The sequence below is a fragment of the Euphorbia lathyris genome, chromosome 7 (genome assembly GCF_963576675.1).
Source record: "Euphorbia lathyris chromosome 7, ddEupLath1.1, whole genome shotgun sequence".
Classification (NCBI taxonomy): Eukaryota; Viridiplantae; Streptophyta; class Magnoliopsida; order Malpighiales; family Euphorbiaceae; genus Euphorbia; species Euphorbia lathyris.
The window spans coordinates 70,807,545-70,879,633 of NC_088916.1; the positions used below are offsets into that span (position 1 = coordinate 70,807,545).

Below are 72,089 nucleotides of genomic sequence, written 5' to 3' on the forward strand. Positions count from 1 at the left end.
CCGACAAGAAAGGACCCCGCCTCAAGCCAATCAATTGCCGTCCTAAAGAATTCCTCCCCAATGAGATGCCAAAACCGTTGAAAAAAAGCAGGATTGAATCAGTCCGGACCCGGAGCTTTACCCGGGTGCATCTGAAACAAAGCACTTTTAAATTCATCAATAGTAAAAGGCATATCTAATTGCTGATTCATAACCTGTGTAATCCTTGGCTGAACAATATCCACAAGTGTATTATAGTTACTGGTACTGTTAGAAAAAAGTGATGTAAAATAATCAGCAGCCACAGTACCCATCCTATCAATACCCGAGACCCAAACGCCATTCTCATCTTGAATTCGCTCCAACCGATTCCTCCTTCTACGCCCATTAGCAAATGAATGAAAAAATCTAGTATTAGCATCACCTTCCTGAAGCCAAGTTACTTTTGCCCTTAGAATATATGTTTTAAAATTTAGAATTTATAAACTATGGTCTTAGAACTTTTAAATTGGATATAAAATCATATTTTATTTATAAAACCCAAATACTTACCCTAACAATAAGGGAAAATTACACAGAAATTCAATTTTTAAAAACTATTTACAACTATATCAAATTATAATTTTAGATTATATCAAACTAGTAAAATTAATACTTTTAATATATTTTAAGGATTAGAATTTATAAATTAGAAGTCTAGAATATATTTTCTCGGGTTTATGATTAATGAATTAGAGTCCAATTTTTTTAAATTATGATGTAAAATCATAATATATAGAGAATAATGACATATTAAGAATTAAGTTTAGTGATATAACTTAGTTGTAATTTTGTATTTAATCGTGATATTCATGCATTTGACCCCAATAACAAGAGTATCCATTTATATATAGTGTATTGTATTGGACCTGTAGATGACTTGGGCCAGTATTGTGTAGGAGGTCTTGCATTTTATGTTATGTTCTTTTATGCGAATTTTTAGTATACTTACCAAGAGTGATGCATATTATTATATAAAAAAGTAATTGATGTAAAGAAATAAATGCATAAAAATGAAACCAATTAATTGTTATGGTGTATTAGTCCGTGAGTATGTTACAAAAATCCTCTAAGTTATATGGATGAATTACATTTATGGTTGTTGAACTGTAGCATTATTAATATTATAGTTTCCAAATTTCATTTCCTGATAAAAATCTTTAAATTTTATTTTACTGTAATATTAAAGTTCAAATCACCAAAAATCAATTATAAAATTAATAAAATAAAAACTTATATCATTAACTTTCTTATATTGATAAAAATAATATACGTTATTATTTGGTGTTACTAGTAAATATTAATAGATTTTCTTTCTGAAATAGCTACTGCGATTCCAAACAGTTCCACTCTTCTATCTAGATTAAAAAGCAAAAATCAACTACAAAAAGAAAAATTCTACGATTGCTTGATATATAAAAAAAAGCTTAATTCAATAATTTTTAAACACTTAGTATTTATCTGTCCATGTAACACGTAAATATGTATATAGTGCTACATGTTGGCAGGATTGTCAACGGGGTTGAAAGAGAGCTTAAACATCCACTGATGGTGAGAAAACTCTATAGCATCCGCGAATCCTGAATCCGTCAATGCTTGTTAGGCTCTAGTTGTGCATGAACAAAGCGGCGCCAAAACCAGTGATTTTCCCAGACAGAAAACATAGAATCCAGAGGAATCCCTTTGGTCTCGGGCAGAAAAAGCAGAACAAAAATTGTCATTTTGGCAATCCAACCAGCATAGAATAGGAAAATAGCAAATTTGAAGTGGCAAAGCATTGTCAAAAATGTCTGGGAAAGAACAAATGTGATTCCAAAATTGACAGCAACACTTATGCTTTGGCCTGCAGGTCTTATTTTCATTGGGAAGATTTCACTTGGAATTAGCCATGATAATGGCCCCCAAGACCACCCAAAACCTGCTGCATATAAACACATTAACACAAGTACTAATACTGTGTACCCTCTGCTTATTTCGTCGCTGCCCGAAACTCCTGTCGTTTTAGCCAACACCACCGCTAGAGCAACCTTCATCAAAATTAATCAAAATTAGGATAATCATCTGTTAATGACACTAAAAATGTCTCCACGTCACTTATATCAAATAAACAACCAAATATGTTATCGTAATTGTTAACGACAGACAAATATACTCTTAGTGGTGTGATGACTAGACTAACAGGATTATGCCAAATAAACTTATCGTTCAAATAAGGGTATATTTGTTTGTCGTTGATAATTACGAGAGCATATTTGACTGTTTATTTGATATATGAACATATGTAACAAAACATAGAAATACAAGAGCATATATGTATTAAGGTTTATTTTAACTAAGTCCTACCCTTACACCTATCTTCAAAATAATATTCGTGAGCAAAAAATCCTATAATTTTTTAGCCTTTCATTTTAACATTGTGACTTGACTAATAGGATCAATTTAGTTCGAAAAAATGAAGTTCGAGTGTCAATTTGGTTATTTAACTTTGCATTTGGAATCAAATTAGACAATAAACGAAACATGCCACTATGAGGATGCTACCAATTTCAAATAACTGTCAATCATATACTGACACATGTTATTTTAAGCTGATTTGAGTATATACTAAGTTAAAAGACGAGATTGATAATTTTAAACTAAATTGATCTTACTAGTTAACTTCGGACACCAAATTGATCTTAATCCGTACCTGACAAATGAACATCTGAATGCCTCCAACGAAGAACAGAAATCTTCTCCCGAACCGATCAACAACAACAGTAGACACCATGATCGAACAAAGATTAACAGATCCCAAAATGATAGCAGCAATAAGAGCAGAATCTTTCCCAAACCCAACAGATTGAAAAAGAACCGGAGCATAAAATGCAATAACATTAATCCCAGTAACTTGTTGAAAAAAAGGTACAGCAATTGACATAACCAAATGAGGTCTATATTGCCTTTCAAATATGGTCACAAAAGGCACTTGCTGAGCAGATTTGGCAATTTCACTGGCCTTAATAAGATCGTTAAGTTCATTATCGACTTGTTCAATTCCTCTTACTTTGATTAGAGATTTTCTTGCTTGTTCAATTTTGCCTCGTTCGACGAGGCTACTAGGGGTGTCGGAGATGAGTAATGCGCCTAATGTCATTAGAGTTGCAGGAGCTATGGCGAGTCCGAGGGAGAGACGCCAGCCGAATGAGAGTTTGGCTGTGAAGAAGTTAATGGAATTGGATAGTAAAACGCCTATTGCTATGAAAAATTGGAAGCCTGCACTGAATGCTCCTCGCCATTTTGGTGGTGCTACTTCTGATAGGTATACTGGCGTTGCCTTCATTGCAGCATATGTAAAGTTAGGCTCAATCATCATTGTGAATTTCTAATACGATAACGTGATTTATGCAGATGATTGTAGCATATGTGGAGATAGACTCGGTTTAAATGGAATTTAAACAAGAAATTTTATTATTAGTACAAAGTTCACTAACCAATCAAGGATTTACCTAAAGGCATACTTCAATGTTTATTGGTGTTTAATTACAATTTTTAAACATCTTAAATGAGCACTACGACGTATTATGTCATATGTGCACCGAGCCAATAATATAATATCACGTACAGTCAGTAATTTGATGTCACATTTATATAATTTTAATACTTAATTAGCTAAACTGTAACATAGTATTAATTTATTACCTACCTAGTATCAAATTATTGGTTTGGTACACGGATGATGTGGTAAGTCAGATGTATAATGAATGTTTTTTATTTATATGGGGTCAAAAATTTGAAAAAATACACTATTTGACCTTTTTTTTTATAACGACTATTTAACCTGTATACTTGTTCTAATCTATTATTTAATAACATTGGTTACTTACCTATCAAAATTAATGAAATACCAACCAATGCAGATAGTAAATTAACAATTTTGTTAAACTTTTATCGTTTTCTTAATTTTTAATAACAATGTTAACTTACAATTTAGATTAGTTGAAATTTCACGATAAGTCGGAGGAAAAATATTAATAAATAATAAGCAAAGACTAACATTTTGATACATAAAAGAAAAATGTTACCAAATAGGCTAAATACAAAGGCCAATTAATTTTCTTTTCCAGCAAAAATATATAATTTGGCCACTCTACTTTGCACAATTTGTTGAGCTATCCCTTGAGTTTTAATTTTTAACAGAGTTGGTCCTTACAATTTAATTTTTCTCAAAATTTGACAATTGAACTATGATTCTATTAGCAGTAAGTATTTCAAAACCATCAATCAATCAATAGCCAATTTGTTTTTGAAAATTTACCAAAATTTGGCTAAAGCACCATTTTTTTGTGGTTCTAAATACATGTGTTTATTCTATCAAAAAAAAAAACATGTGTTTATGGGCCGGCACTCCAGCCCGTTGTTAATTTAAATACGGACCTAGATGGATACCCGAGCCATTAGAAGCAGGCGTGAGCTGTGCGCGGGTATCCGGGCCCATCAACAGTTTCTATTATTATTGGGTCAAATACATGAATATCATAATTAAGTACAAAATTACAACTAAGTCATATCTCCAAACTTAATTCTTAATATGTCATTATTCTTTAAATATTATGGTTTTACATCATAATTTAAAAAATCTAGACTCCAATTCATAAATCATAAACCCTAGAAAATATATTATAGACTTCTAATTTATAAATTCTAATCCTTAAAATATATTAAAAGTACTGATTTACTAGTTTGATATAATCCAAAATTATGACTTGACATAGTTGTAAATAGTTTTTATAATATGAATTTCTGTATAATTTTCCCATTATTATTTGCAATCATACATTTAGAAAAAATTGCATAAAAATAACCTGGTTAGTGAAGCCAACTCCGAAACCAAGCAAGACACGGCCAATGATGAGCATGGCAATATTGGCAGCGCCGGCATTGACAGCAGCACCGGCAAGGAAAGTGCAGCCGCCAAAGACGATGGTGTTCTTGCGACCAAATGCAGAGTTAAGGCGAGTAGCTCCAAAAGAAGCAACTAAACCAGCTATGTATAATGAGGATGTAAATGCAGTTAAAACCTGGCTATTATATATGCAATACATGTTTGTTTTTGCCTCTGCTCCCTTCTTCAGTATTGATGGGAAGAACTTTTTCAGAAATGGTACCATCGTCGTTACGCCTCCTGATTCATTGATTTATGTTCAGAAAATAGTTCATTTCACTGATTATTTCAAATGATATCAATTTATGGTATTTAAAATAATTAAGATAATCATATACTAACACTTAAGATTAGTGCCTATGCTATGAGATTTCCCTCACTAAATAATACTTAGGCTTAATACATCATTTGCCCCACTGGACTTGTCCAAAAACTTTTTGATTGACCCCATAAACTTTCAAAGTGTTTCGATACCTGAACTTGCATAAACTGTTTAGTTAGTCCCCTAAACTTGCATAAAATGTAATCGATTAATCGCTCGGTTGTAAAAAAAATAGATTAAATGCGGAAGATATGTTGCACGTATCTAAAAAAAAGTAAAATGACCAAGGTCGGGTATGCGATTTTAGAGAATTTTTTTTATAATTGAATAGTTTTTTTTTAATATTTTTAATCTATTTTGTGAATTATGTCACGTGCAACATATCTTTCACATTTAATTTACCTTTTAACAACCGAGTGATTAATTAATTACATTTTACGCAAGTTCAGGGGACTAACTAAACATTTTATACAAGTTCAGGGGGTTATCGGGATATTTTAAAAGTTTGAGGGGCCAATTAAACTTTTTGAACAATTTCAATTGCAAATGATGAATTAACCCTAATACTTAATTTAATATGCATCATGTATGGCCATTAAAATATGCATTTAACAAAGGCAAAAAAACATCCCGGAGGTCCTTGTTTTTTTATTTTTTTGGTGTATTAAGTCATTGATATTTTATTTGTACATATTAAACCTTCATCTTTTATTGTCTGACATATGAAGTATATGATGAACATAAAGTATATGATTGACATATTAAAGTTAGTTTTGAATATAAAACTCGATTAACAAAGTGTTCTTCATTTCACTTACGTTAGAAATTTTTATTTTTAATATGTGTAATATGACTGTAGAAAAAATATAATTTCAAAAAGAGATGACATTAATAACACTTTTTAACAGTATTAGATATTCACAACTGACTAATTTAACAAGCAATAACATAATGTGGTAGAAAATAAAAGATCAGGAACATAATATGTCCGAATAAAATATCAAAGACTTAATGTACCAAAAAAAATGAAAAATCAGGGACTTCAAGATGCTTTTTACCTTTAACAAATGCATTATTTAGTAGTTGGTAATTAATAAAAGATAAAAACAATAAAAACCAACCCATATTTAGATTTTGAGGTGTACATGCATGATTTAGTGGGATGAAAGATTTTATTGCATTCTCGGGGATCTTATCCATATTTGGAACGTACTGACGTGTCACATGTTTAAATACTATTGATTCTTTTCCAGCATTTTATAAGCAAAGAATGATTAGACTCATCGAGTTTTATCTATCTAATTTTTCTGCGGTGCAGTTTGCTATACTTAAAGATCAGTTGAAAATTTATATTTTTTTATGTCAGATCTGACATTCGGTTTTCGGAGTTTAAAACGATAAAAGATCTTGTTAACAATTTAGTTGAGACAAGGATGAATGATTTGTATTATCTAGTTTATTTTCTTGAGAAGTTAGCTATAATTGCACTGGTTGCAAATGTATTTGTGTAATTTGGCAATGTATTTTGTAAAAACTCGACTATGTAAGCGTATAGGTGATATATTTATAAATGCCTGTTTAGTTACATAAATTGAGAGAGAAATATTTAATAACATTGATAATGAAAAAATTATCCAAAACGTTATAAAATCTCGTAGAAAACAATTATAAAAGATATTAATTTATGCTATTTATATTAACATATTTATAATTAAAATAGTTTATTTATATACTATTATTAATTTTTGTAAAGATATTATTTTTTATTGTTTAGAAAATTCTAAACATAATTGATTTTTAAAAAATCCGATGTAAAAGTTAAATAACAGTAGAGTAAAATTAGCTTCTTTAAATCTTTAATAATTTAAGTGAATTGCTAAATACCATCCCTTTTTACTAGTTACCACTCTTATTTGGACATTTTTGTCCTTTTCATAATTTTGATTAAAAACTAAAAATTTTCTCTCCAAAGTCACAAACCCAAACAATGATAATTGAAATTATGAAAATAATTAATGTGTGACAACCTAAACCCCGAAAATTGATGATTATAAGTTATAAACATTAAAATTTACGTTTTCTAGTCAAAAAAACCATAACAATAATGCATATTTTTTGTGATAATTTTGCATTTTTCGTCATAAAAAAGTAAAATTTTTTGCATCGGAGTCACAAAAAATGGAACAATTTATCGTTTTTCATCGTTAAAAATGAAACAATGGGCTGGGCGGGTGCTGGATCCATCCAACCCATTGGTTGGGTAGGTGCTGGATCCGTCCAACCCATTGGCTGAGCGGATCCGGCATCCGCCTAGACCAAATTTTGCGTTTTTTTTTTTAAATTCAAAATTTTTAGTTTTGAATTTTTTTTAAAAAAAAGATAAAATAGTATAAATTGAGACGGTAATAAGTAATTTGGGGATGGTAATAAGTAATTTTTCCAGCTTGAAAACATTAACAATAGATTTATATTATTCCGTATGTAAGTGAATTTTCCATTTCTGAAAAAATGAATGATCCCATTTAAAAAGAAACTTAACCAATAAAGGAATAAAATAAGAGAAAGCCTAAATGCTTCTTTTTTTTTTTCCTATTATAGTTAGTATTGTTTGGTTACGTGTACGTACATTTAACCATTCATTCCAAAATTGTTGCTAAGAACAATCATTATTCATGGGGTATGGTTATAACTTATATATAACCTGCCAGTCAATAAGTCAACATTTTTTTTCCCCTATTGAATTTTGACACGTCACGAGACCTCCCAAAGCTCAACTAGTGCAATATTGCTGTTGTGTTGTGTATAACCAACAAAACTTTAACAATCTTATTTACCAGAACTCTACGGGATCGAGTACAATAGACTCAGTTAATAAAAAGAGAGAATTATACTACTTTATATTGAAAGATAATAAAAAAACATACAAAATTATCATATTTTTTATTGGAAATGTCCAATAAACCATACTTATAGTAGAATTTCTCTTTATTTACAGTAATTAATAACATAAATCTTTTTTCTCTCAAATTCAATCGTTTTTTCTAAACTAAAATTCAATAATTTAACTACTCACTACCATTCTTCTCTGCTAATTTTTGATATAATTCATGTTTTAACAATTATTTAATAACTATGTCAAATCATAATTTTGGATTATATCAAACTAGTAAAATCAGTACTTTTAATATATTTTAAGGATTAGAATTTACAAATTATAAATCTAGAATATATTTTTTAGGATTTTATAATTTATGAATTAGAGTCTAAATTTTTTAAACTATGATGTAAAATCATAATATATAAGGAATAATGACATATTAAGAATTAAGTTTGACAATATAATAAGTTAGTTGTAATTTTGTACTTAATTATGATATTCATGTATTTGACCCTTAATAATTTAAGAATCTAAATAAATATCTACGAATTGAATTGATTCATGTATACTCACTCATTAAGCAAGCAATGTGAGATAAGACATAATCTAAGTCACTTTTTAAACCAATGTAAATATTTACTGATCACGTTAAATATATCTAAATCGCATTATTTCTATTAATACAACGATCCCTCAACTTTGAGGTTACTAACATAATAGTCGCCAATATAATTACCGATATGTCATGCAGTAATTAAATCAGTATCTATTTAAACAATTATATGAATACGAAGTTGAAAGGTGAAAATTAAGAGGTAATTAATGTATTTTAACCCAATTTTAAATTAGATCGTATTTAGCCATATAGGATATGAAAGTTGTTAGAGAAGAATATTCAAGCAGCTTATCAATTTTTTCTTTCAAGGGAAAATAAAAATGTCCACCGACAAAAATTCTACGTTGAGAAAGAAGATTTGGAGACAAGAATAAAGTTTGAAAGATAAGAAAGAAAAAAGAACCTGAAATTCCGATGTCATATCCAAAAATGAGGCCACTGGAAGCAGCTACGATGCAAGTAATGACGACAGAGGCAGTAATCCTGCTGTCCAACCCATTCCCACCCATTTTCTCTTTCTTTTCTTTTATTTTCTCGGAAACCAAACAGAACTCTGATAAAAGAAGAAGAAGAAGAGGAAGCAAAGGGTGTTGTTGTTATAAATAAAATAATAGAGTGAGTGAGTAGGATGTCATAAAAATTCTAAGTTGTTTGTTTTTATGTTCCGTTAGAGGGCTATGTTTTGCTGTATTGGTTTTTACACTGTTTTTGGAAACACTTCCTCTCCACTCTTATATATTTATTATTATGTAGAATCTTTTCTTTTTATACATCACTTTTTGTTAAATTACTGAATTTACTGTATTGGAAACTTACTTCTTTTAATCTACTCCAAATTATTGCGTTTCTCTTTTTTATTTTCATCACAAAAACTTCTAGAATGTCATTAATTACTTTAACTTAACTCAAAAATAATAGAAGGAAATGAAATTGAGAAAGATAGTATGAATTTAGAGATTAGTTAGCATAATCATTGAGAATTAGAAGGTATAAAAAAGAAAAAACTGCAGATTCATGGAAGTCTCATCTATTTCTGTTGATCTACTCTGAGAAGGAAGAAAAAAGTTTGTCTTTCTTTTTCCTCCTCCCATCTGATTAGATTTGTGTTTTTTTTAAATCAGTGTTCATATATTTTTCGGATATCTCTATTTGTCTGAATTGTATCTGCTCCTAATTATTTTTTTATTTATACCTTTTGTGGAAACGATTTATTTTATACATGGATCAATAGATCTATGTGGTTGCAACAAAAGAAATGACTCTGATCCGAATATTCGAAAGGGCATGAATGATGAAGATCGGATTGCAGTTGCTCTTCTGTAAATTTGGATTCCAAGAAGCATATGTTTCATTGTTTTTCCGTGTTTTTTCTATCTTTTATGGTTTTTTCTTGCTTTTTGTAGTCGTCTTCGTCCCTTTATGAATTTTATAAAGTTTTATTTCTTATGGTTTTCTTATTATATTTGGACTTTTTTCATCTAATGAATATAGAAACATTTTCATAAAAAAAAAAAAAAAAAAAAACTCAAAAATAATAAATTCTCAATTCTCAAGGAATACATGTAATTAGGGAGAAGTTTTATAGTAAATCAGTCCAACGGAATCAACTAATCAAAAATAATAAAATCTCAATTCTCAATTCTGATTTTCTTCGTTAGTTTGCTTGCAATGGAAGTGCTTGCTCCATCAACAAATACACTTAATTTTATACTTAATTTGTAACGTCCAGTGACCACAATAATTATATTACTGTTCTCTTTCAATCCAAATCACACCATAATCTTTTTCATTTGTTCAAAAGGCATGCACAACACTATTTACCTTAGCTACATCTTTGCTTTTATTATCAACGACAAAGACTTTTAGTAACTTGACACAAACATAAAAACACAAAGACATACCTTAAAATATTAAACTCCACCAAGTAACATTTACAATTTAATGGTTTTTTTATACATTGAATCAATTAAGCTTTGAGGGGTATTTAAAATAAAGAAGTTTATTCGAGGATTTTTCGGGGATTTATACGGTAACGTGGCAGGGATCCCTACGGGATGAATGTAACAATCCCCATCCCCATCCTCATTTAGATTTCAGGAAATAATTATCGTCTATCCCCATCCACATCTCCACTTTTTATGGTTATTCCACATCCCCGTCGATTTAAATACCCGTGATTTTCGAATAATCCCCTCCATGTTTCCACCCCTAATGGAGATCCATAAAGATAGAGATGTAAGAACACTTTGTTAAACTCAGAGAAGTTTTGTTGAAAAAGTGCTGGAGCGATTTTGCCATGAAAAATGCTAAACATATAAGTATTCCACTTGCTGCTCATTTTAGACTTTCTGTTGATATGTGTCCACGGTCCAAAACAAATATTGAATATATGTCACATGTACCTGTTGGCAATATTTTCGAAATATCGCAATTTTCAACCTTGATACGCGTTTGCGGGGATTAAAAATGGTAAAAATAATGCGGGCGTACCAGAGAAGCTAGTTCTCAAAGGGTAAAATGGTAATTGAATGAAGTAAATAAATAAAATGCGCCTAAATTACTTGAATTCTAAACGAAAAGCGATTGACGGCCGTTACAAGGACTGAAAATAAAAACAACGGTCTTGGGCCCCGACGTTACTTGACAGGTCGGTCGGAAAAACAATTTTTAAGATAAGTACTAAAAATAAAGACAATAAAACAACACAAAGATATAAATTTTTTAATTTTCTTTTATATTTTTATTGATTTTGTAAATATTTTTCAATATTTTTTTTATTACAAATAATAATAAAGCATGAAAATTACAACTTAAAAAGAAATAATAACTTTAAAGCTAGAAATGTAAATAAGTCACAAAAACAAATAAGTACGGGATGAAATAAAATTAACCGATCTCTTTGATGTCGTTTGGATGCGTGAAATTGAGGATTGGACCGCCAGAAAATCGGCTCGGGGGCTGTTGCGTTGTCCGGGTAGTGCTGGGCAAATTTGAAGTAATTCGGAGAGTTCAGGGACTTGAGCAGAAATTTACCATCAAGTCAACAGCAAAATGAGACTAAATTGATGCTTTTGTGGGACTTTCGGGCTCAATTTCGGGAGCTGTAGAGGTCCGATTATAGCGAAACGAAAGCTAGTCTTTAAAGTCAGTGTGCGAAGGAAGGGTTTAGAACTGGAATTTCAGAAAAAAGATCGAGTAAATGAGTCGGAATAAATTATTGAAAATTGGACGACAGAATAATTGTTTGATTGTTGAAAAAACCAAAAGCTTGATTCTGTTTCGTGGAGGGTACTTTAGGGGCGATTTAGAAGGCTATAGGATGTCGTTTCTTACGAAATAAAAATTGAGAGTTCAATAAAGAGATTAAAATTAATTTGGGCTAAAACGATCATCTAACGAACTCTAAATAAAATTTGGAAAACGGCTCACCACAAAGGTTGTTTGATGAATTTTTCAATGATGAAAAACTCAAAATCTTGTTTCTGGGTCTTTTTAATTGATTGAGATCAATAAAAAGTTCCCAAATATGATTTGAAATAGGTGTGTAAACTAAGAATGACTCGAAAATGGGGTTTCGATGATCTTGGTTTCACGGAAAATGGTTGAAGCTTCGAAGAACTTAACAATGGCGAAATTTGGTTTAGACTAAGAAAGCTTGAACCGAGGATTGAGTAATGATTTTACTGACTTAACTAAGAGATTGCAAAAAACGATTTGAGAATTGGTTGATTAAACTAAGAGAATTTCGGATTTGAAGTTTCTGAAAATTGAAAGCTTTTCTGAGGAACTGAAGATTAAAGAACTAATTCTGGGAATTGAGACCTTGTTTAGACTAATTAGATGCTAAAGAACGATTTCTACGAATCTAAGGATTGATAAAGAGGTCGATTTTGGCAGAGAATTTGAGAGAACAATTTGAGTTGTGTGTGTTTGATTGATTTTTGAGTTGGGTTTGGAACGAAGGATTTGAGCTCAATTTATAGGATTTTGAGTAACAAATCCCATGTTAGTGTCCCTTAAACTTCTTACCCATGATCTCATTACCTTCCCATAAGTTGAAGAAAGAAAATGGCTAAGTTGGGAGTTGGAAAAATGGAGGAAATGTCGTGAAATACGTTCCTCAAATAGGTAAACATATTCAACCCGTTTTTCAGCACTGCTTGTCTTTGAAAAATTCTACCGGCTTCGTTTTAGCTCCGTTTTGCTCCGTTTTTGACATTCCGGAAAACTAACATCCCAAACTTTCTAAAAAAAATAATAATTGTCTGATATCTTTCTGTTCCGGGGTCCGTTTTTGTTATCGAAGTTGCTGGACAAGTTACTGAAAAATGGTGCAAATTTGCCCCTGATTTTTATTATTTGTTTTTCTTTTCTTTTTATTTCTGTTTTCTTTTTTTATAATAATCTTTTGATATTATTTTCTATTTTTTATCATATTTTTATTTTGTTGCAAAATGAATTTAATTAAAATAAAATAACTATAGAGTAAAAATTAAAACCTATGCTAAAACACAAAAAATTAAATTAGCCCCCAACAATTGCCCCCCTATTTTATGTGTAAAAGATTTGAAAATGAATTTTGCACATAAAATAAGTCTTTTATTAATTTTTTTTTTTTACCTGTCAGTACTGATTTTGTTGAAGCTGAAATTGTGTTCTTTGCAGCTTCCTCGTCATTTTCAGACATGATTTCAGCTGGTTGATTGGTCAGAAAGAAAATAAAGATCACCGAGGTAAATTTGTATGAAAATTGACGGTGTGTGATGGAATTGCTGGATGACTTGTTGAATTTTTCTTTGAATTACAAGATATGTCCATCTGCTACTGCATTTTTTGATATTGGAATCTCGATTTTTTGCTTGCTTCGGCTTTGACTGATATGCTTCGCTGCAGTTGAAATTTTCATCAATCACGCCATGTTTGTTGATGCTGAATAAGCTCGTGTCTGCCTCTATTTTCCTTCGTAACTAGGCTCAATTTGCAATCAGTTTTTCCTGCTCATTTAAACAAAATAGCTGCTGCCATTTTATTTAAATTGTATAAAAATTGATCTTGAGTTGACCTTATTCCTGAAAAATGTTAAAGTTGAAACCGATTTATATCCATATAGATCTGTTGCTTGCTGAAATTGGTTTAACTCCGTCTATGAATTCGCGACTTCACTTCTGTTGTTAATAAACTTCTTTGAGCTACTGATTGGCGGAAATAAATTGAATTGTCACTTCTTTTTCTCAAGAATCATGATTGGCTAATATCCGTCTTGAACCTCTTGAGCTTGGAGTTGAGAATCCATTTGATGATATGGATATATCGTACATGACGGAACCTGCCCCCCCGACGTCTTCGAGCTTGGATGCCATCAGTGTTGCACATGTTGTTGTCTTGTATTTGATGGGGACAAAACTGAGCGAGTGGACGACGGATCGGGTGGAAAAGGCTACACTGAGCTTCTTTGTCTCGATTGCTTTTTTTTATATCTCGCAGCTCTTTTATTCTTTTTTAATTTTTTGGGACATGTAGACGAACTTTTATTGTTTTTCTTCATTTTTATTTTTCTTTTCATTTATGTCTTTTATCATTTTGTTTTTTACACTTTTTTTTTTGAAATGGATGATTTATTACCTCTAAGCAAGCTAAAAATATCAATGATGCTAATTAACAACTTAAAAGAAAAACTAAAATGTAAAATGATGCAAAAACGGAACAAAACAAAAAATAAAAGGCACCTCGTACCTTATTGCATCTTTATTTTTTCTATAGCGGCTGATGCTACCGCTTTGTCCTTCGGCTGTGACAAAATCATTAAACCTCTTCGATGAGAGGTTCATTGCTAACTGGCCTATGGTAAGACATAATGGTGCTCGTCTTGAAGATGCTCTTCACTTGATTGGCGCATGACTTGCTTTTTCCTTTACTCTTGATCTTGATTGGACCAATATTATCTTCGTATAATCGAGACTCCACCATATCCGAATGTGTCTCAATAGGTTTTTCATTTGCCCGAATCACCTCAACGTCATCCCCTTTCCAAAGTAGTAAAAGTTGGTGCAAAGATGACGGAATACATGAGTTAGAGTGAATCCAATCTCGACCGAGCAAAGCTTGATAACTTGCTGTAGAGCTCACCACAAAAAATGCCGACGTAGTGGTTTGGGTACCGATGGTAAGTTGCACAGGTAAAACCCCATAGGTTTTAGCAATTTCGCCGGTAAAAGCTGTGACGGAAATTTCTGACGTCATTATGTCGCATACGGATTTCCTGAGAGCTAGTGCCATCTTTAATGGTATAATGTTAACGGCTGAACCATTATCAACTAGAACTCTCGATAAGGGCTTGCCATCAATGTGTGCTTTGACATATAATGGCTTAATATGGTGTGTCATCTGCGGAGTGGGTTTGTCAAAATAAACCCGCTTCATCTGATCTTCTAACGAAGATTTTATTGTAACACCACCTCGTCGTTCTTCTTGGACTTTGTTTCTTTCCTCATTTGTATCTTCACTTCTGAAATTTATTGGTAAAATTAGAGAAGTAGCAGCACATCCAACTTGGATCAAAAGGTCTCTCACACGAATTTTCACTTTTTTCTTTTATTTTATTTTTTCTTTCGAAACGTTGCTAGAATCGACACTAGACAACTCAATTTCAATTTTTCTTCTTTTTTCTGCCTCTCTCTTTCTTATTCTTCTTTTTGCATTTTTTGAGAGAGGTTGTGGAAATTTTTTATGTCGGTTGATGAACCATTTTTCGAGGGGAACTTGCGCCAGTGGAGTAACGAAGCGTGATCGGCCTTGGTTTGCACCACTTTTATTTTTATTTATTGGCTTTCATTTTCTCCGTGGCTTTTCTTTCTCCTTGGCGGTTGGCAAAGTGCCCTTTGGTACCCAAATTTTTTTGTCTTTGGATGGTCGAGGCGCCCTTTCTCTAACTCGAGGTGTTGCTATGGACATTACGCTTAAGAGGTGGCATCTCGATGGAAGTTGCATTTATCATTGTAGCGGCTGGAAATGGATCATCATCAATCAACATGCTCTCTTTCTTTTTAGGAAATTTAAGCACGCCTTTGTTTATTCTATCATGCACCGCATTCTTAAAAACAAAGCAAGATTGTATGTCGTGGCTCCAACTATCATGATATTTACAATAAGTTTTTCCACTGGTGTCATCTCTCGATGGAATAATGTGTCCATGTGGTAAGGTGATAAAACCCTCTTTTAGCAAATAATCAAACAATTCTCCAGTTTTAGAAACATAAAATGTGTATTGCACATTTGTATTCCGCTTAACCACTTCAGGGGTTTTTGGACTTTTTGCTAACATTGGACAAACGCGGGATCCTGTTCTAGTTAGTTCGGCTATAGCTACCTCATGTGCCTCATTGGTTTCTATATCCTGATGGTAACTACCTACAGAGTTTTTCTTCCTACGATTATCCTCACGCATTAATTCTTCATATTCTGACACTTTAGCAACAAGTTCATAATAATCACAAAAATCAATGCCCTGGAATTTCTTCCTATTTTCAAACTCTAAGCCACGTTGAGCAATTTTAACAAACTCTATTTCAGGAATATTAACTCGACATCTATGCCTCATTCTTGAAACAATTAATAAAACTTTCAACGGACTCACCTGAGCGCTGAACCATACGAGATAGTTCGGCGACACATACTTCCGGCTCAGTTCGATAGAACTGAGCATGAAATAATTGTTCCATGCGACCCCAGCTTCTGATAAATTCAGGTTGTAATGTCGTATACCATGTGAAAGCCGGTCCAGTTAGTGATCCAGGGAATAAACACAAATGAAGCATATCGAAGTCTTGCTCCGCACTAATCCCACTGCATTGGAATGAAAATCGAGCAACGTGCTCGATGGTAGATTGTCCACTTTCACCTGAAAATAAAGAAAAATTCGGAATTCTAAAATTGTGAGGAAATGGGTATCGCTGGTCGTATTCCCTAGGGTAAGCTTTTTGAAACTCCGGACGGTATACTTCACGGACCGTAGGTCCATAAATTTCTTACACGATGTTCCGAATACGTTGCCTATCCTCCGCTTCATTACACATTTCGCTCCTCACACCTGAAACACGAGATACGTTGTTATTATCACGAGAATTCTCACGAATATTTTTACGAGTATATTCGCGAGTATGATCGTGGTATTGATTTCTCCATGTGCCACCCGAACCACGGGCGTTGATGTCACCATAGTGCTCCGAGTGGGTATTAGGTCCGGTGTTTGACCTGAAATGAGGCGCATTTGGGGGTATTGAAAATTATTCCGAGGTTCTTCGATCTCCTCGCTCATTGAATCTCATGTTTTCCTCCCGACTAGACGGTGGCCTATATCGGTCGCCTTGGGGAGTGCCTTCCCTTGTGTTATCTGAAACATTGTGAGAATTCAAATTTTAGCATAAATTTCAGCACACCTATCTCGGATTCTATTCATCTCATCGGTGAGATTATTAATCTTGTTTTCCAAATTGAGTTGTCTCCAAGCTTACATCATCTCAGTTTGAGCTTTAACATTTTGCGACATCTCGGCTACAAGCCTTTCCATGTTGCTCATATGGGCCTCTTGTCTCGCAAAAAATGCGTTGAAGTCCGGTTCTGGCATGACGTCCGACGAACGTCTTCCAAGTGGCTCACAGTCTCGGCAACATAACCCTCGGGTGCATTTGCGTCAACGTTTTCATCTTGACCCCTATTCTGATTTTCATCAGACTCCGGAATGGGTAGTTCTCGACCTGTATTTTTCCTTGGTGGCATCTTAAACAACAAATGATATTAGAAAAGTTTGGAAATAAATTGCCAAAACAGAATATCAAAGCAAAAATACCACACAGAAAACATAAAAACACTTAGTAAATAAAATCGGTAGTCACAAAAAGTTATTAAAATTTTGGTAAAACTTAAGAAACCGTAGTTTTGGTACTAATAATAAAAAAAACGTTTTTAGGTCCCACTGGACCTGCCAAAAATTGTTGGCGTTAGCTAACAAATTTTGGTGATAGTGAAGTGGGGCGAAAAATGAGTGTGACACAAAAAAAAAATTGTTAAAGAAAAATAATTTTAAATTTTTTGGCAAAGCTTAAGAAACTCTAGTTTTGGTACTAATAAAAAAATGTTTTTAGGTCCCACTGGGCGGGCCAAAAATTGTTGGCGATATTTTCGAAATATCCCAATTTTCAACCTTGATACGCGTTTGCGGGGATTAAAAATGGTAAAAATAATGCGGGCGTGCCAGAGAAGCTAGTTCTCAAAGGGTAAAATGGTAATTGAATGAAGTAAATAAATAAAATGCGCCTAAATTACTTGAATTCTAAACGAAAAGCGATTGATGACCGTTACAAGGACTGAAAATAAAAACAACGGTCTTGGACCCCGACGTTACTTGACAGGTCGATCGGAAAAACAATTTTTAAGATAAGTACTAAAAATAAAGGCAATAAAACAACACAAAGATATAAATTTTTTAATTTTCTTTTATATTTTTATTGATTTTGTAAATATTTTTCAATATTTTTTTGTATTACAAATAATAATAAAGCATGAAAATTACAACTTAAAAATAAATAATAACTTTAAAGCTAGAAATATAAATAAGTCACAAAAACAAATATGTACGGGATGAAATAAAATTAACCGATCTCTTTGATGTCGTTGGGATGCGTGAAATTGAGGATTGGACCTCCAGAAAATCGGCTCGGGGGCTGTTGCGTTGTCCGGGTAGTGCTGGACGAATTTGAAGTAATTCAGAGAGTTCAGGGACTTGAGCAGAAATTTACCACCAAGTCAACAGCAAAATGGGACTAAATTGATGCTTTTGTGGGACTTTCGGGCTCAATTTCGGGAGCTGTAGAGGTCGGATTATAGCGAAACGGATGCTAGTCTTTAAAGTCAGTGTGCGAAGGAAGGGTTTAGAACTGGAATTTCAGAAAAAGATCGAGTAAATGAGTCGGAATAAATTATTGAAAATTGGACGACAGAATAATTGTTTGATGGTTGAAAAAACCAAAAGCTTGATTCTGTTTCGTGTAGGGTATTTTAGGGGCGATTTAGAAGGCTATAGGATGTTGTTTTTTACGAAATAAAAATTGAGAGTTCTAGAATTGATGTCAATAAAGAGATTAAAATTAATTTGGGCTAAAACGATCAGCTAACGAACTCTAAATAAAATTGGGAAAACGGCTCACCAGAAAGGTTGTTTGATGAATTTTTCAATGATGAAAAACTCAAAAGCTTGTTTCTGGGTATTTTTAATTGATTGAGATCAATAAAAAGTTCCCAAATATGATTTGGAATAGGTGTGTAAACTAAGAATGACTCAAAAATGGGGTTTCGATGATCTTGGTTTCACGGAAAATGCTTGAAGCTTTGAAGAACTTAATAATGGCGAAATTTGGTTTAGACTAAGAAAGCTTGAACCGAGGATTGGGTAATGATTTTAATGACTTAACTAAGAGATTGCAAAAAACGATTTGAGAATTGGTTGATTAAACTAAGAGAATTTCGGATTTGAAGTTTCTGAAAATTGAAAGCTTTTCTGAGGAACTGAAGATTAAAGAACTAATTCTGGGAATTGAGACCTTGTTTAGACTAATTAGATGCTAAATAACGATTTCTACGAATCTAAGGATTGATAAAGAGGCCGATTTTGACAGAGAATTTGAGAGAAAAATTTGAGTTGTCTGTGTTTGATTGATTTTTGAGTGGGGTTTGGAATGAAGGATTTGAGCTCAATTTATAGGATTTTGAGTAACAAATCCCATGTTAGTGTCCCTTAAACTTCTTACCCATGATCTCATTACCTTCCCATAAGTTGAAGAAAGAAAATGGCTAAGTTGGGAGTTGGAAAAATGGAGGAAATGTCGTGAAATACGTTCCTCAAATAGGTAAACATATTCAACCCGTTTTTCAGCACTGCTTGTCTTTGAAAAATTCTACCGGCTTCGTTTTAGCTCCGTTTTGCTCCGTTTTTGACATTCCGGAAAACTAACATCCCAAACTTTCTAAAAAAAATAATAATTGTCTGATATCTTTCTGTTCCGGGGTCCGCTTTCGTTATCGAAGTTGCTGGACAAGTTACTGAAAAATGGTGCAAATTTGCCCCTGATTTTTATTATTTGTTTTTCTTTTCTTTTTATTTCTGTTTTCTTTTTTATAATAATCTTTTGATATTATTTTCTATTTTTTATCACATTTTTATTTTGTTGCAAAATGAATTTAATTAAAATAAAATAACTATAGAGTAAAAATTATAACCTATGCTAAAACACAAAAAATTAAATTAGCCCCCAACAGTACCTTACTCTTGTACGGTTGGTAATATCATGTACGCGATTGTTTGTACTCATCCTGACATTTCCCATATAGTCAGTGTAGTCAGTTGATATATGTCTAATCCTGGTAAAGATTATTAGAATGTTGTGAAATGGATTTTGAGATATTTAAGGGGTACTACTAATGCTTGTTTAAAATTTGGATGGAGTAACATGGTGGCTGGTTATGTTGATTCAGACTATGCAGGTGGTCTTCATAGAAAAAGATCACATGTTATGTGTTTACTTTTGGTAGTAGTGCCATTAGTTGGAAAGCTATTTTATAACCTATAGTTGCATTATCCACTGCTGAAGTAGAATATATGACTGTAGTTAAAGATATAAAAGAAGTTATTTGGCTACAGGGTTTGGTTGGTGAGGTCAGTTCAAAGTTGTAGAAGATTGTTGTTCACTCTGATAGCCAGAGTGTCATATATTTGACGAAGGACCGGATGTTTCATGAAAGAATGAAACACATTGATGTGAAGTACCATTTTAATTTGAGGTATTATTTATGAAGGAAATATTACAGTCAGTAAAATTGGTACTGCAGACAAACCAGCTGACATGATGACGAAGCCTCTTCCAACAACTAAGTTCAAGCATTGTTTGAACTTGATCGGTATTCGCAATAAGTGAGCTATTCCAAAAGGGCATTACGGCGAATGAAGACTTTTGTGAAATTTTACGTCAATGTGGAAATTTGTAAACATGATTTTAAATTTCACCGTCTAAATTCAAATTAGTGTGATATTTTTTTTTTATCAAACATTCATTTTAGTTCTCTTTCTTTTTCTTTTATTCATATGAAATTTTTGATTTTACATTCATCCATTAACATCCCAAAATCTTCCTATAACTATCATGCATTGGTATGAGTTTTGAGCATCCAACCAATTGACACTCAATTGCTAAATTCAAAGAACGAAAGTAAATCTATCTTTTATAGCTTTAAATCGGGTAGACATCAGATATGCAATTCCACTAGTTTTGCTAAAGAATCAGGTGTATCCTTCAGATCGGATAACTCTTATCATATCTTGATATTCTCATTTAAGGTTGTAAGAGTTGATACGTTCGGCATTCACTATTTCTTCGGGGCTTAACACTCTAGCAGACTTTCACTATTTTGCCTGTAAATAGCTTGAGAATCAGCAGTTACAGGTACATCCTTATTAACTCAATTCCTTATCTCATTGCTCTAAGTTGGTCTAGTATTCCTCAAATATTCACTGACTTTAGCATCGGAGAGGGTTCGTCGGAACTCCGGCCCTTTTTTCTGACCACTGTTGTTATCTCAGGTTACCAGAGGCGATTTCAGAAAGATAGATATCAACAATAAATATACTGCTTAGAATTTTTAAGAGGATAATGTGATGAAAACTTTATCATCTTACATCAATGGATAAATTAGTTATGGACTTTTTTTCTAAATGGATGAGAGAATGGTAGTTAATCACGAGTAGTAGGTTCATCTTCCATTCTTAGATCACTTGAGTAGGATGCTAGTAATACTAATTAGAATTTTTTTTTTTTAAAGAATAAATGAGATACAATATTGAACTTTATTTTAATGAAAATTGATACCTGCCGAAAATTGAAAATAGAGAAGAAAAGTTTTCTGCTTGTATTAGAGAAAAATTAAAATTTTAATCAGAATGATCTCGGTTCATATAAATTTAACCAATAAAAATTGAATATTTATTATATGAAAAATGGACATATATAAATGTGACTATTTTTCATTGGTTGATCCATATAAAAACTATAGAGCAATCGAATTGTTAATGCACCAAAATTATGTATCACGAATTTGATATGTGTATTGAATAGGTACAACGCATTGAACATACTCTTAAGCTCATTTATTTTAGGGTAAAGGCTATGCTTACTTTGTTTTTAACAAAGTAAGTCTTACTTTGTGTGTTTTTACCATTGGATTAGTTTTTTAATCCATCATCCAATTGTGAAAACACACCAAGTAATGCTACTTTGTCAAAAACAAAGTAACCATAGAAGGCACATTATTTTAAACTCAAAATCCACTAAAATACTTCTATCCATTAAAGCCTTAAAGGCCATAGCAGTTTAGTGCTCATTTTAGACAATATAATGTGAAAGGGGATTTTATATAGAGGGCCGTCCTCCTAAGAATCCCCATACACGTAACATTGTATGGAAATGCTTGGAAGAATCCAGTACCCTATATAAAAAAAATCCTATATGATAAACTCTTCGATACATGTCAGCTATTGTATAAGAGTCCTTAGGAGGATCCAACCCACTGTATAAAATCATGTGGGAAAGGAAAACTCTTTAAGACTTTTACTTTTTTTTTTTTTTTTTGAATAAAAAAATACTTTATTGGCTGTTGTCAGCTAAAAGAATAGAAGACAAAAAAAAGGAAAGACATAGTGCCATTCATGACAGACAGACAAGGAACTGACTGCTCTGGCTAAGTTATGAGCTGCACAGTTCGCTGACTGTTTGACAAAAGAGATCGGAGAATTATTTAACTCTTGAAATAAAAGACTGCAGTCACTAATGATATCGAAAAGGTACGAGAGAGCTTCATGGCGACCGTTAATAGCTTGGACTACTGAAAGACAGTCGGATCGAATCTCTATATCCTTATAGCCATTATCTTTGATCCAGGATAGAGCCTCTTTAATTGCTATTGCCTTTACAGTAGTAGGATCAAAGTTACCAGCTGTACTTCCATGCTTGGCGAACACGCATCTTCCTTCATAGTCCCATAAAATGAATCCATAGGAGCAGTAGCCTTCATCATGAAATAGTCTTGCGTCAACATTGCAAGCCAGACTGCATGTGGCAGGAAGCGACCATTTACCTGAGTCCCTTGGATTACGATCAGAGATGCGTTTCTTTAGCCCTTGTGCTGTTCGCCAATTCACAAAGTCGTTTGTAGCTGCTTGTACTAAGTCTTGTGCATGCATATGTGTTTGGTTCCACACCTGACAGTTCCTATTTTTCCACATCCACCAAACAATTGATAATATCTTTCCGATAAACCCCGAATCAGGTCCATCAATTAATTGTTCCAGACAATCAAATACGCCTTGTACCTCTTGCATACGATTATCAGAGAAGAAAAAATACCAAACCATCAGGATTATCAATTACTTTTACTTACTCCTTTCTATGTATATTAGGATTATCAATTTATTTTTTCTATATATCGTTTTATATTATCAACTTATTTTTTATAATTTTTTCTTAAAGTTTCTCTTATCTATAGTAAAAGAGGGATGAGTGCGCTTCGATTCGAGGTAGATTGGCTGTTAAAGCTAATTTAAATAAGTAAAATTTGTCTACTGATCCTAAATATAGCTTTTGTGGAAGGCAAGATGAAACCATTGCTCACTTATTTTTTGAATGTCAAGTGAGCAGAGATATTTGGAGAAAGCTTTTGTATAAATGTCAGATGTCGTGTAATTCAACGCACATGTATAATTGGAGAAAAATTATCAGCTGGTATGTTAGAAGGACTCGTGGGAAATCTATTACTGCTGTAATTCGAAGGGTAGTTTTGAATGCAGCAATGTATTGGCTATGAAGAGAAAGAAATGAAGTTTTTTTTTTGTCAAAAGGCCTTTGATCCTCATAAAGTGTTCAACAATGTTTATTCTTACGTTAAGGAATTGTTATTATAGATCTCCTATATGTAATTGGGAGTTGTGGCATTAATGTGGGGACTGGTTGATTTTTATGCAAGTGTTGTTGGGTTTTTTCTATGTTGCTGTAGTTTGGATCAGTTCCTTTTTATAAGGTATTGAGTTTTTTGTAGTTGTGGTGGATGATTTTTCTTTATGTTAAGGTTGTGTCTTTGTTTTATGTACTTTGTGCTCATTCTGATGTTTAATACAATATATTTTTCATAAAAAAAAAGGGGTGATTAATATTAATTGAAATAATTTTAATTAAGAAATAATATTTAAAGGTAAATATATTTTTTTCATAGAAAGTTTAGTTTATTAAAACTTAATACTTGATTAATTTTGATGAAAAATCCTAAACCACGTATAAATCTAGGGTCAATTACATGAATATCATAATTAAGTGCAAAATTATAATTAAGTGCAAAATTACAACTAAGTCATATCACCAAACTTAATTCTTAATATGTCATTATTCTTTATTTACTGTGATTTTACACTATAATTTAAAAATTCTACACCCTAATTCATAAATTCTAAACCCTAAAAAATATATCATAGACACCTAATTTATAAATTCTAATCTTTAAAATATATTAAAAATACTGATTTTACTAATTTGATATAATTCAAAATTATTACTTAACATAGTTGTAAATCATTTTTCAAATATGAATTTCTGTGTAAATTTCCCATAAATCTATCTAAGGAATAATTGAGTTTGATCTCAAATCTAAACTTTGCAACCTGAAGGAACGTTTTTGGGCCAACTTATATACAAAAGTAAGCAAAGACCTTGACCAACTGATTAATGAAGTTTGAATTTGTATTATTATCCATTAATTACTTCTTGTTAGTATTTGTTAGTTTCTTTTGCGTGAATCTTGGTTTGAAACATTGAGAGCTGGAAACATACACTTGATTCCACGAAGGCACTATGTAATTAAACTACTTTTTAAAATAATAACATTCTGCTATTTATTAAGGAGTGTTTGGTTGCTCCTGTTTGCCTTTTACACTTGAAAAGTAGCATTTTACGAAAACAGAAGGACACTGTTTTTTTTAGAAAATCAGCTTTTTTCAATAGTAAACAGCAAACCGTAACAGCAAACAGGAGGTAAAACAAATGCGTCCTAACATTTACTATGATTTAAATATTATTATAATCCACAACCGGTGACCCTTATTGTATTTAAGGGTACAAATATCAATTATGTCTAAAATGTCTACTGTGTAACACATTTACAAATAACTTATTAAAATACAAAAAAAAAAAAAGCTTCAGTATCAATAAACTTATTCGAAAGTCTAAAGTGGCAGTTAAATAATAATAAATTCAGCTTATTCAAATTTTTCATTCAGAATTAAAATTAATCTTGCTTAAAAACATCAAGGTAATACCATTTCTTGTATTAATAGTAAATCTGCATTAGCTTAACACTAAGGAACCGACTTTTGTTGCATCTCTCTACGATGGATTTGATTATGGGTTCATTCTCAATACTTCTCGCTGTTAGAGTTTTATAGATGGACAATTATATAAACTATCTCGTAAATCTCTACGTGGCCTTCGAAGACTTTCTTTAGGTCCGGATTAGAGATATTTTCCTACCTCTAAAAGTTTTTAGGACCAAAACACAAAAATATAAGGCAATAACGCACTGGTTTTGTAATTCATTGGCCTTTATTGGGTTAATATCTGGCAATATTAGCACTAGAAACTAAATTGTTGGCACTTTTAAATTTCAATATTTGTTTTGAATTATCAAATCTAGAATGATGAGTGTGAACACCACTGAAACAAAAATCTATTGTTAAAGAAAAAACGTACCGTGGATATCAAGGTGGTGGGCTCCGGAGGTCCTGGTGGTAGACTTCTCCTGCCACTTGAGAATTCAAGTCTCCTCTGAACTATAGAACACGACAAGACTGCATATATTATTCCTATGATTCCTTTCCTGAATTATTGCCTAAAACATAAATCATGTGTTTCTCAAACTTTAAGATTTCACTCTCATTTCTCCTTTTTATCCTTCTCATTTTACTTTCTTCTAATTACATTGCCTCAGTCTCTGCTGATGAAGCAAGTGCCCTTCTCAAATGGAAAGCCACTCTTCACCAAACCAATAATACAGACCTCTCTTCATGGAATACTTCTTCCAACAATCAAACTGATGCAAGCCCCTGCGGTTGGTTCGGTATTGTTTGCAACGATGCTGGAAAAGTTCAAAATCTGAACCTCACTGGTTTAGATTTAAATGGTGTTTTCCAAGAATTTCCTTTCTCATCTCTTCCTGAACTTGCATACATGGACCTCAGTTACAATGAACTCTATGGCATCATCCCACCTCAAATCCGTCTTCTTACCCAACTTATCTATCTCGATTTGTCCTTTAATCCACTGTCCGGAAAAATCCCAGCAGAAATTGGCCTTTTAAAAAACCTTAACACATTGGTGCTCATTGAAAATCAGTTAAACGGCTCAATTCCATCAGAAATATGTCACTTAAAGTCGCTTGAAGATCTTGTATTGTCTCGCAACAATTTAGTTGGCTCAATTCCTGCTTGTTTGGGTAATTTGACAAACCTGTCTCTGTTGTATCTTTCCAAAAATTCACTTTCTGGTTTCATTCCTGTTGAGTTGAGTAACCTCAAGTCTCTCACTGAACTAGCGCTGGGTCAGAATCGATTAAATGGATCAATTCCTGCTTCACTTGGTCAATTAGAGAAGTTAGAGATGTTGCATCTTCGTGACAATCAACTTTCTGGAACCATTCCTGAAGAAATCGGAAACCTCATGAAATTGACTGAACTGCACCTGGATACCAACCGGTTAAGTGGTCCTCTCCCCCAAAATCTTTGCCGTGGCGGATCAATTCAAAAATTGGTTATAAGGGGAAACCAGCTCACTGGTCCGATCCCTAGAAGTTTGAGAAATTGCTCAAGCTTAGTCAGAGTCCGCTTGGATGGGAATCAACTATTTGGCAATTTGTCTGAAGATTTTGGTGTTTACCCCAAATTGGAAGTAATGTATCTGAGTGACAACGAATTCTATGGGGAAATCTCGTCTAATTGGGGAAGATGTCCCAATTTAACCAGCCTACACATTGCCAAAAACAACATCACTGGTAGCATACCAAGAGAGCTTGCAAATGTTGCTACACTGCAAGAGATTAATCTTTCTTGCAACCATCTTAGTGGGGAGATCCCAAAAGAAATTGGAAAATTGTCGGCTTTGGGGAGGCTGATCTTGGACAGGAATGAATTTTCTGGTCCAATTCCTCTAGAACTCGGATCACTTTCCAATCTTGAGTATCTTGATTTATCATCAAATAGATTCAGCAAGTCCATCCCAGATAGCATGGGGAAGTTATCGCATTTGCACCACTTGAATTTGAGTTACAACAAGCTTGATGAAAACATTCCGGCTCAGCTGGGCAAGCTGATTCAACTGTCTGAGCTTGATTTAAGCAATAACTTGCTCAAGGGAAGTATACCTGCAGAATTCAAAAGTTTGAGCTTGGTGTTATTGAATCTATCTCATAATTATCTGGCTGGTCCAATTCCTGAACAACCGAATGGTCTGTCAGAGCTTGATCTTAGTTATAATATGCTTAGTGGACAGATACCAGAACAACTTTCAACTTTGCGTGGCTTGGAGAGGCTGAATCTCTCTCACAACGATCTATCTGGTTTTATTCCAGAAAGTTTCAACAAAATGGATGGTCTGTTGTCCATTGACATATCCTACAACAAATTGGAAGGTCCAATTCCTCACAACAAAGCTTTTCAAAATGCTTCCATAGAAGCATTTCAGGGGAACAAAAGATTGTGTGGAGAGGTCAAAGGGCTACAACCGTGCAAACCTAGGAAACAAAATCACAAGCTGCTGTTTCTGAAAATTTTCCTCCCACTAGCAGGAGTTGCTTTTCTCTCTTTCTTCGGAGTACTCTTCCTTCTGAAGAAACAAAAAGGAAATCAGGGAGCAGAAAAGGTTGATGAACAGGATGAAGAACCATTAACAATATCGAGTTCCAATGGAATAATCACGCAAGATGAAATCATAAAAGCTACTGATAATTTCGATGTTGTATACTGCATTGGAAAGGGAGGACATGGCAGTGTTTACAAGGCAAATCTACCAACAGGAACCATAGTAGCTGTGAAGAAGCTCCATCATTTAAGAAATAGTCAGCGAACATGTCAGAAGGAGTTCCTTGATGAGATAAGGGCTTTAGCAGAGATCAATCATCAGAACATTGTCAAACTTTATGGCTTCTGCACCTGTGCCCAGCATTCGTTTCTAGTCTACGAATATTTTGAAGGTGGTAACTTGGCCACAATCTTGGCTGATGACAAAGACGCGAAAGAATTGGATTGGAGGAGAAGAGTGAACATTATTAAAGGTGTTGCTAATGCCCTGTCTTACATGCACCATGAATGCTCACCGGCAATTGTTCACAGAGACATAACTAGCAAAAACATTCTACTTAATTCTGCATATGAAGCTCATGTATCAGATTTTGGGACTGCTAAACTTCTAAAACCTGGTTCCTCACATTGGACTGCACTTGCAGGCACATATGGATACGTTGCACCAGGTAATGCACTTAACACAGAATATAAATAGAATAGGAATTTCATATATCGTTTTAAATTTTAATGTTGTGTTGCAGAGCTAGCATATACCATGAAGGTGACGGAGAAATGTGATGTATATAGTTTTGGAGTGGTAGCGTTGGAAGTGATAATAGGAAAACATCCAGGCGATATCATCTTCTCCATGACTAGCCCTTTAGCTGAGAAGATAGTACTAGAAGATGTTATAGACAAACGCCCTCCATCTCCCTCCCCTGATATTCAAGATGAACTACACAAAGTCTTGAATACTGCAATTGCATGCTTATTCAGCAATCCAAAATCAAGGCCTCCTATGAACATGGTTTCTCAGATTTTATCAGCTTAATTCACATTTTCTTAAATTTTGATTCAGTCATCAAAAACAATATTTAATAAAGCTTAACTTCAAACTTTTATAGAGTCATTTGGACATATTATCTATATAAATCATTCTAGCTCGTGTTGTATGATAAATAAAGAACTTATCATTTTCTCTTGTCAAAAGAAAAAAAAAAATCATTTATTTGCCTGTATAGGAAATAATGGATGATACATATGCTAAGTAATCATTGCTTGTGTAATAGAATAGATTTCAGTTGTTAATGGCTTTTTTTCTTCATTATGTCAATACAACCCTATTCTAGTATGTTAAAACTATATTGCACTTGTTCAATATTTGGCTAAAAAATCTCACAAAAAAATAAATAAATAAACGTTTAATTTGGTGTAATCATCTTATCTTGCCCACTTGTCAAACAAATCAATTCCCAATGAAATTATCAAGTTAAATTGGTAGATAAAAATTGACTATTATTGCTCATATCTGCTCAAGTTAATCAAGTCAAACCTATAACTTTACAGAGAATTTGAAAAACTTTCAGCATTTTAATAGATAACCACTCAGCATACAAATCCATTCTGGAACACCTAAATTCTAGGTCGTCCTCAATGTACGAATTTCAGATCAAGTTCAACCAAAATCATATTTATAAAGGGTAGAAGGTAGAAGTACTGCCCTGAAATGAAGTGCAGATGCAGTTCGATGTTTGTTGTAACTGGGTGGCTCTTCTTTTGTGCTCTTGTGGCAATGTTAGCGTCCCACAATTTCTGCAGCAATTCATCAAATCAAAATTTACAAACAAACCATAGCCCCAATTAATCAAACCGGGGAACCAAAGTGCTCAAGAACAACCATAAACAATGGATTAGAATAATATGAACACCAAGAGAGTAATCACAATCTAGAGTAGGAAAAACTTGGTAATCTCGAGAGAATTGTCAAATTGATTAGAAATCGTCCTACTCTTCAATTAAGAAAACCAGAGCACGGTACCATTGAATTTGAACACCAAGAGTCCGGCACTGCTCGAAATTGACAAGTCATGACGCGGTGGATGGTAGTTAGGATGCTACTCTGTGTAAGAATTCAGGCCAATCTCGACGGTGATGATGGAAAATCGCTGGGGACTTGAGAGGAGAAGACAGGTTCAGAAAACGCGACGGAAGAGTGAAGTTCCATTATCCACATGGTGAGAATGTTCTGCAAAGAGAGCAAAGGTTTTTTTTTTTTTTGAATGAAAGAGAACAAAGGTTAGTAAATGCAGAGTGATAATTCCTATCAACTTTAGATATAATCATTTTTATTCTAAAAAAATTAATTTAATTTTACACACTTTTATAAATAATGGTTAAGGTGTAAAAATACCTCTAGCGTTTTGGGTCAGGAGCAATTTTACCCCTAACGTCTAAAATGGTGCAATTTTGCACCTAACGTTTGTAGCCAAGAGCAATTTTACCCCTAACGTTGGTAATTTGGGTCAATTTCAGACACTATTATAAAACACAGATATTTTTGTTCATTATTTTGCACCAATAGCATATCAATTCATTCTACAAAAAAGGATTTCATGTTTTTTATAATTTAATAATAGAATTTGAGATTAATATTTATAAATTCCGTGATTTTTTTGAACTTTTTTCCTAATTCGTACAAAAGACAGTATATTTTTTTTCCACATCCCAACATATGTTTATGACTTGTTACTGATAAAATGACGCAGTGTAGATGATAAGATTCATGACCGAGAAGACAGTTTGATGAATTATTTCTGAAATTGACTCAATTTATCAACGTTGGGGTAAAATTGCTCTTGGCTACAAACGTTAGGGGTAAAATTGCACCATTTTAAACGTTAGGGTAAAATTGCTCCTGACCCAAAACGTTAGGGGTATTTTTGCACCTTAACCCTATAAATAAATACTCAAAAAAATTAGTGAAGGAATTCATTAAAATAAATGGTATACTTAAGCTAAAAAAAATATAGGGTTAAGGTGCAAAAATACCCCTAACGTTATGGGCCAGGAGCAATTTTACCCTTAACATCTAAAATGGTGCAATTTTACCCCTAACGTTGGAAGCCAAGAGCAATTTTACCCTAACGTTGATAAATTGAATCAATTTCAGACATTATTATAAAACACATATTTTTGTTCATTATTTTGCACCAATTGCATAATAATTCGTTCTAAAAAAGGATTTCATGTTTTTTATAATTTAATAATAGAATTTGAGATTGATATTTATAAATTCGGTGGATTTTTTGCATTTTTTTTGTCTAATCCGTACAAAAAGACGGTATATTTTTTATTTTTTTTCATATTCCAACGAATGTTTATGATTTGTTACTGATAAAATGACACACGTATGAAGTGTAGATAACAAGATTTATGATCGAGAAGACAGTTTGATGAATTATTTTTCAAATTGACCCAATTTATTAACGTTAGGGGTAAAATTGCTTCTGGCTTCCAACGTTAAAGGTAAAATTGCACCATTTTAGACGTTAGGGGTAAAATTGCTCCTGGTCCAAAACGTTAGGGGTATTTTTGTACCTTAACCCAAAAATATATAATTTTAAAAAAATTGACAAGACTCACAAGAGTAAAATGAGCTCTCAAATTTAAGGAAAAATTCCTAAAAATATAACATGTAGAAAATAAAGTCAAATTCTATATAAACAAAATTTAAGTATTCCTTTATTTAACCAGGAATATCAGAATAATATCTTAAGAATTCCTTTATCTGCTTTTGTCGACTCATGGTAGTTATACTGTCAAAAGTTCTAATCGCAGTATAGCTCGGGTTGTGGAGGATACATTTTCTGATGTGTGGAAATCTATTTGGAATCTCAAGATACCCGCAAAGGTGAGGAATTTTTTGTGGCGTGTTTGCAATGATATACTGCCTACTGCTGATTAGACCTGGCAATTATCGTGTTCTAGTCGTGTTCGTGTCGTGTCATTTCGGGTTCGTGTCACAAAAGAGTAAACCCAAACCCAACCCAAAAACTTTCGTGTCAAAGTCGTGTTAACCTGTTCGGGTTAGTGTCGATTTCGTGTCGTGTTTTCGGGTTACATGTAATTTTGTTATGCATATATATTAATAATAACTCTTAAAAATATAAAAAGATATGGTACTGTTTTTAAACGTTTTATATCATTTTTAGATTAGTATGTTAACAATAATTATCGAAAAGTTCGATAATATCATGTTAGAGGGTCATGTAATGTGTTTATAACAATTTAGGAAATTCAAATCAATATTTGCAATTAATAATTATAATTTTATTATCTTTATTAATAAAGTGACATAAAAACACGAGAGAATATAACAATAATTTTCAATATCCGTGTCAGTTTCGTGTTTTCGGGTTGACACGAAAATTAACGTGTCATTTCGTGTCGTGTCAACTTTCGTGTCGTGTCATAAAACCCTAAACACTAACACTAAAAAAGCATATCGTGTCATCGGGTCGTGTGTCACTTTGCCGGGTCTACTGCTGATACACTTTTAAGAAGGCATATCTCTATTGATGTTAATTGTGTTTTTTTGTGAGGCTGGAATGGAATCTGTGATGTATTTATTTCATTAGTGTCCGTTTATACGGTCAATCTGGAATATGGTGAGTTTGGGAAATTCTATAATAAGGAATGATATTGCAATGAAGGATTTAATTAGATTGGTGTTTGCTGGTTTAAATTTAGAAAAAAGATGTTTATGGGCAATGATTATTTCGGCTGCATGGTTTGGGAGAAATAAATTGGTTTGGGATGATGAAAGAATTGATGTTAATGCAATTTTGAGAAATTGGCAAGAAGCGCAGGTCACGCCCAGGAATGTACGTAGGTTCTCTATGGTTTCTTCAAACACGAACATATGCTTGAGATGGATCTTACCATCGCCAAAAAGCTAAAAGTTAATGTTGATGCTGCTGTTGTTCCGGGGTCTGGGATACTGAGAATTGGAATTGATATTCGTGACAGTGAAGGAAGATTTCGGTCTGCTATGGCTGGTCCTGTTGCTGGAAATTTCCAAGTTAGGGAAGGAGAAGCTGTTGGAATTAGAGAGACACTTAGTTGGATTAAAAATCAAGGGAAGGATAATGTTGAATTGGAATCAGACGCTCAATTAGTGATCAATGATATCTATTATGGATATTATCGATCATCTTATGGTGTTATTCTGGAGGACTGTAAGAGGCTCCTTAAAAGTTTTACTGATGTTCGCATCAGCTTTGTTCATGCTTTGGCAAGGGCTAGTCTTTCTATGTCAGAATTTGAGGGATGGAAATGAATAAAGTATCACATGTATTTTATTTTGGCAAAAAGAATAATCAAGCTCTGAAACTTACTTTAACTGTTTTAAGGATTAAACTTCTGATAATTTATTTTTCCATATTAAGCCATTGAGCACTGATTCTATTATGAATTAGGCCCTTATTTAACTTTTTCATCGACTTTGGATTGCATACATTGTTAGACCAATTCGGCTTGTTGATATGGACAAATAAAAATAAGAATTCCTTGACTAGAAGAGATAAAAATTAAAAACTAAAACGAAATTATCGAAATTAATTTCCAGTATATTCTTCCAAACTCGATTTTCTCCTCTCTTCTTTTGTGATTTTCAACATTAGAATCGCTAAATCAATCTTGTCATCTCCTAAACTCGACTGAAAAGTTAAAAAAATAGGCCAAATTTGATGAGAATCGGATCCATGCTAAGAACGAGATTATTTTTACGAATTTTAATCATTTATTCGATAATCCTATGAAGCGTGCGAAGTTCAAAATAAAATAATTTAATCACTTTCAAGTTACACGAAGATGAAATTGATTCAAAAATCACTATATGAATTTTAACCATTTGGATTTATTGGAAAAATAAAAATCAATTCAATATGAATTGATTTAATTATTTCAATGGTCAAAATCACAATTTCAACACAATGTGAACCTAATCAATTCCATGGGAATTGAGTCTTGTTTTCTCATTTGCATTATTGTCAAATTATGTGTATTGATTTTCTTTGTCTTAATGGTTTGACTAAATAAAGTACTTAAATACCCTTGTATTATTATTGTTATCAAAGATATGTAAGGGCAATTCAAGTCATTGTTTGTATTTGCTTTACCTATTTAAAGGTGAGCTTTTTCATATGTAAGACACAAGTTTGATTTTAATAAAAATATTACTCTTAAGAGTTTGTGAGTGGTTTCTCTTGTGTTCTTTGGGGCACTACTTTGAACAGTTCGGGATTAAATCCTTAATTATTGGAGACTGGGATTGGGTCTTTACAACCTAGTTTTGTAAGGGTTCTTTTCTGTCCGACCCTGATTCGTTAGCTTTCCTAGGGATCAAATCTAGTTGTCGGGTTTTCGAGGCACTGTTCCTCGTGGGTTCGCATCAGTTTGGTATCAAAGCCGAGCTCTAACTTTTCAGGTTTTATCTATTCGTAATATTCTTTGACTATTTTATTTTAATTTCTTTTATTATTTTAATTTTCTACTTTTTTTCTGTTAAGAGAAAAGAAAAAAAAATTATTATCCTAATTTTGAAAAAAAAAGAAAATCGTTAGTGCAGAAAAAGAAAGAAAGAAAAGAAAAATCAAAGGCTTTAAATTCCAGCATAGCCCACATAAAAAAAAAGTTGTGAACTTATAAAAAAAAATGAAAAAAATTCATAATTAAAAAAAAAGTAAGATTAATTTTGAGAAACTTATATTTTGAATTTTAGTGTCAATTTTATTGAGTATTCAATTTGTGTCTCTTTCTTTTCTAATAAATTTCCAATCATCAACATTACACTTTGGTCATCGAGTTGTCTATCCGCGTTCCGTTCATTGTTTAACGTCTTGCTTCTTAGGTTGTACGATTAAATTTTGGTTTTTGACTGTTGAGTTTTAAAACTGAACTTGTTCTTTTGAGTTCTTTAAGGAACACTGTAAGAGAAATCAAGCGGTAAAAGACACAGAGTGGTGAGCATATCATAGAGAATAGCCAAAAAAAAAAAATGAGCGAAACACCGAGTGAATCGTGAGTTTTTTTTATTTTACTTGATCTATTTGAATTTCTTTTGCGCAAGAATATGGCAGACGATCAAGTGTTAACAATGTTGAACCGCTTGATGGAACGTATGGACATCATGGAAGAAAATCAACGAGTTGTTCTAGAAACAAAGCAAGGCGATGTAATGTATCATTATGATGACAGTGAAAGATCAACTAGAAATCAGGGTGACTAGGGTAGAGAAGAAATAGGTCTTGGAAATGTAAAATTCAAAATATCATCGTTTGGTGGAAGAGACGATCCCGAAGCTTATTCGAAGTGGGAGAAGAAAATGGAAATGATTTTCGACTATAACAATTTTTCAGAAAAGAAGAAGGTACAAAAAGCTATTACAGGATTTTCAGATTATGCCTTAATCTGGTGGGATCAATTTGTGACAACCAAAGAGAAGTGTAGAGAGCCACCAATTGATTCTTGGAAAGAGCTAAAAGCCGTTATGAGAAAACGATTTGTTCCTAACCATTTCTATGTGGGTTTGTACAAACACATGCCGAGTCTAATGTAAGATTTCAATCAAGTCGAGAACTACTACAACAAACAAGACTTCATATCTCGATATGAGATTATTGGTAACAGCGATAAACGTACATATGTAAGTGAAGAAATAACGGGTGAAAAGACTGGAAAAGTTGTTGATGAGTCTGGCAGAGTGAAGGAAGAGTCTAAGAGCACTGCATGCAATGATGAGGATGATGCTCTTGAAATTGAAGAACTAACAAAGAAAGATGAAACGCCGCCGAACACAAAAATTGAAACAAGATCTCAAGTTGAGAATGATGTAGATAAGGTTGAGATTCAATATGTATCTGCATCTAACCAATGTTATATTTCAGAGATTCTGGTTGCAAGAGAAGATGAGGTGAAAATTAAAGAGCAGCTATGTGGAGTTGAAAAGACAAATTTTGTTGATTTCGTGGGTGTTGAAAAGATACGTACTTACACTAACAAACTTGACATTTGTTTGTTTAGTGTTCTAGATTCTAAATTGCAGGTGTTCATTTCTATCCACGAGCAACATTGCGATTCGAGGACGAATCGTCTTGAAGAGAGAGGGAATGATGAGAATCGGATCCATGCTAAGAACGAGATTATTTTTACGAATTTTAATCCTTTATTCGATAATCCTATGAAGCGTGCGAAGTTCAAAATAAAATAATTTAATCACTTTCAAGTTACACGAAGATGAAATTGATTCAAAAATCACTATATGAATTTTAACCATTTGGATTTATTGGAAAAATAAAAATCAATTCAATATGAATTGATTTAATTATTTCAATGGTCAAAATCACAATTTCAACACAATGTGAACCTAATCAATTCCATGAGAATTGAGTCATGTTTTCTTATTTGCATTATTGTCAAATTATGTGTATTGATTTTCTTTGTCTTAATGGTTTGACTAAATAAAGTACTTAAATACCCTTGTATTATTATTGTTATCAAAGATATGTAAGGGCAATTCAAGTCATTGTTTGTATTTGCTTTACCTATTTAAAGGTGAGCTTTTTCATATGTAAGACACAAGTTTGATTTTAATAAAAATATTACTCTTAAGAGTTTGTGAGTGGTTTCTCTTGTGTTCTTTGGGGCACTACTTTGAACAGTTCGGGATTAAATCCTTAATTGTTGGAGACTGGGATTGAGTCTTTACAACCTAGTTTTGTAAGGGTTCTTTTCTGTCCGACCCTGATTCGTTAGCTTTCCTAGGGATCAAATCTAGTTGTCGGGTTTTCGAGGCACTGTTCCTCGTGGGTTCGCATCAAAATTCATAACAAAATCAGTGATCATGGGCTCAATATGGAAAAATAATTGATCAGGGGCCTAATTCTTAAAACAGTTAAAGTCCAGGGGCTTAATTATATTTTTTGCCTTTTATTTTTAATTATTCATATTCGTTACACTGTTTTGATGGGTATACTTCTTGAACCGCGTACCCTTATATTTAAAACGTGGATACTCATAGATATACTACCATAAATTAATACATAAAATAAATAAATTATAAATCTAACAAAACATTTTAATAAATCATCACAAATTGAACAAACATCCTAAATTCAAACATTTCATTTCATTTCATGTTAGATTTAAATCGTGGATATTCACAAGTATCCTTACCTATTTAAAATGAACATATAAAATAAATAAATTACAAATGTAACAAAATATAAATTTAATAAATTATTCACAAATTGATCAAACCTCTTAAATTCAAACACTGTAAGTTATTCAAATTATCAAGAATTTAAAACATACTAAAAATAAAAATTAGAAATTTATTTTGATACATTGACAAAAAAAAATTCTTCATTTGGCGTTCACATTTATCAATCTTCAAATGAATAAAAATTTATATATCCAAACCAAATAAATGATGGATACTAGATATAGAATACCATGGAGGATAATCTCATACCCAGGACCGGTTGTGATATTTTATGGATTTTAAACGAAGTAAGAGATAAAAAAAATCCTTAATAAAAAAAATTGTACTTAAAAGTTTAAATTTCAAAATTTGGGCCAATTTTATATCTAAAAAATCATATTATTTGGTTTCTATTTAGGCTTGAATGAGTATTATAATTACATCTATAATAAAAAAAATTATTATATATATATATATATATATATATATATAAAATAATAATAATAAAATTTGAACCCCTTTTGGCCCTGAGCCCTAGGCGCAGCACTCCTGGCCTGTGCCCAGGGCCGACCCTATTAATACTCGTCCCGTATTCTTCAGATGTAAATTTTTTTTGAATCTCATACTCGTTTCATATCTTTTTACACAGTGTTTGGACAATCTCATTACAATCGAATAGTATCAGTTGCCTACAAAACTCATACATGTTGACATCCCTAATTGTATGACTTTCTTTCTCTCTTTTTCCTTCATTTTAACAAGGGAAGGAGACCTTCTCTTTTTTTTAACATTTCCACTGCTTCTCTTCTTTTTTTTTTCCTGGATTAAATGCATCATTGAATTTTGATATTTGTCTCAAAATAGTGTGGTTTCAATAAAACCATCCGATTTTGAATTTTGCTGGTTGACTTCAGATGAAAAGTACTCCAAAATAGCTCTTAGATTAAGAGTATTTTAATATGCTTTTATTTGTGTTCAAATTTCACTATTATGTTTGCTTTGGTGGTAACTACTGTGTTTATTTAGCAAATTTTGCTGACAATTTATTCCAATAAGCAAACTCCTGTTGATCATGGATACAATATACAAGGATTTGATGTCTTTGAAATTTTATCACAAGTAAAGTGTGTAATTATATTATTTGTTTTGATATTATAAGCTTTAAACTAGTTGGTAAATTTCTAATGTGGACACTACGTCATGATTCTGGTAGTCCTTTTCGTTTGAAGTCACCGAAAGTGACTTTATTAAAACAAAGAATCAGGTGCAAAAATACCTCTGACGTTTGCATCCAGAAGCAATCTTACCTCTAACGCTGGCAAGTTAGATCAATTTTCGACGTTATTATAAAACACAGATATTTTATTCTTTATCCTGAACTAATTTCATATCAGTTGGTTGGTTCTAAAAAAAATCATATTTTTTATGATTTAATAATAGAATTTGATATTAGCATTTATAAGTTTGGTAAAATATTTGAATTTTTTTTGTCCAACTTGTATAAAGACAATATTTTTTTTTATATTTTTTCCACTATGTTTGTGTTAACTAACGAGTGATAAAATGACGCACCTATGAAGTGTAGATGACAGGATTAATGACCGATTCGATAGTTCGATGAATTATTTTTCCAAATTGTCAACCTTAGGAGTAAAAACTTGCTCTTGGCCGCCACCGTTAGAAGTAAAATTTACCATTTTAGACGTTAGAGAAAAAATTGCTCATTTTTTACACGTTTATCCCTTAAAACAAAAACTAAGAGCGTGTTTGTTTACCATATTTCTAACTCCTGTTTGCTGTTTCTACTCTAATGGCATCTTATTTAGTGTTTGGTTAAGAAATTTAAAAGGCTGCTGTTTGCTGTTTAACCAATAACAGCTGCTGTTTGCAAAAAGCAACTGTTTGCTGCCTTTGTTCTTTGCCTTTGCTGTTAGGATCTTATAACCTAAAATACCCTTTTAAATGTTTACAAAAAAAAAAAAAAATCAGATACTCAATTCATCTTTCCAAAAATAATACACACTGTATTTTTTTTTTTTTTTGTTTATGGTTTTAGAATTTGTTTTATCACCTCTTAAAAAGTTATAAAAATAGTAAATTTATAACCTTAGAATTTTTAAGGTTAAAAATTATTTTTATTAAATTAATTATTTAATATTAAAGAGACTAGAATTATGCGAGGAATAAAATAAAAAAATTGGGATAAGAGTTAAATTTATTTAACCTTAACGTTTTAAGCAAAATGCGAATTTAGCTCTAACGTATAAAATAGTGTAAATTTAACTCTAACGTTTCCAACCAAGATCAATTTTAAAATGGCAAAAAGCATTCTGAGGCTCCTGATCTTTCATTGTTTGGTACATTAAACCCTCGATCTTTTATTTAGACACATTGAGCCTCTGATCTTTCACCATTTGGTGCATTAAGCCCTCGATCTTTCATTTAGATACATTGAGCCCTTGATCTTTCATATATGGGTGTATTAGATCCTTCCATAAATCAATTAATATATAGGTTTATTAAGGGCATGTTTGGTGTGACAACAAATGATGTTCTAAAAATAACAAATTCTAAAATAAAAAATATATTATACAAATTAATAAAAATAATTTAAATAAAAAATTTATTGAACACAATAAAACCTTGTTTTTCGATAATTATGTTCTAAAAATAAAAATAATGTTAAAATTGCTATTCATTTTTTGTGGAAATAAGAAGCGTAATTTTATCAATAACAAGTAACTACAAACAATTGTTCATGAAAAGAGATTTTCGTGAAAAGGTCCAAAATGTTGCAGTGTCCAGAGAAAATGTGAAACGCTGCAGTTATATAAACCTAACCAAACATGCCCTTAATAAACCTATATATTAATTGATTTACGGAAGGGCCTAATACATCCATATATGAAAAATCAAGGGCTCAATGTGTCTAAATGAAAGATCGAGGGCTTAATGCACCAAATGATGAAAGATCGGGGGCTTAATGTGTCTAAATAAAAGATGAAGGGCTTAATGCACCAAACAATGAAAGATCAGGGGCCTCGGGATGCTTTTTGCCTTTTAAAATTATTTAATTTTATATATTTATTTGAAACATGTCTATATTAGTCGTTTTATATACTAACAGCAACAAGCAATTGTAGTTTTACCAAACACTAATAATCAAACAGCAAACAGCAAACCGCAACAGCAAACCGTAACAGCAATCAGCAAACAGCAACAGCAAACAACAGATAAACCAAACGGACCCTAAGGGGGTGTTTGGTAGCTGCTTTTCGACCTCCTGTTTGCCTTTTCACTTTGAAAATGAGAGTTTAAGGTGTTTGGTTAGACACCTCCTGTTTGCCTTTTGTAGCCGAAAAGTAGCTTTTTATAAAAGCAGGGAATCCCTGCTTTTTAGAACAGCAGCCTTTTCAAACAGCAAACAGCAAACCGTAACAGGAAACAGCAAACAGCAGATAAAACAAACGAACCCTAAATTTTAATAACTTTATTAAGATAAATTAAAGTTCAGTGATCTTTTTAAGATAAATTCCAAAATTTAGTGACCAACAGAGCATTTAACCGGATTGACCGGATCGGACCAGTCTTAACCAAGTGCAAATGCTAAAGCTGATATGTTTTTTTTTTTTTTTTTTTGAAACAAAAAAAGCTGATATGTTTGATGCAGGCAGAAGGGAGACTCTACACAAAAAAAATAGACATAACTTTTATTTGGTTCTTAATTTCAAAGCGAACTTGACTTGCATACTCTGATATTGAAAAGACTATTTGTTTTATTTGAAGCAAGATGCAATCACTTACGTTCAATTTGGGGAACAATAACAACCCTGCAATTTTAATTATAATGTTGACTAACTAGATCACCCTCATCTGCCGTGAGTGGTGCTCAGATACTTGTCCTAATTTCTATATTAAGCATCTGCTCACTCACTCATATTATAATTTGCCTACAAAAACCATCACTAATGGGTTCTTTATTTTCTGCTATCATCTTTCTCCTTATAATTTCTAATTCAGTAGCTTCTATCTCTACTGACCAAGCAAGTGCCCTTCTCAAATGGAAAGCCACTCTTCAACAACCCCTTAATCTGCAAGTCCTATCTTCATGGAACACTAACACAACCCCTTGTGCTTGGTTTGGTATTATCTGCAACCTTTCTGGAAAACCCCTTAATCTAAACCTCACTGGTTTAGCTTTAAATGGTACTCTCCAACACTTTCCTTTCTCTTCCCTTCCTCAACTTTCATACATTGACCTCAGTTACAACCAATTTCATGGCTTCATCCCACCTCAAATTGGTCTTCTTTCTCAACTCGTCTATCTCGATTTGAATACTAATCTACTCTCTGGAAATATCCCACCTCAAATTGGTCTTTTAACCAACCTCAAAACACTTCACCTCTTTGAAAATAGCTTGAATGGCTCAATTCCAGCAGAACTATGTCGTTTAACTTTGCTTGAAGAGTTTGCTTTGAATGACAACAGTTTGGTCGGTTCAATTCCAAATTGTTTGGATAATCTGACTAACTTAGCTTGGTTTTCTCTTTCTGGAAACTCGCTTTCAGGTTCCATTCCATCGGAAATCGGAAACATTTCCAACTTGGTTGAACTTTACATAGATACGAATCAATTTACAGGTTCAATTCCTTCTAGTTTGGGCTACTTGGAGAAGCTGGTTGTGTTATACATGTTCGACAATCAACTCTCTGGTTCAATCCCCCATGAAATTGGGAACTTGAGACTTGTTGAGAAACTGAGTCTTAAAAACAACAATCTTTCTGGTTCGATTCCAGCTTCTTTTGGTGGTTTCAGATATATTACACTCCTTCATCTCCATTTAAACAAGCTTTCAGGTCCTATTCCCGTTGAGATGGGGAATTTGACGTCTCTTGTTGAACTTGATTTGAGTCAGAATCAACTAAATGGTTCAATTCCTACTTCTTTTGGTCAATTGAAGAAGCTAGAATATTTATACCTTACTGAGAACAAACTTGCTGGTTCCATTCCTGAAGAAATTGGAAACCTGATGAACTTGTCTGAGCTCCAAGTGAATAGGAACAGGTTAACTGGTTCTCTGCCCCGAAATCTTTGCCTTGGCGGATCAATTACGAGATTGATAGTAAATGACAACAGACTAACAGGAACAATTCCTGAAAGTTTGAGAAATTGCTCGAGCTTAGTCAGAGCCCGCTTGGATCGTAACCAACTTGTTGGAAATTTGTCTGAAAATTTCGGCGTGTATCCGAAATTGAATCAGATATACCTGAGTGACAACAAGTTTTATGGCGAAATCTCATCGAGTTGGGGAAGGTGTTCCAACTTGACTAGCTTACACATTGCAGGAAACAATCTTACAGGTAGCATACCAAGAGAGCTTGCAAATGTTGCTCCTTTAGTAGAGATCAATCTATCTTCAAACCGTCTCAATGGGGAGATTCCGAAAGAAATCGGAAAGTTGTCTTCTTTGGAGAGGCTGATCTTAGACAGGAATGAATTTTCCGGTGCTATTCCTCTTGAACTCGGATGGCTTTCAAATCTTGAGTATCTAGACTTATCATCAAACAGATTCAGCAAGTTCATCCCCGATACCGTCGGGAAGTTGTCGCGTTTGCATCACTTGAATTTGAGTAACAACAGGTTTGATGAAAACATTCCAGCTCAGTTAGGGAAGTTGATTCAATTGTCTAAGCTTGATTTGAGCAATAACTTGCTCAGCGGACCCATACCTGCAGAATTCAAAAGTTTGAGCTTGGTGTTACTGAATCTATCTCATAATCATCTCACAGGTTCAATTCCTGAACAACCGAACGGTCTATCAGACCTTGATCTGAGTTGCAACTTCCTCAGCGGAAAAATACCACAACAACTTTCGAGTTTACGGGGCTTGGAGACTCTAAATCTCTCTCGAAACAATCTCAGCGGTGTTATTCCAGAAACTTTCGAGCAACTGCAGGACTTAAAGTCTGTTGATCTATCAGAAAACGAACTGTGGGGTCCCATCCCTAACAGCAAAGCATTTAGTGATGCTTCGTTGCAAGGGAACCAAGGACTCTGTGGCAATGCTAGCACCTTGCAACCTTGCAAAATCGTTTCTGTTCATGAACACTCTCTTCAAAAGGGCAGAAACATTTTCCTGACTGTTGTACTTCCCATTCTCGGAGCATTTCTTTTGCTCTGCACTTTAATATATATCTTCTTATTCAGTTTTCGACGAAGCAAGGGAAGATCAAAGACAGAAAGCAATGTAATGGACAGAGAGTTGCTCTCGATATCGATCTTGGATGGAAAAGTAATGTTTGAAGAGATCATACAAGCAACGAACAACTTCGATGAGATGTATTGCATTGGAGAGGGAGGATTTGGACGTGTATACAGAGCAGAATTGTCATCAGGAAACACTGTGGCTGTCAAGAAATTCAAAGATATGGCAAATCAGAAAGAATTCCTAAATGAGATTCGAGTGTTAGCAGAGATTAGACATCGGAATGTCGTGAATCTCTTCGGATTTTGCTCACATGTTCGACACACATTTCTAGTCTATGAGTATCTCCAAAATGGTAGTTTGGACAAAATTCTGGGAAATGATGAAACAGCGAAGAAATTGGATTGGAATCAGAGGTTGAAAATTATAAAAGGCGTGGCTCGTGGCTTGTCTTATATGCACCATGAATGCATACCTGCAATTGTTCACAGAGACATATCAAGCAAGAATATTTTGTTGGACACAGAATATGAAGCTCATATTTCCGATTTCGGCACAGCTAAGCTTCTCAATCTAGACTCGTCCAATCGAACTATGCTTGCAGGAACATACGGATATGTAGCTCCAGGTATTATATTGTTGTTTCCATATAATTAATCAATTGTTAACAGTAAAATTACATAATTATTATGACTAGCATTAATGACAGATATGATGCTCAACCCACATAACTTTTTGAAAAGATTGAAGTTAATGACAGAAATTTCCGAACTTATCATTTTTGTAGGCTAATGTATAATTAACTTCCAGGATTTTAAGGATTAAACTTTTGATTACTGATTTTTCTAGATTAAACTTTTGGCAAGGGAAGGCTTGCCCCCAATACACCCTTGTGGTGGGACCCCTCCCCGGACCCTCGCTCAGCGGGGACGCGTAATGCGACCGGGCCGCCCTTTAAGTCTCTAAACTTTTCACAGTTTTACACATAAATTGAGCTTATACTAACAACGTAGTTAACTAAGTTGTGAGTGAAAACGTCAATGTGTGTGAAAATTCAAAATAATGGTCTTAACCCTTATACACGTTGAGCTCTCCACTAACGGCTTAGTTAACGGAGTCTTTAGTGAGAAATTCAATGTTTATGTAAATTAAAGATCAAGAGCTTAATCTTTAAATTTGTTAAAGGTTAATAGAATAATCTCGAAAACAAATGATTAGGTGCTCAATCTTTAAAACTTTAAAAGTTTACGAGCTTAATTATTCGTTTAGCCGTTTTTTTTTTTAATTTCTCCCTTAAATCAGTGAGTCAATGGAACCTCTATGACCCCATGTCCCTATTACTTAGCCCGTGACTGCATCTCATATTCTTGTGGTTTGATTTGCAGAACTTGCTTACACAATGGAAGTGACCGAAAAATGTGATGTGTATAGCTTTGGAGTGCTGGTACTTGAAATCATCAAAGGAAATCATCCCAGCGATTTGGTTTCAATGTTGCTATCGTCTACCGGAGAAATGGAGATCGAATTAATGAATGTGTTAGATCAACGATTATTACTACCCTCAACCGAATTTCAGGATGAATTGGCTTCTGTTATAAGTTTGGCATTTTTATGTTTAAATGTTAATCCCCAATTGCGACCGGACATGAAATTTGTTTCTCAGTTGTTACATAACTGAGATTTTTTCATTCCGATCCATTAGAAAGGATTTAGACAAATTATAAGTGTTGCAATAAGGATAAAATAATGAATGTTTTATTCCAGTATTTGAGAGTCCCAAATCAGATAATGAATTTAAAAAAATATAGTACTTCATAGTATTAATTTTATCGGACGCTATCACGCCAGAGTTAGAAATATAAACATTACTTTTGGGTTACGGTATGGTATTAGAGTTTCTTAAATCAATAAAATTTGGAATAGGTTTGTGTTGTAGAAACTTTTATTCCAATGAATATTTGCTTGTAGATAGATGTGTGCTAGAGAGAACATTTAAGTTACAATTAAACTTAGCCAACATAGTAATATGACCAAGATTTTATTAACTCATGATTGTGTATAGTTTGGCTCTCAATTAGGATATATTATTTGCATAATGAAGTTCAACAATTCGAATGCAAATTCTTTTACAAAAGATAATTAGTTTCTCTGTTTTTTAAAGGATGTAGTTTTAGGAAAATACTTACTAGAATAATTAATAACATTTTTAAGTAAATCCTTACATTTAATATTAGGGTAAATTACAGCTATGGCCACTGAACTTTATTCATTTTTCATGGTAATGCCACTAAAATTCAAACCGTAACATAAAAATCACTCAAATTTACACTTTCTAACATTATGACCATCAAAACTTCAATTAACACCTCAAAATGACCGTTGATTACCTAAAAATGAAAAATTCCATGAATTGATGATATTCTAAGAAACTTTAATTCTTCAACTTTTTCGTTTTGAGCTCATTTAAGTGTTCTTTGGTTAGGAAAGAGAAAGTAAATTTTTAGATAGAAAAAGCACCGGAAATTGTGATTTTGGAAAATAAAAACTGTGGTTCCATGGCAATGTGGTTATAAACAACTTTAATTCTTGGACATTTCCATTTTAACATTGTCAATTGAATTTCAATAGTCATAATATTAAAACATATAAAGTTGAGTGACTTTTATGTTATATTTTGAAATTTAGTGGTCATACTATGAAAATGAGTAAAGTTGTCATGAGTGTAATTTACCCTCTAATATTAAAAACAATAAAATAAACAAAATGATTGGTATACTCAATATATATATATAGAAATACTATAATAAAACAATACTATAACTAAGACATTTGACTTTTTTAATTTATGTACCAAAACCTTGAACGATATTTCTAAAAAAACGGAGAGTAAATATTCATAAGGTTGACTTAAATGGTTAAGTGGCTTAAGTGGTTTAAGTTAGAGATTTCGAGTTCGAATTATAGTGTACTCAAAAAACTTTAATTAAGAGAGAATTGACTTAAAAGATGTTTGACGGGTCTCGAACTGGGCAATCCGATAAAATCGGATAAATTATCAAATTAAATGGGCATCACTATTCGAGTTCCAAATCAACTTAAATACAGTGACCATCGAAATTTAATAATGACCCGGATATTTTAACCTTATATTTGGTCTAGGATGGGTAAAGAGACAGAAAAGGAGTTCTAAAAGGAAATTCTATTATGAGCCCATGTTAGGAAAAAATTGAGGTCGTGTTCACTCTAGCAAGCATCAATATATAACCCACTCAACACATAAATTCACTATAAACATCTAAATTGTAGGCCAGAAGGTAGAAGTACTGCCCTGAAATGAAGTGCAGCTGCAGTTGGATGTTTGCTGTAATTGGAGTGCCCCTCATGCTCTTCTTTTGTGCTCTTGTGGCAGTGTTGGCCTCCCACTATTTCTGCAGCAAACCATAGTCCCAATTAATCAGATCGAGAAACCAAAAATGCTCAAAGAACAACCAGACACAATGATTAGAATAATATGAACACCATGAGACTAATAATAATTTAGAGCAAGACAGAATTGGTAATCTCCAGAGTATTATCCAATTGAATAGAAATTATCCTACTCTTCAATTAAGAAAATCAGAGCAAAGTACCATGGAATTTAGAGCATAATCTGATTAATAATGCTATTTCATCAGAGTAGATTTCACCCCAAAACCATTTTCATTAAATTCTACAAATTAAGCAACATATGCCCGGCAAAGAGTGACTTAACCCCAAAATCATTACAAAAGGAAGAACACATACGGAAATGACGTTAAATAGGTTCAACAGGAGCAATAATTCAATCAACCAAATTACTTTCAAATTTATGGTCAAAAGTCAATATTCTGTGCTCAATTTACAAGAGGATTTGGCTAAAGTAACAATTCAATCAAGCAACCTGAGTCACATAGTCATATTTCAGTAAACAGAGAGAGCATAAAATCCTATAAATTAAAGTACACAAAGTTTGTTTGAGGGACATCATCAAACTTAGCAATCAATAAATAAGTTGTTTGCTTGGATGGAGCTTCCATTATTTAATCTTCAAAAATCTCCATCGAAGCAACAGTTTGCGGAGAAATTGCAGTCAAAGAATTCTCACAAATTCAAATTGAAAAGACATAGTAGAGGAAACTCATAATATCGCCTAAAATCTCTAACTAATTGGGAACATAAAACCTGATATGCAATAGAGGACAGCAATTTGAGGAAGAACCGGCGACGGCGAGTAGAGAGCCAGCTGAATGAGAACTAGAACGGTGCGTCAGTGCTGGAAGACAAGTCATGACGCACTGGAGAGAAGAGAGCTTGAACTTGGTCGAGACATGTTGCTTGAAGGCTGCGAGGCAGCGAAACGGCGATTGCCGGCAGCATAGGCGAATACAGAATTACTGGGTTGGGGCCGATTTTACACGTGCCTGCGTTTGGGGGAAAAAAATTTTACTAAATCGAACTTGCTTAAATTTTTTTTTTTTTTTGTATATATGCCTGTTATAATTTGAATGGTCAAGAACTAATTTTAAGTATTAATGTACAATTTCTCAAAATTAAGCTAGATTTCGTTTAATAGTCCTAATAGTAAAAGAAAATTGGATTTAGGGAGGGCAGAACATGTAAAAAATTTTGATTTCGGATGACCTACCAGGCAAAAAAAAATTAATAATTTGGATTTAAGGAGGTTTAAGGGACAAAAAAAAATTAGAAATTTGGATTTATGCCCACCCTCTTCAGCTTGTTTTAGTAATGTCGTCAGCCCTTCAGTATATATGATGAATAGGTATGGAGACTGAGGGTCTCCCTGGCGTAAACCTCTGGTTGGTGTGAAGGTTAGAAATTCAGCATTTGGATTGACAATTCGATAATCTACAGAAGAGACGCAATGCATGATTAGATCAATAAAAGGCTTTGGAAAATCCATTTTGGTAAGGATGGCTTGCATAAATTCCCATTCAATCATGTCATATGCCTTTGACATGTCCACCTTGAGTGCCGCATATCCTTTTCGACCACCTCTGCCAAGTTTTAGCGCATGCCCAACCTCATACGCAATTAAAATGTTGTCACTGATTGAACGTTTAGGAATAAAAGCACTTTGGGAGGGCGAAATCAATTTATCCATGACCCTTTTTAATCTATTTGTAATCGCCTTTGACATAACCCTTACCAGGACGTTGCATAGAGCTATAGGCCGTAGATCGGAGATATGTGTAGGAGGGTACTTTTTTGGGATGAGTATAATATTTGTAACATTAAGCTCCTTTGGAAACATACCGGTATTTAAGCATGAGATGCAGAAATTGGATACATCAGTGCCAATTGTATCCCAGTGTTGTTGAAAAAATCTCCGGTTCAGCCCATCAGGGCCCGGGGATTTGTCGGGATGCATGGAGAATATTGCTTCTTTTATTTCCTCGGGTGTATAGGGTCGAGTCAGTTGATGTCCCTGTGCTGCTGATATCTTTGTCTGTAAAGTTTCCACCATATCCAGATTCGCACGACCCTGGCTGACGAATAGCGTCTCAAAGTGTTGTTGAATAGCCTCTGCTAAACCTGAGGACCAGCTATATCGGATTTCTCCGTCTGAAACTAGCCTGTCAAAATCATTTTTCCTTCGTCTAGTCTTTGCTGAGCTGTGGAAAAATCTTGAATTCTGATCTCCCTCTCTAAGCCACTGGTTTTTTGAATGTTGTCGCCAGTATATATCTCGTTCAAGTCTGATTTTATCAATTTCATTACGGACTTCCTGGAATTCGCCCAAATCATTTGCTCCTCGTAAAGTTTCTGGCCGTATGTTCAATTGCTTTGATCGACTGCGAAATTTCTGCTTGAAATCCGTCCCCCATCGCTTCAGTGTGTCGCTGCACTTTTTAACTCTTTCAACAAAAGGTAAGAGGCTCGAATTTCCCCATTCCTGATTGACTAAAATTCGGAAGTCTTCTTCAATACCCCATGCATTCTCGTATCGAAATTGAAACTGAACCGGTTGCTGCAGACTCGTTGTTTGTATGATGAGTGCTGAGTGATCAGACCGTGTTGTGCAAATGTTTTTTATTACTACTGTTGGGAAGAGATTTCCCCATTCCTCGCTTGCCACCCCTCTATCAAGCTTTTCCTCAATAAGTGTTTGACCCGTCCGCTCTCTTCTCCATGTGAATTGGTATCCTAACATTGTGATTTCAGATAAACCACAAAAATCAAGTGTAAACCACAAAAATCAAGTGCTTCTCCAAAACCCGCCATCAGGTTCATTGGATGAGTTCGTCCCCCTCTCTTTTCGAAGTTGAATAGCATATCGTTGAAATCCCCTACCATGTGTCACGTCCGTGACTAAATTTCTAGAATTTATATTTTGATATTAGTATATATGATAATTATTAGGTGTATGATTTTTATTTGGTGTTATAGGAAAAATTTGGAGTTAATTTGATGTTTTTATGTGTAAATTAAAAGTTATGATAAATTTTAAAAGATTATAGAAAGATGGATGATCAAATGTGATAATTGTCGTATTTGGATATATATTGAATCGGAGTCAGTGATCATCATCATCCTTCTTTTCTTTTTCTTTCTTTTTCCGCCCCTTCATCTTTCTTCGCCGTTCAGGAACCGTTTCTCCACCGTTTCTTTGATTTATGGAGATTCGACCGTCCGAATCATTCGAAATTGGAACCATAGCATCCTTATACATAGATCTAAGTCCTAGCCGGAGAGTTTGTGAGTTTCGGCAGTGTTTGGAGGGAAATGGCTTAGACAGAGTTTAGAGGCGAATTGAACGGGTTTGTGGTTTTCAATTAATAGCCAAGGTAAGTACCTATCAACTATATTTTGAATTTTATGTATACAGATATATATATAATCAAAGAAGTTTCAGAAATTGATATTTTAGGGTTATGCAGGAATTTTATAAAATTAGGGTTTTTCCTGATTTTGCTTTTTATTGTGAAATTATGGTTCAAATGAAGCTATTCACTATGCTTCTATGTGAATTTCGGATTTTACTTGATTATGTTGAGTTAAGGCTTAATTTGGTTGATTTACATATATACATATATGTTTTGGGTTTCAATATAAATCTATATTGAACAAAATGAATTTGATGATTTCTTACGAATTGTGTTTGGATTGAGAAATCTGTTGCGGTTATTATTGTTATTATTTTGGATTGAAGTCCAAATATGATTTTTATCCTACAAAAGGGCTAATTGAAGCCAAATGATTTTTGGTTATGAAATAGTTTGGAATTTGATTGTGAAAGGATATTTGAGCAAGTTATGATTTTATGATTTTATGATTTTATATCCATCGAGAGCTATCCGGATCGGTGGTTCCATATTTGAAGACCATGTTCAGTGAGGGACATGGCCTGTGTACACAGTTTAAAAGACCTATTGGGTATGGCAAAGAAGTGTCGGGTAAGACCATATGGGATAGGCAATGTTAAGAGACGTCTCGACTATATATGTGGTTATGGATTAATACTTAAGGGGAGAAACTCGAGGATGGATACAATGTTTTAAGTTCAATTGGATTATGTTTTCCGTTATGATTGATTTTGATATATGGTTTTACGTTTTATTGATTACGATTTGGGTTTGATAAAACGCTTATTTGATTATACTATTTAATAAGGTTTTGAACTCATGAGTCGATACAAGATTATATATAAATGGTTTTTGGTTTACTACTTTGACTATATTATGAACTTTGGTTTTGAGTATATTTAATAATGTTTTGATTAAATCCTTTTCTAAAGGTATATATGTAGCTATGTTAAGTAAAGTTGGTTTTTATAGCGGATAGTTTCTTACTGAGATTTTTGTCTCACGTTTTTAAATGTTTTACTGTTTTTAGGTGATAAAGTACAGGATATAGAGAAGGTTACCGGCCGATTAGGCGAGGTTGGAGACTCATAAGTGTTGATTGTGATCTTTCTATTTCACGCCTGATGCCGATTGAGGTCATTTAGGGTCGGGTGTGACACCATGAGCCACGGGAGATTAGATATGCGGTATAGGTCTTTCATGCATTGCTAGGATTGAGCTCTTTTACTCCTTTCTGGAAAGCCATAGTACCCCGTCATCCTCCATGCCGTCGTGTTGGGTGTCTGAATTTGAACATCAATAAAATTGACGCCATATTTTATTAAGCTGATAGAGACTTCTTGCTTCCAAAGTATCGCCAAACCACCCCCTCCTCTAACACTAGAGACCGCAAAACATTCTTCATACCCGAGAGATTGTTTTAGTTGCATAATTGTTGTCTGAGCCACCATAGATTCCATTAGAAAGATTATCGATGGTCTATGGGTTTGAACAAGCTCCTTGAGCTCACGAACTATCTCGGGGTTACCCACTCCCCGGAAGTTCCAGCTTAAGAAAATCATGGCGTCCGATGGGTCCGATCGCCGGATCCTACTGATATCTCTATTTCATTTGTGATGCCTTCCATAGCTGAGCTTGAATTTGTTTCCTCTTCTCTACGCTGTCGTTTTTTATCATTTACTATATTGACATGTGCTTCGCTTTGTTCCACTTCCTTGTCCTTGTCCTGTGTCTGTTGTAGATTAAGTTTCAGAGGCGTCGTGGTATCAGCTGATATCATAGTAGGGGCTGCCTTTAACCAGGGTGATGAATTCTGAAAGAATCTGCATGGTTCCGCTCTTAGGAATGACCCATACAATGTTGGCAACTCCGGGTTATTCAGCGCTCTATAAGCCATACAATCTCTATCACTTTGTCCGAGTAAACCACAGTAGAAACAAAAATGTGGTAGTCGCTCATACCGGAAGTTTATCCATATCCACTCTTGTGATGATTTTCCCAGCTTCATTCGACGTTTTAGAGGTTTGCGAATGTCCATAACTACTTGAACAAGGAGATACCCTGGGAATTGTTCGGAATAATCCCTAGCATCAGTACGGAGAACTGTTCCAATGAAGCTTCCACAAGATACAACCAGTTTTTCTGTGCGAAAACCCGGAGGCAGATCATGTATTTGTATCCAGAAAGTTGTTTCATGTAATGGAACAGTAAGTAATTCTTCCTTTTTCATTACCCTGTGAAGAACTAGTAGTTTATTCTCAAAAGACCAGGGTCCTCCATTAAGGACCGCGTTGATATCGAATATATGGTTGAATTGCATTAGGAATCTTCCTTCTTCTAGTTCGATGAAAGACATGCCTCCTGCTGGCTTCCACAATTTAGAAAGTGTAATCTTCATGCCTTCAACATTAATATGCTTCTCAGTGACAAAACGTCCCACACAACTCCATCTTAGGTCATATTTCGGTGTCTGTATCCCCTCAGGTATAATAACTGGAGCCGTATCTTCCTCCTCTAGGGTTAACCGCAAGCAGTTTTGTGCGATTTCGTGCATGTTGGTTTTCAGATAAACGGCGATTTGGGAAAAGGACCGCAAAAACGGATGGGCGAAATTTGTAGTGAAAATTGCGATCAGTATTTCGTGGTTTGGTACTGTGACGTAAGGATCGAAAACCAGCAAAATAACTGGTAGAGATCGATTTTGGGATATATGTTATGGATCGGTGATGGGGAGAGAAAAGAAAAAACTTCAACCCCAAGTTAGGGTAAAACCAGCAAAAAGAATGAAGAAAAACCCTAGCTCAGGGTATGGACGTTGGATTTTCTCTTTTTGGCTCGATACTTAATTCTTCAAAATTTGGATCATCCAAATGTTTACTTTACAAACATTTAGTACTTAAGACTACTTGAGAGGAAGAAATCGATCAAAGCAGATCGACCAAAGCAAAGCAATCGACGAAGACAACTGATTGCAGAGAAGAAATCAACAAAAGTAACTCGACCAGATCTATTTAGGGTTAATTACAAAAAAAAATATTATGTGGTTTGACCGATTTACGATATGGTATCAGTGATATTTTTTTTTACAAATATAACCTCGAGGTTATCACCGTTAGAAAGATGAAGAGGAAGGGAAAGAAAATTCAAAAATTCAAAAAATTCATTTTTCCCAAACCCTATATCACGTCATCAACTTAACTGATTCCATCCAATTGCCGTGAATTTGGTAACGGTGACAACCTCGATATTGTGTTTGCAAAAAAAATACCACAGGTACCATATCGCAAATCGGTCAAACCACATGGTGGTTTTTTGTAATTAACCTTTTTATTTATAAGATTGGGTCAAATTGGAGACCTATTTATATATTTAGACCAATTATGCAACCTACTACATATCTAGACTATATATTTATGATTTTTCCAAAATACTCATTCCCCCCTTCTTTTCTATCGATTTCAACCTTACATCTCTCTCTTCTTATGTATCGGTTCATCTTCCCCCTTCCTCTATATTTTGCGAAATCACCTTCATTTTCTCCATCATCATGCCTCTTCTTCCTCTCTCTGTCTCTCTGTTTTTGTGAAGGATGGTTATATTGAAACACCTTTCCACATGATTTTGATTTGACAAAACTATTTAAGTTAATCCATGATTAAGGGGCAATTAAATTTAAGTGCTTTGATTTAATTGTACTAATATGTTTGTTCAATGTTGAGTATAAATATAAATGGAAATAGAAATAAAAAGTAAGACAGGACGAAGACAACATGAGAACGAAGCACAAGCTGAGTGAAGTGTAACTCAGCATAACAGAAGATAAGACATCTTCAGAACAGAAGCTTAAAAATCAAACAAATCAACGAAGCTGAGTGGAACGCAACTCAGTATCAAAAGTAGAGAAGTCTTCTTAAGAACTATGTCTTACAGAACGAAGCTGGCCATGGAAGCTGAGTAAAAGAGAACTCAGTATCTGAATTAGCAAATCGAAGACAACGGCTATTAAAGTCAAGCTGAGTGATCTTCAGGACAGCGCGAATGATCTGTTTGCTAAAAGACAAGATCCGACAACTGTCTGCACCAATAATAGAAACCTTGGAATTACGCAAAAGCCAATTTCGAGATGCATGGGTCAACTGTTCTTTTGCTAAAAGACAAACTGGCACAAGAAGATGAAACCTGTGAGAAGAAGACAAACCTGACGCCTGCGGAATTCAGACGACAGGATTGGCCTGCAAACCTGAAGCTGACTAGAGCCTTGTCGCAAAAAGAAGCCGTTTGGATTCAACGGACAAATCCAGAATTCAAATGAACAAGTCTTCATAATACAACTATAAAAGGACAAGTATATGTTGAGCGATTTCCGCAAGTGCACGGTATACGCTTGTAGTAATAAAAGATATCGATCCCACAGGGAACATTTTTCGAACAAAACTTATTTATAATCGGTTAAATTTACTTTTAGGTTTATAATATGGAAAAATCGTTTAATCGGTTTTGGTTTTGAAATTGCTAGAATGAGAATTAGATTAGATTATGAAAATGTTAGAAAATATTCTGATTTAAGAATGAATTTGCAAGATAGGAACTTTTAGTACTTTTTAGAAAAGTAAACAGATGTATTTGTTTGCATTAAGCAAAGAAAACAACTTTAAACTTTGTACGAATTATAAAGATGAAATAAATTACGGAACATCTAATTAATTGGCTTTGAACATGACAAAACCCTTTCGGGATAGTTGCCCTTAATCAAATTAAAACTCTTTCGAGATAATAATTTGCCTAAGTGTTCAACAAAGTTTCCTTGTAAAGATTTTGGATTAAATACGTTTTAATGAAAACACCAGCAGTCACTTTAGTGGATTAGTTACCATAAGTGCTGCATAAAAATCTATCGAATAGAACGGACTTTATTAGATGAAATATAAATTGATACAAGTTTACAGAGAACATGGAGCATGGAAACATTCGACGACTTGCAAGTGAACGGGTTGTCAATCCTTTCCTTGGGTTTCATTAGAGTTTGTCAGGCTCAGGGGCGGATCCTCTACTCAATCTTCTCGTTGAATCTTCGTAATAGAGATTGGGTCGGTCTACTACCAAAATGAAAACTAAACTGGAACAATGTCTAAACGCTACTAAACTTGTTATTATTGAATAAACAATGTGTGTATAGCATATTGTTTTTTAACAGAATCGAAATCTAACTTCTGAATCACTTGATTCAGAATTTCTGCATAAATTCTATACTAATCTCTTTTTTCTACATATCTTCAACTCTCCATCAACTCTTTATTTATAGATGTTGAAGAGTCTTGATTGAAGTGTCGTGTCCGTTGTGAAGGATCGTGTCCGTTGCGAAAGGACGTCTTTATCCACCCGAACGATCGCGTTTCGTTGAAAACGAAAGTGTGTAACTATGCCTCTAAAAACTCCTGCTCGTACCGAGAATATTAAATTCTCTACCGAGAATGGGGGAGCATCAATTGGTCTTCAAACGAAGGAAGGAAAAGCTAGGGAACGCGTGTCGCGACCGTGAATTTGGGGGCCGCAGTCGCGGCACGGAACATATTTTGGTTCTTCTGCTTTCGTTCGCGTCCTCGATTTGGCGTTATTAATTTCTGTCGTCTTCGACTCCTTTTGTAGGATTTTTCTTCTGTTTTCGAGCTCTTTTCGTTCCTATTTGGATTTTACCAAATATTTATGTACCTTACAAGAAAGAAACATATTCGAGAGTAAAAGCTTCCTAAACAGTTATAAATAGCATAAATTCGTAGCAATATTGATGTAATTATTGATGATATTTTAGGTATATTTTGGGCTTAACAAATCCCCACACTTAATCTTTTGCTAGTCCCGAGCAAAATTTCACTGAATTTATTCTTTAACTAATCTCTTTATGAAAATAAAACATATATCTCTGTATTACCTTTTGAATTAGTTAAGCCGAAAAAACTAACTTCGCATGGCAAATTTATACGCAAAATATTAAACTAATTGAGTATAATATATGATATATCATTCGTCTTGTATTTTCAATTTTGAATTGAAGCATTCGGGACGATATAAGCACGCATGTTATTGAGTCTTTCGTCTCAAGGCATTTCAAAGCACAAAATTTATTTTCCCAAACCTAAACTAATATATGAAATATATTAAATTTAAATAAGTACTTGAGTTAATTATTGCTTAGTTACGCCCGAGATAAGGGTGGTCTTGATCGTAACTTTATACGCATTTTATTTTATTCCTTTGTGTTTGCTTAAGAGGTATCGACCATGCCATGGGTGGACGCAATCGTTACTTTAAACTTATACACGCTTTAATTTTTGCTTTAAACGTTCCTTCCATACCTCGATTGTGATAAGGGTGGTCGCAACCGTAGCCAAAAGTAAACGGTACTTAATTATCCTTCCCTTTCATACCTCAATTGTGATAAGGTTGGTCTCAATCGTGGCCAAAAGTTAAGAATTCAACTAATTGATTAATTAATATGAAACATGAAATTGTAACTTGGAAAAAAGAAAGATAGCACATTCATCCTATATTGACTTAAAATTCAACATGTATTATGGCTAAAGTTTCCTTAAAAACTTCAATTAGTGTTAATGTAAGATGAAATCAAACCGAGCTAAAATTGTTAGTTCAATTTAATGCCTATAAACCTAATTGAAAATTTAAAATAAGATTTATTGAATCATGAATTGCATGATATAAAATAGAGATTGAAAATAAAGAATTTATTACTTAAATACATTCACTCGAGACAATTTTACTTAAAATCGTATCGGAGGTTTGTGAAAAATTTGAAAAATATTACCCGTATAGAAATATTATTTCTAACAATAATGATAACCTAAACAAATAATCATATTAACTTATGGTTAATTTATGAACATATGAAAAATGTGTTGCATTTGTATAAAATTTTGTTGCATTTGTATAAAATTTATTCGTTGCATTTATTTGTTTTGCAAAATGATATTTTCGTAGCATTTATTCGTATACGTATAGAAATTGATATATGTATATCTCCTCCCACACTTAAATTGGACCGTGTCCTCATTGGTGCAAAAATAAGGGAGAAAACATAAAAAATAAATACGAAATAAGGCATACGAAACAAAGATAGAAATTGTAGCAAATTAAACATTCAACATAAAATTAAAAATGGAAAATTGTACTAAACATAGGAAAATTAAAATTGTACCACAATATAACAAGATAAAAATAAAATGAAAGGAAAACAACCTATGCTTGAGGCCAGGAATCCGGAGGTGTAGGTGAAGTCTCCACATTTCGGCGTCGGAAAAAGGAAAGCATCCGATGCCTAGTCGATCTATGCTCACGCCTCAAAAGGTTGAGGTTGTCATTCATCACCATATTATTTTCTACCAAATCATCAATTCTTAAGTTCATTTGACGATTGTTGGAATTGATTTGGTCCAAAATTCTTCGCAAATCCACCGGATCATCCGCTTGAGGTGCTTGGGGTTGTGGTTGAGCCTGAGGTTCATCTTCCTCTCCTACCGCCTCTCCGCCGCCTTCGGTACCTGCAAATTGAGAACTTGAAGCGCCACCACCCATAGTGCCACGAAGGTGGGCAATACGGGAGACATACGAAATAAAGACGGGGGGACCTTGTGGTAGCAATAAATGAGCCCACTCAAGAGCCGAGATGTCCAAAAGTGGAATGTACCCACGGTAGGTGGACATGTCAAAATCAGCCAATTCACCCCGAGCTCCCAACACAATAGCGGTGATAAAATTACAAAGAGGGATTTGAATGGTAGTAGCCCTCGAAGCACGGAACAAATTATCGAACATCATGCCAATGCTATCAATCCTCAAACCTTTAAACAAGCTATCCAAAACATATAAATCCCGAACCTGAACCTTGGAACTCTCCACACGACCAAACAAGGAGAAACTCAAAAATTTGTGAAAGAAAGACACACAATTGTCCTTAATCAACTTGCTTGAAGTGTTCTTGGAATTAAAATAGTCTTGGTCCGAAAGAGTTTGCCAAACCGCATCATTATCAAAATCTTTAGGCTTATCATAAAAATTAGAAGTAGGGAAACCAAACATATTTCCCATTGCATCATAATCAATGGTGTATGTGATACCATTATTCCTAAAAGAGATTGAGGTTTTCTTCTTGTTCATGGTCAAAGTGACCAAAAATTCCACCACATATTCATTAATACGCGGAAAACGCATATTAACGAATTCTTGCCAACCCAATGCCTCAATAAAAGCATCAATTCGAGTAGAGAAATTCAATGTTCTTATCGAATGGAAGTCTAAGAAGTGCATATCCACAAATTGGCGGTCGGCTTGTGAAAAATGTTTGAAACGAACGGCTTCCTCCTCCGAAGCGATGTCGAAATAAGCGCCACATTGAACCCGAAGGCGATTAGCTTCCGTAACAGCGGGCTTGTTACCAACACGCTTAGTCCTAACCATGGTGATGGTATTTAGTGTGTTTTAGGGTTTGAGAAGAAGAAGAAGAAGAAAAAGGAATTGAGAGAAAGAGTAAAGCTTGAAGATGAGTTTGGGGGTTTGAATTGGAAGTGATTGAAATAGAAAAGAGGATAGAAATTGGAGTGAATAAATTGGGAAGAGTAAAAGTAGGTTTTTGGGGAAGAGTCTGGAGTAAGGGATTGGGTAAAAATAGAGGTGATGTGAGGTTTGTGTAAGGGGTAGGTTTATATAGGGTGATTAGGTGAATGTATAGGTAGAATAGGAATAGGAATAGGCAAAAATATTGGCAAAATCGGAATCAAAAGGGCATAAATCACGCGTGTCACGACCGCAAATAGCAAAGCCGCAGCCGCGGCACGCGATTTTCAGGGAATTTTGCCCCTGAAATTCGTCCATAGTTGCTGCTCATACCGAGAATTATTAATTCTCGGTAGAGAATTGGTCAAAATGGCCTATTTGGGTGCCTGTTGACATGGTTTGTGCAATTTTGTTGATGATTTGGTTCCTGAACTTAATATAAAGTGTCCCTGCACTTAAAAACTGAAATAAATGACATTAATTGCAAGAAAAACCAAAGGTTTAACCTTAATAAATTGAATTAAAGTGTAATAAATTGGTTTATGAATAATTAATGAAACTTAAATGTCATTGATGCATATAAGTTAAGAGAATCATATTAAGTGAATAATAAGTGCATATAAATATATATTAATAATATGAATTTAATCAATTGAATGAATTAATGTTTTAAACTAAATGAATGAAGTTTGTGAAAATTGGATTTGGTGTGGATATATGTTTTAATTAAGAAAACCATGATTGTTCAATATTATAGATTTTATATAGATTTAATCATGATTATATAGGAAATGGAAAACATAATCTAACCTTTGTAAAATTAATAAATGAACTAAAATAAAATAGAACTTTATTGAATAAAACAAAAATTATAAAAACCAAATAATACAAAAACACAAATATTTACAAAAAGAAAAATAACTATAAACCTAACTATTCTATATACTCATCCCTATCAAGTGGGATATTTCTGGCCTTAATACGATCAATTTGAAACTGCACGAAAGTTTCACGTTCCGGTGCAGACAGAAAGTGAGGCCCTGCTCGAAAGACACATTTTATAAGTCCTTCGTGCTCGAGAAATTCATAGTCAATTGTCGGGAAGAATTCATCATCACTCCAGGGAACATCAATGGTACCCTTTGTACCAAGAATTATTCCACAGATTATATTGCCGAACCCAATCTTCTTATCCTTGGATCGAGAAGCGGCGACTAGACCCTCCATCAGAATCTTTGAAGAATCTACTGCATTTCCCTGGAATATATCTCCAAGGACATAAAGATCTGTGTCACGGACCACACTACTGAATGTGCGACCTAATAAACTATGACACGGGAATTTGTGCAGATACAGCATGGAGTTGGAGCGAAAAGAGTGATTATAGGCGAGTTTTGAATTGAATCGCCAGAATCCAGTGAGCATTCTCTAAATGTCCGAGGATGTCATGTCTCGTCCAGGATGACATTTGATTATATCCCTCGGGGGAAAACCAAACCAAGCATGCAACTCGGGATAGCCGAAAGTAAAGATTTCGCCTTCTCGACGAAAACTGAGACGTACTCGTCGTTTATTAGTGAAACGCACGGTACAGAAGAATTCGAGTATCCAGTCGCCTATTATTGGAAATCGCATTTGGGAGAATTTTGTCTACCTTAGGCGTTCCATATAGCGGCTCATGTCATCAGTAATGCCTAATTGGCTGTTAAGAAATTCATCCATATACAACATTCCGGTGAAGAATTTGTAACGGTGATTCCAATAACGCCTACCTTCATCGTAATTGAAGATAGGAAAAGGCGCCCCATATCGCTTGGATAAGTCTGGGCGTTTATTGCTTGAGGCAGCATTGTGCCTTGAAGTTTTGTATTTGGTAGGCATGGTGTTGGTTTGAAGGAAACAAAGTTTCTGGTACTAAATAAAAAAATGGTGTTTTGAAGAAATCAGAGGTCTGATAAAGATGAAAAGAATTGTAACAGAATTTGCATCCTCTAGGACTAATTTATAAGAGTTTTAGATGAAAAGAGGTGTTGTTTTAATCATGAAAAGGTATAAAATGACACCTTTCGGGAATGAAGAAACTTAATTTTTCAGTTGTCAATAGGTTTGTCGAAAGGTTTAGGTTGATTAAGACCTGAGTGTGCAGGAATTTCGCGTGTCGCGATCGAGAATTCCGAATTCGCGGTCGCGACACGCTGATGAAATCAGGCGTCATAAGCCATGTCCTGATTCACGGTAGAGAATTTATAATTCTCGGTAAGTTCAGAGAAAATCTAACCTATTTGGACAAGTCTGAAAAATAGAATTCTCGGCAGAGAATTGCCTGAAACTTCAATTTCACTCTAATTTCCTAAAATTAATTCTAAAATCATGAAATAAACATATTTTATGCATATAAATCATAACATAAAGGCATCTAATCACAAAAATGGCATGTGGAAGTAAAATAAAATAAAATAAAATAAAATAAAAATAAAAATAAAATAAAATGAACAAAAATATAAAAAGAAAACAAAATAAACTGTGATCGAAAAACTGAGTGATTTATACGTCAGAAAATCTTGTTACGAACGGAATTTCTATTTGTGAAATATTTTCGTAATAGATTTTACATCGATTACCATTAACTTTGAAACGAATTCCGTTAGAACCTTCCAGTTCTAGAGAACCATAATCGAATGTTTTGACGACTAAATATGGTCCTATCCATCTGGAATTAAGTTTTCCTAGAAATAAACAAAGTCGTGAATTAAATAACAGCACTTTATCCCCAACATTAAAGTGTTTGACTTTAATTTTGGCATCGTGCCATTTTTTCACTTTTTCTTTATAAATCTTTGCATTTTCATAAGATAGATGGCGTAACTCATCTAACTCATTTAAGTCGAGCAAACGTTTCTTACCTGCTTGTCGTAAATCAAAGTTAAGTTCCCTAATAGCCCAATAGGCTTTATGTTCTAATTCGACAGGCAAATGACATGCCTTTCCATACACTAAGCGGTATGGAGTCATTCCTATTGGTGTTTTAAATGCAGTACGGTATGCCCATAATGCATTATTTAGTTTACAAGACCAATCTTTTCTTGAGGATGAAACTGTTTTCTCTAGAATCCATTTGAGTTCTCTATTTGATATCTCCGCCTGACCATTTGACTGAGGATGGTATGGCGTTGATACACGGTGGCGTACTCCATATTTTTTCATAAGCGTTTCAAAACTTTGGTTTATAAAATGAGCACCACCATCACTAACGATGACTCTTGGACAACCAAATCTACAAAATATATCGTCAAGAAAATTAACGACAACTTTAGAATCGCTCGTCGGGGTTGCAATTGCTTCAACCCACTTTGAAACATAATCAACGGCAACTAATATGTAAGTTTTACCAAAAGAAGGGGGAAAAGGTCCCATGAAATCTATTCCCCACATATCGAAGACTTCAACTTCTAATATGGTTGTGAGGGGCATCTCATCTTTCCTTCCTAGATTTCCTGTTCTTTGGCACTTATCACAACGAGTAATAAATGAACGGACGTCTTTAAACATCGTAGGCCAAAAGAAACCACATTCAAATATTCTAGCTGCTGTTTTGGTAGCTCCATTATGTCCTCCATAAGAGCTAGAATGGCATTCCGACATTATGGATTCATATTCATTTTCACCAACGCATCTCCTAATTATCCCGTCACCACAAGTTTTGAACAAAAAAGGATCTTCCCAAAAGTACTGTTTAATGTCGAAGAAAAATTTCTTCTTTTGTTGGAAATTTAATCCTTCCGGAACAATATTGGCTGCAAGATAATTAGCAATATCTGCATACCATGGTGACATGACGCTTTTCATTTGATAGAGATGTTCATCAGGGAAATCATCTTGTATATCGTTAGTTTCACCTATGGGACCGTTCTCATCTTCAAGTCTCGATAGATGATCGGCGACAAGGTTTTCTACTCCCTTTTTGTCTTTTATTTCTATATCAAATTCTTGTAACAATAAAACCCATCTAATTAGACGTGGTTTTGCATCCTTTTTAGCAAATAAATATTTTAATGCTGCATGATCAGTGTAAATAATAACTTTCGAACCTAACAAGTATGACCTAAACTTATCACATGCAAAAACTACAGCTAACATTTCTTTCTCAGTTGTGGTGTAGTTTAATTGTGCACCAGAAAGTGTGTGACTTGCATAATAAATGACATGAAGTTTCTTATCCTTCCTTTGTCCTAAAACACATCCGACAGCTAAGTCGCTTGCATCACACATAATTTCAAATGGTAAATCCCAATCGGGTTTAGCAATAACAGGTGCACTGACTAAAGCTGTTTTTAATGTTTCGAAAGCTTTAACGCAATCTTCATTAAAATCAAAGGTAGAATCTTTCATGAGTAGATCAGTGAGTGGTTTGGAAATTACAGAAAAATTCTTAATAAATCTTCTGTAAAAACCGGCATGTCCTAAAAATGATCTTACTCCCTTAACAGTAGTTGGAGGGGGTAGTTTCTCTATTACTGAGGTTTTTGCTCTATCTACTTCTAATCCTTTTTCAGATATTTTGTGACCTAAAACAATTCCTTCGTCAACCATGAAATGACATTTTTCCCAGTTTAATACCAAATTTGTTTCTTCACACCTAGACAAAACTTTATCCAAGTTTTCTAGGCACGAATCAAAAGAATCTCCATAAACTGAAAAATCGTCCATAAAAACTTCCATGATATCTTCAATGAAATCATTAAAAATTGCAGTCATACAACGTTGAAATGTTGCAGGTGCGTTACATAGACCAAAGGGCATTCTCCTATATGCAAATGTTCCGTAAGGACATGTGAAGGTTGTTTTATCTTGGTCATCCGGGTAAATGTATATTTGAAAGAATCCGGAGTAACCATCTAGAAAACAGTAGAAAGCGTGACCAGCTATCCTTTCGATCATTTGATCAATGAAAGGAAGAGGAAAGTGGTCTTTCCTAGTTGCTTTATTTAAATTTCGATAATCTATACAAACCCTCCAACCAGTGGTGGTTCGTGTAGGTATTAATTCACCTTCTTCAATACCTTACAACTGTTATGCCTCCCTTTTTAGGTACACAATGGATCGGACTAACCCATTCACTATCCGAGATAGGGTAGATGATTCCATTGTCCAGAAGTTTAGTAATCTCATTTTTGACTACTTCCTTCATATTCGGATTTAGGCGTCTTTGCCTATCCGCTTTAGGTGGCTTATCTTCTTCTAAGTGAATTCTGTGCATTACAATGCTCGGATTAATACCTTTTAAGTCTGAAATTTGCCAACCCATACTTTCTATCATATTTCTAATAACTTCTTTCAATTTCTCTTCTTGGACTTGTGAATAATTTGTTAGAGATAATAATAGGTAGAGAATCGCCTTCGCCTAAGAAAGCGTACCTCAAATGACTTGGTAATTCTTTAAGTTCTAATTTAGGTGGAACTATAATTGAAGGCGGAACTGGTCCATCTTCTCGAATCAAAGGTTCTGGGTCCTTATCTTCTAGTTCCTCACTCATTATAGGTTCTATTATTTCTTCTTTTTGAACAATGTCATTTACACATTCTTCAATTAAATCAAGTTTCATACAAGCGAAATCCTCCATAGGATATTTCATCGCTTGATTCATATCAAACTCAATCTTATCATCGCCTATTCTTAAAACTACTTTCCCTTCCGACACATCAACTAGAGCACGTCCCGTGTTCATGAACGGTCTACCAAAGATTAACGGACAATTTACGTCATAAGCAAAATCTAAAATAACGAAATCGGTAGGAAAAATAAATTTGTCAACTTTAACTAAAACATCCTCAATTATACCGTATGGTCTTTTAGTGGTTTGATTCGCTAATTGCAAAACCATATTGGTACGTTTGATGTCTTCTTCTAAGCCTAACTTATTAAAAATAGATAATGGTATCAAGTTAATGCTTGCTCCTAAATCACAGAGACAACTGGGAAATTCAATATCTCCAAATTTACACGGAATGGTAAAACATTCGGGATCCTTGAGTTTTGTGGGCAAATTACTTGAGATAATCGAACTGCAATCTTCAGTTAGTGAAATGGATGAAATTCCTTCCCAACTGATTTTCTTTGAAATTAAATCTTTGAGGAATTTACCATAATTGGGAATTTGTGTAATCGCATCCATAAACATTAAATTAATATGCAAATTCTTAAGTTTGTCTAAAAATGTTAAAAGTTGTTTATCATAGTCCTTATTGCGGACTTTGTGTGGAAAAGGTGGTTTGGGTACAAAAGTTTTTGTACTAGAGTCAATTGGTGCATCTTTTTGTTTCAAAGTATCTTCTTTGGGCTTTGGTAAATCAGTTCCAGGTAAGGTCAAATTTCCGGGCATTTCCGGGCCTAAGTAATTTTTCCCTGAACGAAGAGTGATAGCCTTAACATGCTCTTTCGGATTTTCTTCCGTATGGCTTGGAAGACTTCCCTCTTTGCGGGATGGAATTGATTTAGCGAGTTGTCCAATTTGAATCTCCAAATTATGGATGCTAGATGATTGGTTTTTAATAAGCTGATCGAATTTATTCTCGATCCGTTTAAAACCATCGTCATGATTACTTATTTTTCCGCTCATAGCATCAATAAATTTGTCGATTTTAGAAGATAAAGTGCTAATCGTATCTCTTGATTGATTTTGATAATTGGTAGTACGATTTTGATTAGCATTAGCATTATTATTATCTTTCCAGTTAAAGTTAGGATGATTTCTCCACCCAGGATTATATGTATTAGAGTAAGGGTTATTATTTTGGTTTTGCCCTTGGACAAAATTTACCTGTTCAAGTTCACTCATACCTTCGTAATCCACATCTGTTTGGATTGGCTTACCATTAGAATCACACGGTGCCATAAACCTATCAATTTTGTGCGATAAGGCAGAAAATTGGGCTTGCAACATCGCTACTGGATCAAGATTCACTATACCTTTAACTGATGATGTTGTTGAGGATGATGGTTTCGCTAATGGTACGTGTCCACGTTCCGCGGGCCACATACAGCTGTTGATTGCCATTTCCTCCAAAAGTTCTCTTGCTTGGGCAGATGTTTTCTTCATGAATAACCCTCCAGACATAGCGTCCAATGAACCTCTAGTTGTAGGATTTAGTCCATTGTAAAATGTTTGCATTAAAAGTTCAGCGGACAATTGGTGGTGTGGGCATAAACGTTGAAGTTCTTTAAAACGTTCCCAAGCCTCATAAAGAGTTTCATTATCATTTTGAGAAAAAGATGTTAACTCTTTAATGACTCTTGCGGTTTTTGCTAAAGGAAAAAATTTTGATAAAAATGCTTGGGCTAATTGCTCCCAAGTCTCAATTGATGCGGCTGGCATAGAAGTTAACCATTCTTTGGCTCGATCCTTCAAAGTAAAAGGAAAAAGGCGAAGTTTGATTGCTTCTGCAGTTACATCAGTAATTTTAAAAGTGTCACAAATTTCTAAGAAATTTGTCAAATGGGTATTAGGATTTTCGTTAGGTAACCCGTAAAATGTTACGTTATTTTGCAACATATTAAGTGTCGCTACCGGATTTTCCGGGCACGGGCGCCGGAGGCTAAAAAATTCCGTTAATAGTTTTCCCTAATTAAAACTATTTTTTAGAGTCGCCACCAATCAAAATAACGGCGTGATTGGACACCGGAAATGGTATATTTTTACGGATAAGGAGGTTTGCGAAATAGAGATTTTTGGTTCGTTTGTCAGTTACGTGTAAGGAAGAAAAACTTGATTAATCACCTTACCCCGCCCAAATATTGGTACTAAAAGATGTGATTTTTGTGTTAAGTTTATTTGATTTACCTCGATTTATTTGTACTTTTTATAATATAATAGAGACGGATAATTTTGTTACATCACTAATGTCGTAGGTATTTAGCGTTTATTTGATGTAGGATCATTAATTGTATCCTTTTAATTTCACTAACTCGAATAACGCGCAATCCGCATCTCTATAACATAGAACTGTGAATTAACACGTTTAATTTGATATAACTGGGTAACGGTTAACTCACATTCCTATAACAATCATGAACTAACCCGTTCGGTTTCTATTTACTTATTAACGGTTAATTCATATTTCTATAACATAAAGCTATGAATTAATTCGTTCGACTTTTGTTTACTTATTGACGGTTAATTCTCATTTCTATAACATAGAGCTGTGAATTAATTCATTTGACCTTTTGTTTGTTTATTGACGGTTAATTCACATTTCTATAACATAGAGCTGTGAATTAATTCGTTCGACCTTTGTTTGCTTATTAACGGTTAATCTACATTTCTATAACATAGAGCTGTGATTCGTTCGACCTTTTGTTTGCTTTTTGACGATTAATTCACATTTCTATAACATAGAGCTGTGAATTAATTCGTTCAACCTTTGTTTACTTATGATTTTTTTGTTGACCCTTATAATATGAACGTATAAATTGAACGGTTCTGCGTTAATTAGGCTTTATTTTTTTTGATCGTTTTTATACTTCTACGACATGGGAGGTACGAATTGATTCGCCCTAATTTCGTTAGCTTGTACGCGTTTGATATGTATCCTTATAACATAGGACTATAAATCAAGTCGTTTATTTTTTCCATAAAAAAGAAAAGGATAGATCAGCCTGACCCCCCAAATCAAACGGTTTAATACGATAGAACATTTTTTTCACGAAGATTCGGTTTTAAACCAAACGAAGTCCGGGCGGGCGGAATGGATGAAATTTTGATGAAAAAGGATTTGCTTTATGTAATGATGGTAGATTAAATTGGAATATAAATCCTAATTGATGTAAAAGAGTAAACTAAATGGTTGAGAGCTTAGTAAAAAAAAAAGAAACACAAATTCTAATTAATACAAACAGTAGAGCTCATTCATTGGGAGTCTAATTACAAAAAAAAGTCTTACTAGTCCGAATTTAAACAAAATAAAAATACCCAGGCCCTGTCTAAAAAAAACTTATCTTAATTAAATCACAATTTAGTTGAATCACCATTGAGTGAGGGGGAGTTAGCAAAGAATGATTAAAAGAATTTGAATGTTTAAATTTGGACTAAACTTAAGCCCCTAGGCCCAACATTTAATGGTTGATTCAAATATTATTGGAAAAGGCCCAACCACCATGTAATTGTCTTAATATAAATGGGAATAAAACCTAAAGAACTCTAGCCTCCTACCATTTTATCTTAGGACTTTGGTATAGATTAGTGGTTTAATTAAGTCAACAAAATTTTGTCTTAGGACTTCCTAATCAGTTTTTTTAGAAAGGAGTAGGAAGTGGCTTTGTTTATTGTATGGGCTTTCTATGTGGATCAAAAGATTATATGAATTTCTCTTTTTTTTTTTTGTTTGAGTTCGTATGTTCATTATTTAGCAAAGCTTAAATTTGGATAATTAGTTAAGTGTCTTTCTACTCTTATTCTTTATTTATTTTTTTTTGTGAAAAGGAGATTGTGAAAGAAAGAAAAAAAACAAACCCGTAAAAGAAAAGGAGAAACGGGTTATTTTGGCACTCCCGCGATAAAAATATAGTAAAAGCCAAGAATTTAATATCTTAAGAATATTTCCCATTTTTTCTAAAGGATCAATGGATGATTAATAAAAATTAAGCGTCCTCCTGATAAAGATCTACTCGAATGCGTCAAAAAGAAAAGGGGAAAAAAACAAAAGGACCGTTATGAATTTTAATCAATACGTGAATAGTTATTTAACATTTTATACTTTCTAAAAGAAAGAAAAACGCACTAAATAAATAAAATAATTGCGGATAATTAACCGATTGACTAGAGCGTGAATTATACATGTATATAATTATCCCTTTTTTAGGAAGAGGAGGGGTAAGAGAATAAACAATGTACTTTTTTCCTTGAATAAAAATTTGAACTCTTTGCAAGTATCGGTGATATGGGCACTGGTAAAACAAAGAATGGAGAAACTAGGATGAAGGATAAAACAAATGATAACAGCCGTTTTTTTTTCCCAAAACGTGTGAAGGATACGAAAATAAGAAGCAAAAATGTCTTAAACGAAATTGATTAAAAGGATGAAATTTGTTCCTCTTTTTTTTCAACAAACGAAAAATGGAGAAATCGCCCCGGACAAAATGGGTATCTACATTAAGCAACGCAGGCTTAATTTCAAATTGATTTGCATTAATTTGGGGTCTAACTATACTGTTTGTTACACCGGCCACTCCTGGCATAGCGTAATCCATAAGTGTGGCCATAACTTCTGGCTCGGTAATTCTAGTTTTTATTGGGGTTTTGTTTTTGTTTTTCTTTTCTTTCTTGTTCTTTTTAAGAGTTCTTTCAATTTCTGGGTCAATAGGATCTGGTGACGTGCCTGAACTTCGAGAACTGCGCATGAACTTGAAATTTCACACGAACCGAAACTACCTATAAAACAGAATTTGAAAAATAAATATGTTAGTAATTGAAAATGTTAAAATATAAAAGTTTGAATAAGTATGAATAAACCTAGATTCGTAATAAAACACGAAAAATTTAAAATTTTGTCAAAAATTTTGGCGTTCCCCGGCAACGGCGCCAAAAACTTGTTGAGCGATTTCCGCAAGTGCACGGTATACGCTTGTAGTAATAAAAGATATCGATCCCACAGGGAACGTTTTTCGAACAAAACTTATTTATAATCGGTTAAATTTACTTTTAGGTTTATAATATGGAAAAATCGTTTAATCGATTTTGGTTTTGAAATTGCTAGAATGAGAATTAGATTAGATTATGAAAATGTTAGAAAATATTCTGATTTAAGAATGAATTTGCAAGATAGGAACTTTTAGTACTTTTTAGAAAAGTAAACAAATGTATTTGTTTGCATTAAGCAAAGAAAACAACTTTAAACTTTGTACGAATTATAAAGATGAAATAAATGACGGAACCTCTAATTAATTGGCTTTGAACATGACAAAACCCTTTCGGGATAGTTGCCCTTAATCAAATTAAAACTCTTTCGAGATAATAATTTGCCTAAGTGTTCAACAAAGTTTCCTTGTAAAGATTTTGGATTAAATACGTTTTAATGAAAACACCAGCAGTCACTTTAGTGGATTGGTTACCATAAGTGCTGCATAAAAATCTATCGAATAGAACGGACTTTATTAGATGAAATATAAATTGATACAAGTTTACAGAGAACATGGAGCATGGAAACATTCGACGACTTGCAAGTGAACGGGTTGTCAATCCTTTCCTTGGGTTTCGTTAGAGTTTGTCAGGTTCAGGGGCGGATCCTCTACTCAATCTTCTCGTTGAATCTTCGTAATAGAGACTGGGTCGGTCTACTACCAAAATGAAAACTAAACTGGAACAATGTCTAAACGCTACTAAACTTGTTATTATTGAATAAACAATGTGTGGACAGCATATTGTTTTTGAACAGAATCGAAATCTAACTTCTGAATCACTTGATTCGGAATTTCTGCATAAATTCTATACTAATCTCTTTTTTCTACATATCTTCAACTCTCCATCAACTCTTTATTTATAGATGTTGAAGAGTCTTGATTGAAGTGTCGTGTCCGTTGTGAAGGATCGTGTCCGTTGCGAAAGGACGTCTTTATCCACCCGAACGATCACGTTTCGTCGAAAACGAAAGTGTGTAACTATGCCTCTAAAAAATCCTGCTCGTACCGAGAATGGGGGAGCATCAATTGGTCTTCAAACGAAGGAAGGAAAAGCTGGGGAACGCGTGTCGCGACCGTGAATTTGGGGGTCGCGGTCGCGGCACGGAACATTTTTTGGTTCTTCTGCTTTCGTTCGCGTCCTCGATTTGGCGTTATTAATTTCTGTCGTCTTCGACTCCTTTTGTAGGGTTTTTCTTCTATTTTCGAGCTCTTTTCGTTCCTATTTGGATTTTACCAAATATTTATGTACCTTACAAGAAAGAAACATATTCGAGAGTAAAAGCTTCCTAAACAGTTATAAATAGCATAAATTCGTAGCAATATTGATGTAATTATTGATGATATTTTAGGTATATTTTGGGCTTAACAGTATACTTCTTGGATCCTTTGCCGATTGCGAAAACAAAAAGAGAATAAGAGCATACATACAAAAAGCACATCAATACAAGAAAGAGATCTTACACCAAATTTCTATTCCTATGTAAATGCTAGAGTGATTTGCTTTGTAATCATCTAAAGTGTTCTTTGCTTGAAAAAGAACAATCTTGTATCAATCATAGTATTGAGAGAGTGTGCTGAGTATTCGGTTTGGTACTCAGTGGTAGAGAAAATCTAAGCGCTGGGTTGTAGCGCTTAGTGGAGTTGAGTAGACGAATAGAGGACGGTACTCTTGCATATTCAACTGCCTTGTAAACGGTTTGTACTCTACCTTTAAAGAGCTCAGTATTAGATTTAAAAAGCCCGGAGGGATTCTGGGGACTGGACGTAGGCGGAGAGGCCGAACCAGGATAAGTCGTGCTGAGTAATTTCTAACTCTCCTTCAATATATATCTGTATGTGTTGCTTGTTGAAACACCTTTACACATAATTTTGATTTGACAAAATTGTTTAAGTATAATTGAAATACATATTCTAAACACACTAAGTTTAAATGCTTTGATTTATTCTACTAATGTGTTTGTTCAATGTTGAGTTAAAACTGTTTATAAGACACAAGAATTAAAAGGCCCAAGCCCAATACAAGTGTTAAAGCCCAAGTCAAACAACTCAGTACAACTCGGCCCGCGTTTGTTAAAACGTTGTCGCTTTGGACAAAACGCAACTCAGCAAGAGAAGGATCTAGAAGACCTTCGGGAACAACTTCAAGATGAAGTTGCTGAGTAGTCTCGACAAAGCGTACAAGACAGCAGCTGGCTAATGAAAACTTCCAGACAAAGTATTTCTACTTTGGGTAAAGTTCAGATGACACAGTATGCTATCCAATTGACTTTACCATAAAAGGAGAGACAATCTGCTGAGCTGATCGAGGACAGAAGATACACAATTCTGATTGGCCGAGAGCTCTGAGCAAGTCAGGATGACAACGACAGGTAGCCGTTTCCCTCCAACGGTTATTTCGAAATTCGAAATGACCGATGCCCAGACATCTCTATAAATAGTGCCATCAGAAGCTTCATTCTACACAGAACTTGATCAAGCCATTACGCTGACCAAATTTCTACACAAGTTCTGCAAGCAAAGAAGCAAAGCAAATCTTACACTACAATTCTTATATCTGTGTAAAAGTCTAGAGTGATTATTTCAATCGTCTAAAGTGTCTTAGCAAATCTTTGTATAGGACAAACACTTATCATTTCTAGAAGATAGAAAGGAGAGGCTGAGTACTCGGTTATAGTACTCAGTGAGAGATTAGGATTGAGTAGAGGTATAGAGGAAGGTACTCTTATTATACTCAGTTGCTAAGATTGTAAAAGGTTTGAGGCTCTACCTTTAAAGAGCTCAGTAGAGGATTCGAAATCTCGGAACGTGTTCCGGGGATAGGACGTAGGCTTAGAAGAAGCCGAACCTGGATAAATCTGCTGAGTA

General features: G+C 33.9%; 3 protein-coding genes, 2 long non-coding RNA genes and 1 other non-coding gene across 7 annotated transcripts; 3 read left to right on the forward strand and 3 right to left on the reverse strand.

The window, feature by feature from the left end:
- Positions 1 to 1,361: 1,361 nt before the first annotated feature.
- On the reverse strand, positions 1,362 to 9,414 carry LOC136235941 (sugar transport protein 5). 2 transcript variants are annotated; one of them, XM_066026043.1, is made up of 5 exons: positions 9,162 to 9,414; positions 5,079 to 5,182; positions 4,863 to 4,988; positions 2,708 to 3,334; positions 1,362 to 2,045 (listed from the first exon to the last, which is right to left on the reverse strand). In XM_066026043.1, exons 1-5 carry the CDS (start codon positions 9,265 to 9,267, stop codon positions 1,608 to 1,610), a joined length of 1,401 nt encoding a protein of 466 aa, XP_065882115.1. In that variant the 5' UTR covers positions 9,268 to 9,414; the 3' UTR covers positions 1,362 to 1,607. The 2 variants fall into 2 exon arrangements, with proteins under 2 accessions (XP_065882115.1, XP_065882114.1); XM_066026042.1 differs by having other exon boundaries at positions 4,863 to 5,182.
- A 12,801-nt stretch (positions 9,415 to 22,215) lies between these two features.
- LOC136235255 (uncharacterized) lies at positions 22,216 to 29,973 on the reverse strand. The gene is made up of 3 exons (XR_010691731.1): positions 29,716 to 29,973; positions 25,594 to 29,489; positions 22,216 to 23,173 (listed from the first exon to the last, which is right to left on the reverse strand). It is a non-coding gene; the product is annotated as an uncharacterized lncRNA (long non-coding RNA).
- On the forward strand, positions 25,747 to 28,741 carry LOC136235254 (MDIS1-interacting receptor like kinase 2-like). The gene is made up of 2 exons (XM_066024848.1): positions 25,747 to 28,363; positions 28,439 to 28,741. The coding sequence occupies exons 1-2, from the start codon at positions 25,747 to 25,749 to the stop codon at positions 28,726 to 28,728; spliced, it is 2,907 nt and encodes a 968-aa protein (XP_065880920.1). The 3' UTR covers positions 28,729 to 28,741.
- Positions 29,974 to 40,907: 10,934 nt separating the features above from the next.
- LOC136200464 (MDIS1-interacting receptor like kinase 2-like) lies at positions 40,908 to 44,911 on the forward strand. Its single transcript, XM_065990840.1, has 2 exons — positions 40,908 to 43,773; positions 44,531 to 44,911. The coding sequence occupies exons 1-2, from the start codon at positions 40,908 to 40,910 to the stop codon at positions 44,821 to 44,823; spliced, it is 3,159 nt and encodes a 1,052-aa protein (XP_065846912.1). The 3' UTR covers positions 44,824 to 44,911.
- A 1,415-nt stretch (positions 44,912 to 46,326) lies between these two features.
- On the reverse strand, positions 46,327 to 47,560 carry LOC136201342 (uncharacterized). The gene is made up of 2 exons (XR_010673794.1): positions 47,346 to 47,560; positions 46,327 to 46,573 (listed from the first exon to the last, which is right to left on the reverse strand). It is a non-coding gene; the product is annotated as an uncharacterized lncRNA (long non-coding RNA).
- An 18,177-nt stretch (positions 47,561 to 65,737) lies between these two features.
- On the forward strand, positions 65,738 to 65,844 carry LOC136201591 (small nucleolar RNA R71). The gene has a single exon (XR_010673939.1). It is a non-coding gene; the product is annotated as a small nucleolar RNA R71 (small nucleolar RNA).
- Positions 65,845 to 72,089: the final 6,245 nt, after the last annotated feature.

What these genes read in the sequence shown, in the direction of transcription:
- LOC136235941 (XM_066026042.1), bottom strand. Translation starts at nt 9,267, where the DNA reads ATGGGTGGGAATGGGTTGGACAGCAGGATTACTGCCTCTGTCGTCATT. An exon ending in ATATGACATCGGAATTTCAG is followed by an intron (nt 5,183 to 9,161) that starts GTTCTTTTTTCT and finishes TCAATGAATCAG; the next exon opens with GAGGCGTAACGACGATGGTA. An exon ending in GAGTTGGCTTCACTAACCAG is followed by an intron (nt 3,335 to 4,862) that starts GTTATTTTTATG and finishes GCTGCAATGAAG; the next exon opens with GCAACGCCAGTATACCTATC.
- LOC136235254 (XM_066024848.1), top strand. Translation starts at nt 25,747, where the DNA reads ATGTGTTTCTCAAACTTTAAGATTTCACTCTCATTTCTCCTTTTTATC. An exon ending in ATATGGATACGTTGCACCAG is followed by an intron (nt 28,364 to 28,438) that starts GTAATGCACTTA and finishes GTTGTGTTGCAG; the next exon opens with AGCTAGCATATACCATGAAG.
- LOC136200464 (XM_065990840.1), top strand. Translation starts at nt 40,908, where the DNA reads ATGGGTTCTTTATTTTCTGCTATCATCTTTCTCCTTATAATTTCTAAT. An exon ending in ATACGGATATGTAGCTCCAG is followed by an intron (nt 43,774 to 44,530) that starts GTATTATATTGT and finishes TTTGATTTGCAG; the next exon opens with AACTTGCTTACACAATGGAA.